The sequence below is a fragment of the Vicia villosa genome, linkage group LG3, assembly GCF_029867415.1.
Source record: "Vicia villosa cultivar HV-30 ecotype Madison, WI linkage group LG3, Vvil1.0, whole genome shotgun sequence".
Lineage (NCBI taxonomy): Eukaryota > Viridiplantae > Streptophyta > Magnoliopsida > Fabales > Fabaceae > Vicia > Vicia villosa.
Window position 1 is genome coordinate 115,900,301 of NC_081182.1, and position 72,089 is coordinate 115,972,389.

Below are 72,089 nucleotides of genomic sequence, written 5' to 3' on the forward strand. Positions count from 1 at the left end.
ACTGATGCTAAGACAATGGCACAAGGCTGGTCAAACTACCTTGATAGATTGGTTGGACCAATTTATCCTGCATTAGTGAAAGATTTCTGGGCTCATGCAACGGTTACCCCAACTGCAATCATCTCCTTCATGTTAGGGCATGAAGTTGTGATAACTGAGAAGTTGATAAGGAAGTTGTACAATCTGGATGATGAAGAAGGAAGCACAGGTCCTCTTCCTGGCAGAGTTTGTTGGTTCACATTTGAGAGACAAATATCTAATGTTACTGGTATTTCATCTTATCAAACTGGTTTGTTGAAGTCGTTCTACCAAGTTTGGGCTGAGATTATTCTAGGATCTTTCCATCATAGACGGAGATCGTTTTCCTCAACATACATTAGTCCGGATCAGAAATTTGCTCTCTTCTGCATTGGAAGAGGAATTGAAGTCAACATCTCCAATATTCTTTTTTAGAATTTGAAGACTTATATTGAAGATTCAAGAGATGAAGAACGCAAGAAGTATCCTAACATCACTAGAAATGCTGTTCCCTTCGCCAGAATGATCTCAGACATTCTGATAGAAAGTGACTTGCTGGATTCCCTGAGAACTATTGGAACGTCCAAGTTCTTTGGTGTCATTCAAGGGCATGTTATAAATGGTTTTGATCTACAAAGGTTGGAACTCATTGAGAAGGTAATTTCTGTTCCAGTAATATTTCCAGATATTCTGACCAGAAGGGTTCCGGTTGAGGGTTTCGCTTCCTTGTTTAAAGAAGAACTTAACAAGGCTGTTAAGCGGTATTTGGAAGCTTCTGTAAAAGCTCAATCTTCTATTGATCCTGCTTGGATTCGAGGAAGAGTTCTTCCTTCTCTGGCTGAACTGCAGCAGAAGGAACATAAGAAGAAAGAAGCAAGGCTGAAGAGAAAAGCTTTAGAAGAAGAAGCTAAGCAAGCTAAGAAGCAGAAGATCACTTTTGATCCTGTCAAAGTAAACTCCAAGGAATATCAAGAGAAGCGCATCAGGGATTCTTTCCGTGCTGAAAGAACTGGCAACTTCCCCAGGCAAGTATACTCACCTCCTCCTTCTGAACCTCAAAATCCCCTTATCATCCCAGAAGTTGTCCAACCACCTCCTTCTCCTGCTATTCTTAATCCACTACCCCTAAATGTCTGTCCCCTAACACCTTCTGATATTCCCTTTTTTATCTACCCTCACCACAGAATCCCCTCATTCTAACAATCCATCCTCATCAATCCTTCCCACAGATATCCCATCCTCATCAACCACAGAACTTACACCTTCTCTATCCCATCCTCTAGCTTCCAGAGAATCCAATCCATACTGCCTTCTTTACCCTGACTACAAATTCACCTTCAACCCTCCTGAACCTGAACCTCATATCTACCTTGAGCTGTTCAAACATGACTTTGTCTGTAGGCTGGATATCTTGAGAAATGCCTTCATTAACGACCTTGATGATGTTTCTACTCGAAATCTTTGGAGAAGCTTTCGACATGATTTTCTGGTTGAAGCTATGGAAGTCCAGAGGAGACTTGTGGCTGCTGCACCTAGTTCTGCTGGACTTTGTCTAGAAGTTGATGATGGTGTATACTATCATCCCATCAGAAACAGGAGAGTTCTTGAGGAGAATATGTATGTTGATGAATTGGACGGCAATCCTTGCAGGGATATTGTGGTTTGGAGACCTAAGTATCCAGTTCTGACTGGAGACTTGAAGTGGTTGTTTGACTTTCTAAGGGAGAATCCTTCTGAGAAGTCCCCCAATATGGTCATTCTAGAAGTTGTTTACCCTCCAGAAGTTGAAGGTCCTACTCCACCAAGGAATCTTACTGCCATTCTTCAAGCCCTTGAGAATGGAGATTCTGGTCTTCCTGCTCCTGAGTATGAAGAAGATGCTTCTAGGGAAGAAGCTGATGCTGAAGATCATCCTGCTGGAAATATTCCTGTTGAGGAAAATCATGATGACGATCTTACCATGGATGCTGCTGTTGAGGATGCTGTCCCTCTGAACAGAAGTTGTGAAGCTTCTTCTAGAGAACCCTCTCTTCTGGTGAAGACTTTAGAGGCTATTCAAAAGAATCAAGCTGAACTAGCTTCTCGCATGGACAAGCAAGAAGATACAATGAGTTTCGCTAATTTATGGAGAAGCAAGCTGAGAGCAATGCTGGGATTCAAGACCTTCTGGCGAAGATAGTTTCTCAACTAGGCCAGTCGTAGTCTGTTGTGTCTTAGTTGTCTCTTTCTTTTTGCATCTGCTTTGTGCATCTATCTTCTCATCCCTTGTATCTTCTGATTATTTCAAATGAATGAAATCCTTTATCCTTCTCTCATATTTTCTGTTTTTAATCTGAATCTTTCGTGTTTTTTGATGTTATGACAAAAAGGGGGAGAAAATGTGATAAATGATCTGATTTATATTATCAGTTGCTGGGAGTAGGTCTCCACATTTCTAACAGAATTTGCAAATTCTATGTCTTTGAGTGTTTTGCAGGATTGAATACTTTCTGAAAAGCTCAAAATGAGAAGCAAAGACATGAGGAAAAGCAATTCTATATAGAAGCAAGAAGGAAGAATGTTCTGGAAATGAAGCAAGCTGAGTGCTGTGAAGCTTCAAGATCAGAAGCAAAAAGGAAGAATGTTCTGAAATTGAAGCAAGCTGAGTGCTATGAAGCTTCAAGATCAGAAGCAAGAAGGAAGAATGTTCTGATATTCTCGTGGCAGAATATGCTCTATCACATGAAACATTCTTAACATGCTCTGATACATTCTTTTTTATGCTCTGATACATATTATATGTTCTGTTACATATCTTATGTTCTGATTCATTCATGCTTTGACTTTTGTCGTTTAGTTTGTTCTGCAACATTTCAGGATGTAGAGATGCTCTGATGATGCTCTGATACATTCAACAATGTTCTGATACAATCTAGCATGCAATGATTCAAGAAGAAATTCAAAGCTCTGAAGCTGTCCTATGGAAGCAAGAAGCAGAAGCTATGAATGTTCTAAAGATCTAAGCATATGTGAACGTCTCAACTGAAATGGAAAATACTCAGGGAAGTCCTTTATTTATAAATTTCTTCCAGTATTTATTTCAGGGGGAGATTATTTATCTCAGGGGAGATTGTTAATCTCAGGGGGAGACATATTCACACACTATGTTTATATGCTTGTGCTATAACTGTGTAATTGTCTTTAGCCATCTGATATTCTGATTGCAAATTCATATAATTTATATATGTTTTTGTCATCATCAAAAAGGGGGAGATTGTTAGAACAAGATTTGTTCTGATCAATATTCTTAGTTTTGATGATAACAATGTATATGAATTTTGTATGAGATAATGTGGTACTCTAACCCTATGCAATTTCCATTTCAAGAATCACATAAAGAGTATGCACAAAATCAGCGCAAGAAGCACTGACTCAGAAGGTTCAGCATGCAACATCAGAACATGCTCTGGCAAGACATCAGAAGATGGTCAAACAGAATCAGAACATGGTCTATGGAAGCATCAGAAGAACTTGAGATCAGAAGCAGAAGCTCTGAAGTTCTCATGGTATCACGCTAAGAAGCACTTCAAGGTCAGAAGACAAGAAGATGCTCTGCACCAAGCTGTTTGACTCTGATGATATTCAAACGTTGTTTACACAAACATCAGATCAGAAGCAAGTACAGGATGGCAGGCTACGCTGACTGACAAAAGGAATGTTAGAAGCTATTAAAGGCAACGTCAGTAGACACAGCGAAAGCAAGGCTCGAGGTAGTTGAAAAAAGAGTGAAACATTAAATGCAATGCTGTACGGATCACGCAAAGCATTAAATGCTCCCAACGGTCATCTTCTCAAGTGCCTATAAATAGAAGTTCTAAAGAGAAGCTGAATACAACACTTTGTGCAAACTTACAGAAACGCTGTCAAATTCAAAAAGCTCTCAAACTTCATCTTCAACCTCACTACATTGCTGTTGTAATATCTTAGTGAGATTAAGCTTAAACTTAGGAGAAAAATCACAGTTGTGATAATAGCTTATTAAGAAGCATTGTAACTCTTATAAGAGTTTGTTTACATTAATTTGTAAGAACTAGAGGAGATCAAGTTGTGATCGGATTCTCTAGAAAGTCTTAGAGGGTATCTAAGCATTGTGTTCCTAGAGTGATCAGGTTGTGATCAGAATACTCTAGAAGACTTAGAGGGTGTCTAAGTGGAAAACCATTGTAATCTCGTGTGATTAGTGGATTAAATCCTCGGGTGAGGTAAATCACTCCAAGGGGGTGGACTGGAGTAGTTTAGTTAACAACGAACCAGGATAAAAATCATTGTACAAATTGTTTTTATCTTACTAGTTTTAAAGCTACACTTATTCAAACCCCCCTTTCTAAGTGTTTTTCTATCCTTCACATTGGTCATAAGATCTGCAACTTAATAATATCCATAAATCGGGACAATTCAACACAATTCAATTGTACCAGCAAATCAACTTATTCGACATAATTTCAACAAAATAACCCAACCAAGAATATCTACTCGTATACACAACTTACTCTAACAATTTTCAACTAATACCGAACAACTAATTTTGCCGCTTAAATCTACTAATCGGTACTATTTTAATCCCTGCATTGCTACCAATCATTCACATTATTCATGACAAATTACTTTATTGAGAAAATTTATCTTCTACTACTAATACTACATTGTTCCTTGCCAAAAATCACTAATACTAATAGTTTACATTGTCTCTATATATTTGATTCTCTGTTGCTAAATTATTTCCTGCTACTAAACCAAACTGCTGCTAAATCCATCATCTTTGTTGTATAAGCCAAGTCATGCTAAATTATTTAAATCCTCTACGATTCCAATTACTTAATTACCTATTGTTATTTAGTATACCACTTCTACTAAATTAGTGAAACTGCTATTGATATACTGCTCATATTTACCTCTGCTAATTTACTAAAACTGTTATTTTCTGGTACTAATATACCCTCCGTTACCAATATACTACATTTTTTTTATTCTACAACTACACAATTAAAATTAAGTGATACTATATTAATTTAACTAAGGCTATCAGTCACATAATTATAAGTCTCCTGAAACGTGCAAGATACTGGACACGTAGCAAGAAGAAAAGAGAATGCTGCCTCCTGCGTAAAGGCATGCCTCACGGCATACCCCTCCCCTCATGTATATGTGCTGATCGACACACACCAACAACATACCCCTGCAACTCGGCAGGGCTTCCCAAAGGCCAGTGACGTTCGTCACTTTTGGTGTGCCCCTCGGCACACCTTCATTCAATGAAACTTTTCCAGTTTCCAACTCTGTCAGCGCCTTCGATCCAAAACCAATACAACAACGGAATTCATCACAGAAGAGTCATAAATTAACTCTTCACCAAATTAACCAATACCAACTATTCTACGGTTTCCGTTAAATCCAAATTCAAGACATAAACTAAATAACAGCCATAATTCATTTGGTTGCTGAAAAATAACATCAACCATTGTCATCAAATCACAGGCAACAAAACTCACCATAAACAATCAATTTCCATAGAATAAAATATACGACAATATCATCTAACAATTCATGGCACAATTCATACAATCCCATCCCACTTACGGTCTATCATATACCCGGTTATAGAGATTGAACCCCACCCTTACCTCGGAATGACAGTGTCTCCATAATTTTCTGGTCGAATCCGCTTTGCCATAGCTTCCAATTTCTGTGCTCTGCAACTTCCGTATTCTTCTTTTCTTCAATACCTTGCATATTCTGTCATTTCCTTTGAATACACCCTCATCTCCATGTTGCATATGAACTCTTGAGTGTTAGAACATAGTTTGGTTCTAATCATATCTTAGTATTTTGATGATAACAAGTAAATAAATTTTGTATAAGTAAATGTGGTACTCTAATTATATGTTTCTCATTTCAGAAGATGCTCTAATACAAGTTCCATCAGAACATGAACAAACACTGAAAAGAAAAGCCGCTGAAGTACCAATGAAGTAACTTCTGAACGCACCAACCGCTGTAGACAAACTCTATTAGAAGTTATATTCACAAGTCATAAGTTATAAATAGATGTAAATTTCTGAATCAAGATAAGATGCCGTTAAAAACATATGATTAAAAAGACGGCTGAAGCACTCAAATGGAACAATTCCCAAGGTTGATTGAAGAAGCAACGCACATGCAACTCGTTGGAGAAACAAAAACAAAAAGAAAACATGCAAGCATTTAATGCACTCTCTAAAGATCAAGATAACAGACAAATTCTTGAAGCTATATATAGAAGAATCTTTGAAAAGAAAAATACAAGAGCTTATATAAAAAAGAACAGCAGAGAAACAACAACATGAAGAAGCAAAAGAAGAAAAATGTCGAACAAGGAAGAGCTGATATACAAAAGAAAAACGAAGAACATATAGATCATACATTCGAAAAGGAAAGAACACAAGCTCATATACAAACGAAGAACTCTTACGCTGAAGAAAATAATTTCTACTATTCTGAGTTCACATCTCTTGTACTAAAAACTTAGTGAAATATCACGATTGTGATTAAAGCTTTTTTGAATCAATTTGAAACACTATTGTTAACTTGTAATCGTTCCTTGAGAGATCAGTTGGGTCAGATTTCTCAAAAGGTCTAGGACTACTTTAGTCTTAGATGTTGTTAGTCACAAGCAGTTGGCTTGTGCAAGGGTCTTAGTCACGACAGTTGGTTGTGCATTGTATTGTTAGTCACAACAGTTGGTTGTGTATTGTAATGTTAGTCACGACAGTTGGTTGTGCATTTGTAATCAGTTTTGATTATAGTGGATTAAGTCCTCGATTGAGAGAGGCGAAATCACCTTGGCGGGTGGACTGGAGTAGTTTGAGTTGCAAACGAACAAGGATAAAAATATCTGTGTTTTGTCTATTGTTATTGCGAACGAAAAAGGAAAAACTTATTCAACCCCCCTTCTAAGTGTTTCCTAAAGCTTCAATTGGTATCAGAGCTCTTGGTTCTGGGTGCAAACACTTAACCGTGTCAGAAAAAGATCCATAAGGAAAACACTATGGCAACTGATCAAAGCAACAAAAATTATACAAAACCTCCGGTCTTTAATGGAGAAGATTTTGAATACTAGAAAGATAGACTAGAAGGTTTCTTTCTTGGTCAAGATGCTGACTTATGGGATGTGGTCTTAGATGGCTACATACATCCAGTAGATGAAGAAGGAAATAAGATTGATAGAAAGATCATGACCAAACAACAAAAGGCAGATTTCAAAAATCACCACAAAGCTAGAAATATTCTACTCAATGCTATCTCAAAACAAGAGTATGGAAAAAAATCACAAATAGAGATACTGTACATGACATGCTTGAGTCTCTCAAAATGACTCATGAAGGCAATGCTCAAGTAAAGGAGACTAAAGCTCTGGATCTCATTCAGAAGTACGAAGCTTTCAAAATGGAAGAAAATGAATCCATTGAAACAATGTTCTCAAGATTTCAAACGTTGACTGCTGGCCTAAGAGTTCTGAACAAAGGATACACCCGAGCAGACCATGTCAAGAAAATCATCAGAATTTTACCTAGGATATGGGCACCAATGGTCACTGCATTCAAAGTTTCAAAATATTTGAATAGTATATCCTTAGAAGAACTCATCAGTGCACTAAGAGGTCACGAGATAGAACTTGATGAACATGAGCCCCAAAAGTCAGGTAAGTCCGTTGCTCTTAAATCTACTAAAAATTATGAAACTAACGCTTTTCAGGTTAAAGAAGAAACCTATGAAAACTCTTCTTTAGAAGAAGAAGATGAGTTATGTCATCTCTCAAGAAGGATCAACCGAATGTGGAAGCACAGACAAAAGAAGATCAGAAACTACAAAAGATCAGAAGATAAAGTAGAATCCTCAAGACGCAAGAAGTCAAGCAAAAGAAGTGTCATCTGCTATGAATGTAATGAACCAGGACACTACATAAATGATTGTCCTAAGCTACTAAAAGAAAGGCCAAAGAAAAGGTTTGAAAAGAAGAAAAGTTCAATGGCTACCTGGGATTACTCAGAATCTTCTGAAGATGAATCTAGCTCAGAAGATGAACATGCCAACTTAGCTTTTATGGCTACCACAACAGATGACTCTGACACTGAATCAGAATCTGAAGAAATTTCCTTCACAGCAAAGTTGAAAAACCAGTCATGGTACGTGGACGCTAGATCCTCGCGACATATAACGGGAAGAAAGTCTATGTTCCAAAGTCTGGAGCTTAAATCTGGCGGATACGTTAGATTTGGAGGTAATAAAAAAGGAAATATTATTGGTTCCGGAACCATTGGTAACGGTAACTCTCCCTCCATAACTAATGTTTTATTAGTAGAAGGATTAGCACATAACTTGTTGTCTAGAAGTCAATTAAGTGACAATGATTATGACATAATCTTTAATAAAAACTCATGTAAAGCTGTAAGTTTGAAAGATGGATCAATCCTATTTACTGGAAAGAGAAAGAACAGCATTTATAAAATTGATCTTTCTGATCTTAAATCTCAGAAAGTGACTTGTCTTCTGTCTGTTAACGATGAGCAATGGGTTTGGCACAGAAGATTGGGACATGTTAACATGAGGAGAATATCTAAGCTTAACTAACTCAATTTGGTTAGAGGTCTTTCCAGTCTGAAGTACAACTCAGAAGCTCTTTGTGAAGTATGTCAGGAGGGAAAGTTTTCAAAAACTTCTTTTAAACCTAAAAATGTTGTTTCTTCCTCTAGACCATTAGAATTTCTGCATATTGATTTATTTGGTCCAGTGAAAGCTGCATAAATCAAAGGCAAGAAGTATGGAATGGTAATTGTTGATGACTATAGCAGATGGACACGGGTTAAATTTCTAAGACACAAGGATGAGTCACATTCTGTGTTTGTTGACTTCTGTAACCAAGTTCAAAATGAACAAGAGTTTAGGATCATAAAGGTTAGAAGTGGTCATGGTGGAGCATTTGAGAACAATCTCTTTGAAAAATTCTTTAATGAAAATGGCATTTCTCATGATTTCTCTTATCCTAGAACTCCACAACAAAATGGAGTGGTTGAAAGAAAGAATAGGACTTTGCAAGAAATGGCTAGAACCATGATTAACAAAACCAATATGGCTAAACATTTCTGGGCAGAAGCTGTAAACACAGAGTGTTATATTCAAAATATAATCTCTATAAGACCTATTCTTGAAAAGACTCCTTATGAATTATGGAAAAATAGAAAACCCAACATTTCATATTTCCATCCTTTTGGATGTACTTGTTATTTTTTGAATACTAAGGACATCTGAACAAGTTTGATTCTAAGGCACAAAAATGCTTTCTGCTTGGATACTCTGAATGATCAAAAGGTTATAGAGTATACAATTCAGAAACTCTGATTGTTGAAGAATCAATCAATGTTAGATTTGATGATAAGCTTGGCCATCAAAAGCCAAAGCAAGCTGAAAATTTTGCAGATATAAACACTGAAGATTCTGAAGCGAAAGATAATTCAGAAGATCCTCAAACTACAACATCTATGGAGAACCTGAGAAACTCCGAGGAACACTCTCATAAAAGATCTTCTAGACTCAATTTAACTCATCTAGAAAATGTCATACTTGGAAAGAAAGATGACCCCATCAGAATCAGATCATTTCTAAGAAATAACGAAGAATCACTAGTTGGATTAGTTTCTATGGTGGAACCAACTTCTATAGATGAAGCTCTTTAAGATACTGATTGGATTATTGCCATGCAAGAAGAACTAAATCAATTTACAAGAAATGAAGTACGAGACCTGACAAATTCAACATCACTGGAAGTAAAATTAGTCAGAAACATCTGATCTACATGATTCAGAAGTTCATTTTAATATGATCCAGAAGTTTACCACATAAAAACACTGTATCACACTAACTCTAGGAATTGAACACCTGTTCAAATTCTGAAAGGTCACGCGTGCAAGTTATGATGACGAAATCCCTAGGTAACTGTTCCAATCACTTCAAAAATCACGTTCTCTCCCTTAATTGTCGGATTCATTAAATGTTTGCCATGATTATGATTTTAAAATTTAATGAAAATCTTTTATTATCTATTTAAAATCTTTTATTAATTATGTGCTAACTGCACGCGTCTTCTCTATAAATAGTGTTTGAAACCGTTCATTTCTTTTTTTTCTCTTTCGCGTTTCAAACCCTATATGCTTTTTGCCTCCTTTTTCTCTCTTCATGAGAAACCTCAACCGTTCATCAATGGCGTCTGCTTAATCCTCTCACTAAAACCTTACTGCTATCTCTAGCAATCCTCAAACTGAGGGTTACATTCAACCACAAAGGACTATGCTTCTTCCCGTGAATGAGTTAGAAGTAATCTGCGAATACATGGTTGATATGGAAAACATCAAAGAAAATGGGCATGATTTGTCCCCTGCAGTTGAATTTCAAGGCTGGGGAAATTTCTTTAACAGGTTGATTTGACCAGTCTTCCCTCACCTGGTTAAAGAATTCTGGATTCATGCGGTTACCTCGCCAACGAAGATTCCGTCATTCGTTTTGGGTAAACAAATCGTTATCACAGAAAACCTAATCAGACAGTTAATAGGTTTTGAAGGAGAAGGAGTTGTTGGCATTGCTGATGGAAGACTAAACATGGCACTGGTTTATGTTAAAATCTTCAAAAACTGGGAAGCTTCTTCAAAATTCAAAAATCTGAAGGAGTATTACCAGATTTGGGCAAAAATCTTCCTGGGTTGTATCTTCCATCGAAAAGCAACAAGTTCTTCAAACTATATCAATACTGACCAACAATACCTACTGTACTGCCTCAGTAAAAATATCAAGATTGATTTATCATATATCCTTTTCAAACATTTGTTGACTCATGTCAAGGAAACTAGAGAAGAAGAAAGAAATCGAAAGGTTAAAGGCAAGAAAAACTAGATTCCTCTTTCAAGGCTAATATCAGACATTCTGACGGGGAATGGCCTGATAGCACATCTAGAAGATTCCAACTTGCTGAAAGAGTTAGGCCCAACATGTGGAAAATCTCTAAATGGGAAAAATGTAAAGAAGATGAACATCATTGAGAAAATTGTCTGTCAACCCACGAAAAGCTTCATCATAACAATAAGAGTTCACATTGATGATTTTCCTGTGTTCAACACTGGAGACACTCCTGACATCATTATGCACTTCATTGAGTTGTGCAAGCAGGCTGGCACACCCATTGACCCAACCTGGTTTCAAGGCAGAAATAACCCTATACATGAAGTTCCCAAAAAGAAGAAATCCAAGAAGAGGACAGCTGCAGGAGAAGGCACTTCTACCAGAGCTTCCAAGGTTTAGAAGACAAAGAAGAAGAAGTCTTCAGGTAATCCTTCTACCTCTATCTCTGTTATTAATTCTGAAAATATATAAACATCTGAACAATCCCAAACATCAGAACATCAAACAACTCAAGCTTCTGAAACGCTTGAATCTCAAACAACTGAATCGCTTGTACATCAAACTTGTTGATGTTCTGCTCTGTAGAATTGTCTTATTGGCATCCATGCTTGGCTAAAACTTAATAGCAGCTGAATGTAATATTGTGTAAGTCTTGCAAATATGAAAAGAACAAAACTGGTACTAAAGCAAGATGTTATATGGAATGTCATGACTTCAACCATGACATCGCGCCTGCAGAACTGAGGAAGGAAGATTCAGTTTGTATTTAACAGATATAGAATATTCTATGAGAATATTATGTAACCCTATGTGGCGAATAATTAAAGGTCAAAGAATCAAGTCAGAATATTGAAGGATAAAATCTGAAGATTGAAGATTCAACGGTTTCTAATTTATGAGATAAATTAGGAAACTTATGATTGAAGACCTTACTTATAGCAGAAGAAATCTGCTGATTTGTAACAGCAAGGAGTGCTGCGATTTGTAAGCCCAAGTCCAACTGGGATCAGGTTATAAATAGAAACCTTTGTAACCTAATTTTGTGTGCTGATAGCCAGAGCTAGAAAGATGTAGTCTCTAGGGTTAGCCGTGTATGTGAACCACCTGGTATGTGGGATGGTCACTGATTTGTGCCTCAAAACCTATAGGTGAGAGGTTTATTGTAATCACTCAGAAGCTGTGAAGCAATGAGTGAAGTTTTGTTCTTGGAGGAAGCTTATAAGCAACTTCAAGTTATCGTTGTGTTTATTTGTACTGAAAGTGTTGGAAATTAAGCTGTCGATGCAGTGGTTGAGTTGTTGACTGCTAGACATCATTGCTATGATTGGGAGTGGAATAGAGATATTCCATATCTAGGGAGAACCTAGGTAGAGATTGCATTGGGTAGGGTTTAATTGAGAAGTTGTAAACGGGGGAGTTTAGCTTCAAATTAAGACTACTGATAGTGGATTTCCTTCCTGGCTTGGTTGCCCCCAGAGTAGGTTAGTTAGAACCGAACTGGGTGAACAATTCTCTGTGTTGTTTATTTTTCTGCATTGTTTATTTGTTTGTTCAGTATGAATGTCATAACATCGTGTATGACATTAGTGTTTTGCTCAATGACTGTGCTGTCACAGAATCTTTGCTAAGCAGATTTATTTGTGTTAACTGAACTAATATGATCCTAGCTCTCATGGACTTCTGCGTGCAAGAAGTAATCAAAATTTTGGGGGGTCTGTATGTAATACCTCAGCTAAGCTGATACAGAAAAGGTGTCTTGACATCGTGATTGACATCCGAGTCTGTCATACCAGAATTTTCAATACTTCCGACCCTCTGTTATCTCCAACAACTGAACTACAACCACCCCAAACAACTCCACCATCTCTATCTCAAACATCCGCACCACCCTTATTTCAATCATCTGAACCCATTTCACAACAAACTTGTGACCAACAAAATCTCGATGCTTCAAACCTTGAAATTGACCCCACAGTTCCTACAGTAATTCAAGGATAAAACCAAAACATTGCACAAATGTTGTCTGATATAGAAAATTCCGAACTTCCACCAGAACAAACTGAACCCTCTCAATTACTAGAAACCACAACAATCACTCAGCCTGAAAACCAACAAGAAACTCCAATTCTTGCTCCCCAACAAACTAATCCAAACACTTCAGAACTTCCACCTAAAACAGAACTTCCAACCCCCACACAAAGAGAATCTTCACCATCCTCACAAACAGAACCTTAACTCCTTGAAAATGAGCCTCAACCTCAACCGCAAATATCAACCCAAACTTCACAACCTTATGAGTGGTTCACAGGCTCATTGGACATTCCCGGCTACACAAGCCCATTAGCTACAATCATTCTTGAGACTCCAGCTCACAACATCCTTACAATACCCAAGTCATCTGAACAACCTCCCACTCCCTCTCCAAAACACATCACAATCCCATCCTCACCAGAAGTTCATATCATCTCACCCTCACCTTCACCACATGAATCACCAATGTCCACCTATGAACCTCAACCAATCCAACATTCTGACATAAATGTATTTGATGATCCCACACCAACTCCAAACGCTATCCTATCAAAAGTTCAAATATTATTTCAGAATTTTGAAACAGAGATGCAGAATTGGATTCAAAAGCTGCAGGATGATTATGCAAGAAATGCAAATCCAATTGCTTCATGAGCACTTTGGGATGCATTCAGACGGAGATTTAACTCTAAATCTCTCAGACTCAAAGAAGTGTGTCGTACTCATGCTAATGAGAAATTTTCTGAGTGTCTGAATCCAGTCTTAACTGTAGTAAAGGATATCTTGGATTTAAGGCCACCTTTGCAGATTAGTGATGCTCCTTGGTACTCACCTTCTGACCCTATGGATACGGAAAATGCTGGAAATTCTTGTTCTCTTATTTTATTGAAACATCTTCCTGCTTATGCACCTAAGGCTACTCTTGCTCCTCTGATGATTAGAGATTCTGACGTCGCTTCCACCTCTGCTCCTTTTACGGTTGTAATTTCTGACGTAGCTTCAACTTCTGCTTAACCTTCTCTTGTGCTCGAAAAGCTGAATGAATTGAAGAAGGAAAATGCAAGTGTTAAAGAACGTATGGACAAGCAAGATGAGACAAACATGGAAATCAAGTCATGGATGGCTAAGCAAGAGGAAACCACGACTGAGATCAAGAACCTTCTGCTTTCATTTGTCCCTCGACAACCCTAGTCTTTCGCTTTAAAATCTTATGACATTTTTTGTGTGTTTTTTGTTGTCTTCATTTCTGCTGCTGTTGAATTCTTGTTGTTTGTGTTACACTTATCTCATCTATGAATATCATCTTGCTTTATTTACAAGTGTTATTTTTTTACGCTTTTTGATTATGACAAAAAGGGGGAGAAATAGTAGTGAAATTTTGACTTGATATGGCTTAACAATTAAAAGATATATCTCAAAACAATTACTGTCAAGTGTACAAAGAATTGTTGTACCGTTCTTTTCTTTTTCTGAAAGCTGCAGGAAAATCATATGAAAACAATGTTCCGAACAAGAATCATACAGATCTTCTAAAGAAATGCTCTGAAAAGAAATACAAGCAAACCTTATCAGAACATGAACAAACGTTGAAAAGAAAAGCCGCTAAAGTACCAATGAAGTAACTTCTGAACGCACCAACCGTTATAGACAAACACTATTAGAAGATATATTCACAAGTCAGAAGTTATAAATAGATGCAAAGTTCTGAATCAAGATAAGATTCCGTTAAAAACATAATGATTAAAAAGATGGCTGAAGCACTTAAATGGAACAATTCCCAAGGTTGATTGAAGAAGCAACGCACATGCAGCTCGTTGGAGAAACAAAAACAAAAAGAAAACACGCAAGCATTTAATGCACTCTCCAAATATCAAGATAACGGACAAATTCTTGAAGCTATATATAGAAGAATATTTGAAAAGAAAAATACAAGAGCTTATATAAAAAAGAACAGCAGAGAAACAACAACACGAAAAAGCAAAAGAAGAAAAACGGTGAACAAGGAAGAGCTGATATACAAAAGAAAAACGACGAACATATAGAGTATACATTCAAAAAGGAAAGAACACAAGCTCATATAGAAACGAAGAACTCTTACACTGAAGAAAATTATTTCTACTATTTTGAGTTCACATCTCTTGTACTAAAAACTTAGTGAAATATCAAGGTTGTGATTAAAGCTTTTTAGAAGCAATTTGAAATACTAGTGTTAACTTGTAATCATTCCTTGAGAGACCAGTTGGGTCATATTTCTCAAGAGAGCTAGGACTAGTTTTGTCTTAGAGGTTGTTAGTCATAAGCAGTTGGCTTGTGCAAGGTTGTTAGTCACGGCAGTTGGTTGTGCATTGTATTGTTAGTCACGACAGTTGGTTGTGCATTATATTGTTAGTCCCGACAGTTGGCTGTGCATTTGTAATCAGTTTTGATTATAGTGGATTAAGTCCTCGATTGAGAGAGGCGAAATCACCTTGGTAGACTGGAGTAGTTTGAGTTGCAAACTAACCAGGATAAAAATATCTGTGTTTTGTGTATTGTTGTTGCGAACGAAAAGGGAAAAACTTATTCAACCCCCTTCTAAGTGTTTTCTAAACCTTCATTGAGGACCACTATCTTCACTTGGAAGCAATAAGAGGATGAGTATAGTTTCATCTCTACCATCACCTACTCAAGGTTGTTTAAGAGTTTCCAGCAAGATTCAAGATTCATAAACTTCTATCTACATTACACAAGGCATCAAGGAATTTTCTGCATTGTTTGGCAAGCTCATTGCAAAGTTTGAAGGTGCAATATGTCATACCCCAAAATTTGCCCATCTTATTTTATCTGAAGGGTACAAGAGATTATAGGTCTTCCAAAAAAAAATCCTAGAACATGTTCATATGAAAAAGTTGAAGGGGATACGAGGTTCAGAAGTTGGTCGATCTTGGTGAAATACATAAAAGGCAAGAATGGAGCATTTCGAGTTTTTTAACCAAATGGGCTTAAATCTTTGATCTCCAACTTGATCCATGAATCATCCGTGGCCCATAAGTCATTCAACTTATTTTTGAGAGTATATTATTTATTTTTTATTTTGAATTTAATCACCTAAATTCAATTTAAATTAAATAAAATACTTAAAAATATCCAAAGGTCAATATATTATTCTAAACTTATTTCAATATCTCATCAAAGATTAGTGCAAATCGAATCAAATATTAGTCTTAAAAGTTAAATGAAATATGGGAATGTAATTGGTGATATTGGATGCAAACATAGAAGGTTTTGATGGAGTCTAAAAATCTCTTCCAACCATATTTCAACCTTGACAATTTACAAAGATTGGGAGGATAATTCTAAACCTATTTTCATATTTTTGTGACTTTTATTTATATTTAGTTGAATTTCTATTCAATTAAATCTTAAATAAAAAAACTAAAATACAAAAGAATGGTGCATGGCTTAAAGACTTAGATCTCTATCATATTGAAAGCCCAAGATGACATATGGATAACTAGCAGACCGTGTAAAAGCATGAAGGGGGAATGAGAGCTAATTTTGGAAGGTTTCTATAATGATTGCAATCAATATTCCAATCATGGATTTTTAAAAGACTCAATGACTAATTGTTAACCTAATGGAATCATATATAACTGAACAACAATTGCAGACCCGAGGGAGGTGGTTTTCTGGCCTCCAAAACTTGAATCGAGTTCCAAAAAGTGAAGAAAAGTCAAATTCGTTTTGGTAGTTAGAGTTTGTTTCAAGGCATTTTAATCATTCCAATCAATTCCATGGTGCTTCTTGAAGCTATCTAAATCATCATTTATGATCAAGGCGTACAAAATCATGATTCAAGAACTCACGGTTTTAAGCATTTTTTCTTAATTTCGATTACCACCATATAAGCATTATAAATAGCATATGATTATATATTTGTGTTTGTATTGATGTCACGATACTATCTGGATAGTTTGATTTGAGTTTGGGTGCAGGTATTGGAATCCACCATTGTTAGGGTTCCAAGCTTTGAATTGGGATTTTCTAAAATAGGCAGAATTGGAGAACGTGAGGGGTACCATCGTATTCGGAATGAAGATTTGAGTCGAGCCATGGTGTTGTTTTTCATTTATTAATCATGTTTCAGGCATATCGAATCTGGAAGGTGTGTTCAATCGCAGGCTACGACGCGAGGAAGATGAAGATTACTGAGGCGCGCGAATTCTTTCAAATTTTTTTATCTTTGTTTGTTTATTTTGATTAACGAGTAGGAGATTAACAGCCAAAGAGTCATGGCGTAGTGGCAAAAGGCGTGAGTGCAAGGGCAGGGGTTCGATCCCTGCCTCTTGCAATTGTGGTGATTTTTTCTTTTCTCTCTTATGATTATGTTCACACGCAAATCGTATACAGCGAGTTTATGTGAGCCTAGGATGCATCCGCCACGCTTCACCGTTGGATAAGTAAAGTTACAGATCCAACGCACACAGGCTTGAGGGCATACGATAGACCTTCAAAGGGTCATCACACTGGATTACTACCAGGTTTTCTCTACACATTTTATTATAAAAATGAAATGTTAATTAATTCTATTAGATTTAATTAAATTATTTAATTAGGATAATAACATTAGGATTAGGCCAATGATTGATATTAGGCTTTTCCCGATTATCCCGATTATTCGACTTAATTATTTAATTAATTTTCAATTAATATTAAAAAATCACAAAAACCCTACCAATGCATTAGGGTTTACCCAATCCCATTGCACTTTTGGCAAGACATTAATCCCCAATCAATTCTTTTCTCGACCCGACTAAATCTATTAGTCGCATTAGACGAGAGATAAAAAATACATAAAATTTAAAACACATTTAATTTGCTGCCGGCGACGATCGAATCTATCGATCTGAGTAACCAACAATGCTCCTTAATCCGTTAGCTATACTGACCAAATCTATTGGTCATCGCATCTAACGGTGCCATATCAAATCAGGGTTGTACGCCAAACCTCAAAACTTTTTCATCTTCAAATCCAATTCAAAACTACGACAAGGCCACTCAAAAAGCCTCTAAACAATTTCAAACCACAAAATTCTAATTCTAAGGCGTACAACCCTGTGCCCGAACTACGTTGACTCTGATTCTCCCTAAGGAGATACGTAGGCACTTGGATAACCAAGGCGAGTCCCCTTCCCCAAAATCTCACTTTTTCCCCTATTCACTTCTTTAGCTATTAAACCTTAATAAACTTAGCTATAAAACTGTTACCTTAGATTCAAAGCCATAGGAAAGGGTTGAGGGTGCCTAACACCTTCCCTCGACCTGATTATAATAACTTACCCCGAATCTCTTAACTGCGTAGGGTTTCCTATTCGCCCTTCAGAATAGGTGGCAACTCTAAACCTTTAGTTTTAGGGCAGGTTGCTACAGCTGGCGACTCTGCTGGGGAGACACTTAATGGTGAATTATTAGGCTCCTATAGGTTTTGACAGGGTTTAGGTTTTTGGCAAACTTTTTTGGTTTTTGGCGAACTTTTTTTTAGGGTTTTGGCTAATTTGCCAAAATTAGGGTTTTGGAGTAGGGTTTAGGTTTTATTTCTTTTCTTTTTATATTCAAATATTTAAATTTTTATTTATTTATATATTTATTTGCAATTTCCAGGGTTATGGTTTTTATATAAATATTTAAATTGTTTAATTTTATTTATTTATTTATTTACAATTTAATTAGTTTATAGCAATTTTAATAGAATATCTGATTATTTGAATATTTGTTATTTTTATTGCATTTTTGGGTTGTATATAAATTGTCGTTAAACCTAAGCGTGGGAATTATATTTAAGACCAGAGGGGAATTACATCGCCTACGAGTCTTATTATAATTCCACTTAGAGTGGGTTGAATATCCGGAAAGGTCTGATACGAGGCTTGACCTTGTTGAGGGATGGACTTGGTATTTGGCTGATCTCTCTGGGAACCTACCCCTAAAATTCGAACGTCATGGATAAAAAGAGTTGTTCTAAAATCCAAAGAGACAAAAAGTCTCGGCGGCTACGAACGACCCCACGAGACCTTCTAGAACATACCAATGGGAAGGGTAGGCACCCTAAGCCGTTACGTCGAACCTATGAACCTAGGGCTTATGTGCTTACGTGCTTATTATATACGTGCAATTTATATACTGCGAATGCCTTGTATTCTAATTTTTGCAGGTATTCCTACGCATTCCCTGGCCTGCAGGGACTCTATTTCTAAGACCATGTCCCTCCCACGAAGGACACCTTCATTTATGCACGTTGATTGGCCTCTCGATGGCCATGACACCTAGTGACTGTCATAAACGGTCACTTCGCGCTTGTATCTACGCACTCCCTAGCCTGTAGGGACTTTCCTTTTATATCTTTGTACTCTTACAACTATGTGTCCTTCCCACGAAGGACATCTTCGTTTACGCACGTCAATTGGCCTCTCGATGGCCATGCGATCTAGTGACTGTCTTGAACGGTCACCCCATGCTTACTCCTACGTACTCCCTAGCCTATAGGGATTCTCTTTTTTTCGTCCATGTCTTTACAACGACGTGCCCTTCCCCTGAAGGACATCCTCATTAATGCACGTCGATTGGCCTCTCGATGGCCATGAGAGCTGGTAACTGTCTTGAACGGTCAACCCGTGCTTATTCCCGTGCACCCTCTAATTTGCAGGTTTGGATTTCCATCTATACATCTTCAATCCCTATCCTGTAGGGATTTCACTTCGTCCGATATCGTCCTTAGATAGGTTGTGTTCCGCATAGAGAACCTTCCCACGAGGGACAACTTCATTGGTACAAGTCGAACGGCCTCTCGATGGCCATGAGACTTGGCGACTGTCATGAACGGTCACCAGCCGCTACCTTCTGCGTACTCCCTAATCTAAGGGATTTCCATTGGCGTGTCATAGCATCTATCTCGCAAGGATTCCACGAGGGTCTAATGTCGCCTCTAAGGCTATCCCTAGGATCATATGTCACACGTCTGCATTGCATACACGGAGTTATAATACAAGGAGTCTTTTGCATACACATGCATTCACATTTTCATGTGTGCATACATTTACATTTTTGCATTTTCATTTCTATCTTCCCCTGCATCCACGCTTTCTAAGCTAGCCGATTTCCCAATACTAATGGAGAAAAATCAAAGGATCATAAACTACGGAGAAAGGAGGATAAAACATCGAGAATGATCTTGGTCGTACTAAGAAAAAAAGGGATGTCTTTCACCACGCCAGCTGCATCTCCATGCCTTGTCATAATAGGATTATAAATACAATAAAGGTTGTCATCGAGCAAGGATTAGTTCAACAAAGAAGTTCCCTCATAGATACACTCAAGATGTATCTATTCATAAAGGGGTTCATCTTAGAACATATCAAACTTACAAAGACGCTCTACGATAACCTGGGGGCAAGGATTAGTCCAACTGGGGCAATGTCCTAAACGGAGATGCATAACTACGATGGAGGGAAGGCGACATATGTTGACTCCATACCAAGGGGCAAAAGGGCCATAGGTTTTCTTCATCAACCTACGAACTCCGAAGATTGCGAATGGTGTGATACTATCCTTAGGAAAAGCAAAAGAGGTTCAGTCAAAGGAAACTCATGAAGTTCCGATACGACGAAAACCCACCACTAACGATTTATTCCCAACAGGTTTGACATGTCTAAGGAGAACTCGAGGTTACCCTTCACTTCTACAAGTTCATCAACTAAGTCAATGGATCTACAAAGGAGACTGTCCATAGGATCAATAGGTGTTTATCATGCTCAGAATTTCGACCCCTACGATCGCTAAATGTTACTCAAAAAGTTGTACCTTCGGATTAGCAATTCTAATGGGATGACCATGCAGGTTTTGGAGTCAATTCATTTCGCTCACTATTACGACTTTCCAGGTTTTAGGATTATTAACAAACTTAAGGGAGAATGACGAATACAAATAACTAAGTCCAGCTAAACATATGCTTTCAAGGTAAGACCAAGCCGAGAATGTACAGGCATTGTTTCAGTTCCCAAACAGTGGAGATATAAGGATGTTAATCCCTCGTCACCCCCTCGAGCCAGGAGTTGGAGCTTGTTTCTACTTTTCAAATAAACCTTGATTTTAACCTGGGGCATGGGTAGATTTCAATTAATTCAATGGTGTACTTTGGTTGTCAAGAGAATCAAGCAAGGTTCGAGCATAAGGTTCAAGCATATCTTCTTCCTCGCATTCGTCCAAGATTGAGGAAGCAATGGAGATAACATTCACAACATCTTCTTCCTCAATACATCGTTCAAGATCGAGGACGTATCAAGGTCGGAGCTTGCAAACCAAAATCAGCATGGCAGTCACAACATTCAATATCCAAGGATCAAATTTCAGAAGGAGCCAAAAAAAAATGCCTGCTAAGTCAAAAGGAAAACCCCATAAAAGAAAACAAAAAGACTTAGGCAAAAATTAGGGCATCCCGATGGATCAAATTCAAAGGAATTGGTTCATGCAAAAATAAGGGATAAAAACAATACAAAGGCGAAGGATAATCTTGTGACTGCTAAACCATCAAAGCTTCACGCCAATGCTTGGATCTTTACAACACCTTTTATCAGTGCTTGGATCTTCACTAAAGGCTTCTGCTCAACTGAAACGATTCTCTTACAAACAAAGCACATTCATTGGATTAGGCGAATTTTTAGGATTCGGAGAACATCAAGGAGAAAGGGGTGGTGGAAATAAACTTTGAGCCTTATATCCATTGTTTCTTAAAACATGAACCAGGCCAAGTTACAACATTCAAAAGTCCTAATTGAGGCAAGGTTAACTACGAAAGCATATTACGCAGGATTTGTTATACTGACTCCTAAGTTTGTTAAAAACTATTTCTAATCACTACGCTTCTTCAAGCATCCATTTCTAACCATCCAGTCCTAATTCATAACGGACTTCGATTCCAAAACTTGCATACACATTGCACTGGAGTTACTTCTCGAAGGGTGCAACGTCATCTATGAATATACACTTAGCATCAAGGAGATCTCGAAATAGGTTAATCAGAGGCAATCATTTCTGATAAAGACTCTGGAATGGGGGGAACCACATCTAGGGGGTTCTCTTAAACAGGGGCAAAATTTCAAGGGTTACAGGGGCATACAAGCAAAAATCCTATTAACTGGGGGCGTTCTCCCTAAGGTTCAATAGACTTGGGGCACATATTGAAGCAACAGCAAGCAGGGGCATGTCAAACACGGGAAGAATTCGAATTCAAAGGATAGAACACTATGGATAGCCCTCCATATCCTAGAAACCAGGGGCACACCTTTCAATCTAAACGTCGAAGCATATGATAAGGTTATTTCTCGGGGCACTTCCTTCATGTCTTGGAGATCATAGGCACCTCTTCCCCACTAAACACTGAGGCATTGGATATCAAATCCATAAGGTGAACAATTCAAAGGTTAAGGTGTGGAGAATCTCCAAGGGTTAAAGGTGTGGAGAACCGCAAAAGGTTAAAGGCACGGAGAACCTCAAAAGGTTAAAGGTGTGAAGAATCTCGAAAGGTGTGGAGAATTCCAAAGAAAGGTGAAGGTGTGGAGAATTACGTTAGGTGAATAATTCAAAGGTTAAAGGTGTGGAGAACCCCGAAAGGTTAAAGGTGTGGAAAACCTCGAGAGGTTAAAGGTGTGGAGAATCTCCAAAGGTTAAAGGTGTGGAGAACCTCAAAAAGTTAAAGACGTGGAGAACTTCAAAAATAATCAAAAGGTGTGGAGTAACTCAAAGGGTCAAATCAGAGCAAGGCGCGGAGCAAAAGGAAAAGGCATCCTCACACTTTACAACATCGAGCAAATCTTTCTCCTGACTACGATCTTCAAAAATAGGTATTGGGGAATCGCGCTAGCATCACACCCTCTCAAACAAACTTACAACTTCAGCAAGCTATATATGCTTTGGTTGTCAACAACCTATTATTGGAGCATCATGCAAATATACATAAGTCACACATTGGTTGATACATCACACTATACCTTTTTAGGTAGTCCTCTTTAAGACAAATCTCACGATCCTTTCTAGGAACCTTTTCAGGTAGTCTTCTTTAAGACAAGCCTTACGATCCCTTCTGGGAACCTTTTCAAACAGTCTTCTTTAAGACAAACCTTACAATCCTTTTCAGGAACCTCTTCAGGTAGTCTTCGTTAAGACATTCTAAAGAATCTTTCTAGGTAGTCTCATAAGACATTCCTTTTCTAAGAACCTCTCTAGGTAATATTCTCTAAGACAATCATCGCCATTTCCAAAGACCTTTTTAGGCAGTCTTCTTTAAGACAATCTCTTTCCAAGAACCTTTTTAGGTAGCCTTTTTTAAGACATCTTTCAGCCTTTGTAGGTAGTCTTTTCTAAGACATCTTTCAGCCTCTCCAAGTGGTCTTCTTTAAGAAAAATTTCTATCCTTGCTAAGACCCTTTTTTTAGGTAGTCTTCTTCAGACATCCTCCAGCCTTTCCAGGTAGTCTTCTTTAAGACAAATGTTCGTATCCATCCCGGAAACCTTTTCAGGTAGTCTTATAGAAGACATTATTTCGTTCCATTCATTACATGAGCATAAGCATAGTCATGGCGTAGGTGCAAGCATGGATTAGACAGATTCAATAAGGAGATAAAATCTTGAGATTGACGTCAGCATCAGCATACATACATACATACCACATTCACACTCGACATACAGGCGTCATACATCTGCAATAAGCATGCATACGCATGCAAGCGTCATGCTACCAAAACACTATTCATTTACACATACGAAGGGATTATGCATACGCATACACATGGGTCATACACATTCATATACAATCATACTATTTAACTTTGTGCGTACAATATGCAACACCAGGTTATTGGGTTCTCATATTTCTAACAGTCTGCGGATGTCAAGAAATTTATACAGGTGAGTTTGCTATAACCCTAGCAAAGGATCCTATTGGTGCAGGTGAGTTTGCTATAGCTCTAGCAAATAATCCTAATGGTGCAGGTGAGTTTGCTATAACCCTAGCAAATAATCCTAATGGTGTAGGTGAGTTTGCTATAACCCTAGCAAATAATCCTAATGGTGCAGGTGAGTTTTCTATAACCCTAGCAAATAATCCTAATGGTGCAGGTGAGTTTGCTATAACCCTAGCAAATGATCCTATTGGTGCAGGTGAGTTTGCGATAACCCTTGCAAATGATCCTATTGGTGCAGGTGAGCTTGCTATAACCCTAGCAAATAATCCTAATGGTGCAGGTGAGCTTGCTATAACCCTAGCAAATAATCCTAATGGTGCAGGTGAGTTTGCTATAACCATAGCAAATGATCCTATTGGTGCAGGTGAGTTTGCGATAACCCTCGCAAATGATCCTATTGGTGCAGGTGAGCTTGCTATAACCCTAGAAAATTATCCTAATGGTACAGGTGAGTTTGCTATAACCCTAGCAATGATCCTAATGGTGCGGGTGAATTTGCTATAACCCTAGCAAATAATCCTAATGGTGCAGATGAGCTTGCTATACCCATACCAAACGATCCCTATCTTGGTGCGGGTAATGTTGCTAGAATTATAGCAAACGATTCCCATTTTGGTGCAGGTGAGCTTGTTAGAATCATAACAAGTGATCCCTCTTACAAGTCCTTGCTATGTAAGATTCAGGCTTTAGCAGGACGATTCTTTTCTCTCACACTCGAGCAAAGGGGTTCACAAAGGGTTTTACACCAGGATTTTCAAAAGGTTTCTCAAATGGGTTTATCACGTTAGTCCCTCGGCAGTGATCTTCTCCGAAACATCAGCAATAACACACAAAGGTTTTATCTTTCTTTTCAGAATCACTGACATACTTCAATTAACATAACTAACAATCATGCATCATTCAACTAACATACCTCATTCATACATAGTGCATATACATACATTGCTCTCATTTATTTTGAGAAAGCTCACTGCATCATACATCGCATGCATCATAACATTGCATAAAATTCAGGTTGCCTTTTTAGGCTATGCTACAATCAAAGCACCCGGTTCCTCCCGAAAAGCATTGGCTGCACATTCTGAAAAATGGTATCTATCTTGGGTGGCATCTTCAAGCCCATCTCCCGCGGAAATTCTTCCTGACAAATGCAAATTTCAGGGCATTTCAGTGTCCAATCATCTTCTACCTTTAGATCACGATAGGCAGACGTGCCTATCTGATTCTCCAGGTTTAAGAAGATTGAACAGGGGCAGCTGTCATACCCCAAAATTTGCCCATCTTATTTTATCTGAAGGGTACAAGAGATTATAGGTCTTCCAAAAAAAAATCCTAGAACATGTTCATATGAAAAAATTGAAGGGGATACGAGGTTCAGAAGTTGGTCGATCTTGGTGAAATACATAAAAGGCAAGAATGGAGCATTTCGAGTTTTTTAACCAAATGGGCTTAAATCTTTGATCTCCAACTTGATCCATGAATCATCCGTGGCCCATAAGTCATTTAACTTATTTTTGAGAGTATATTATTTATTTTTTATTTTGAATTTAATCACCTAAATTCAATTTAAATTAAATAAAATACTTAAAAATAACCAAAGGTCAATATATTATTCTAAACTTATTTCAATATCTCATCAAAGATTAGTGCAAATCGAATCAAAAATTATTCTTAAAAGTTAAATGAAATATGGGAATGTAATTGGTGATATTGGATGCAAACATAGAAGGTTTTGATGGAGTCTAAAAATCTCTTCCAACCATATTTCAACCTTGACAATTTACAAAGATTGGGAGGATAATTCTAAACCTATTTTCATATTTTTGTGACTTTTATTTATATTTAGTTGAATTTCTATTCAATTAAATCTTAAATAAAAAAAACTAAAATACAAAAGAATGGTGCATGGCTTAAAGACTTGGATCTCTATCATATTGAAAGCCCAAGATGACATATGGATAACTAGCAGACCGTGTAAAAGCATGAAGGGGGAATGAGAGCTAATTTTGGAAGGTTTCTATAGTGATTGCAATCAATATTCCAATCATGGATTTTTAAAAGACTCAATGACTAATTGTTAACCTAATGGAATCATATATAACTGAACAACAATTGCAGACCCGAGGGAGGTGGTTTTCTGGCCTCCAAAACTTGAATCGAGTTCCAAAAAGTGAAGAAAAGTCAAATTCGTTTTGGTAGTTAGAGTTTGTTTCAAGGCATTTTAATCATTCCAATCAATTCCATGGTGCTTCTTGAAGCTATCTAAATCATCATTTATGATCAAGGCGTACAAAATCATGATTCAAGAACTCACGGTTTTAAGCATTTTTTCTTAATTTCGATTACCACCATATAAGCATTATAAATAGCATATGATTATATATTTGTGTTTGTATTGATGTCACGATACTATCTGGATAGTTTGATATGAGTTTGGGTGCAGGTATTGGAATCCACCATTGTTAGGGTTCCAAGCTTTGAATTGGGATTTTCTAAAATAGGCAGAATTGGAGAACGTGAGGGATACCATCGTATTCGGAATGAAGATTTGAGTCGAGCCATGGTGTTGTTTTTCATTTATTAATCATGTTTCAGGCATGTCGAATCTGGAAGGTGTGTTCAATCGCAGGCTACGACGCGAGGAAGATGAAGATTACTGGGGCGCGCGAATTCTTTCAATTTTTTTTTATCTTTGTTTGTTTATTTTGATTAGCGAGGAGGAGATTAACAGCCAAAGAGTCATGGCGCAGTGGCAAAAGGCGTGAGTGCAAGGGCAGGGGTTCGATCCCTGCCTCTTGCAATTGTGGTGATTTTTTCTTTTCTCTCTTATGCTTATGTTCACACGCAAATCGTATACAGCGAGTTTATGTGAGCCTAGGATGCATCCGCCACGCTTCACCGTTGGATAAGTAAAGTTCCAGATCCAACGCACACAGGCTTGAGGGCATACGATAGACCTTCAAAGGGTCATCACACTGGATTACTACCAGGTTTTCTCTACACATTTTATTATAAAAATGAAATGTTAATTAATTCTATTAGATTTAATTAATTTATGTTATATTAGATTTAATTAACTTATTTAATTAGGATAATAACATTAGGATTAGGCCAATGATTGATATTAGGCTTTTCCCGATTATCCCGATTATTCGACTTAATTATTTAATTAATTTTCAATTAATATTAAAAAATCACAAAAACCCTACCAATGCATTAGGGTTTACCCAATCCCATTGCACTTTTGGCAAGACATTAATCCCCAATCAATTCTCTTCTCGACCTGACTAAATCTATTAGTCGCATTAGACGAGAGATAAAAAATACATAAAATTTAAAACACATTTAATTTGCTGCCCGCGACGATCGAATCTATCGATCTGAGTAACCAACAATGCTCCCTAATCCGTTAGCTATACTGACTAAATCTATTGGTCATCGCATCTAACGGTGCCATATCAAATCAGGGTTGTACGCCAAACCTCAAAACTTTTTCATCTTCAAATCCAGTTCAAAACTACGACAAGGCCACTCAAAAAGCCTCTAAACAATTTCAAACCACAAAATTCTAATTCTAAGGCGTACAACCCTGTGCCCGAACTACGTTGACTCTGATTCTCCCTAAGGAGATACGTAGGCACTTGGATAACCAAGGCGAGTCCCCTTCCCCAAAATCTCACTTTTCCCCTATTCACTTCTTTTGCTATTAAACCTTAATAAACTTAGCCATAAAACTGTTACCTTAGATTCAAAGCCATAGGAAAGGGTTGAGGGTGCCTAACACCTTCCCTCGACCTGATTATAATAACTTACCCCGAATCTCTTAACTGCGTAGGGTTTCCTATTCGCCCTTCAGAATAGGTGGCGACTCTAAGCCTTTAGTTTTAGGGCAGGTTGCTACACAATAAACATACTCTGTTAGGTCTCTTCAGACCCTCTATTTTTCTTGCATCATCTTAGCTCATTTGACTGTTAGGGCATGTTGGGAATAACATCGGAAGTCCTACAACCTTTAGGCTATGTTTGCATATCAAAATGCCATGATTGCTTGACTTTTTCAGTTTTTAGGGTTTGTGTTCATGCTAAGTTACATAAGGGTAAAGGGAGATTCGGTGAAAAGAATGGTAGATTATGAAGGTCTGAAAAACACTAGAAAAGGGGGGGGGTTGAATAGGGTTTTTAAAACACAAAGCTTTTGCAACAAAACAAACCCCCTCTTTAAAATAACAAATACTTCACTCTTGATAATAACAATAGATCACAAGAAGGAAAGAGCCAGGTATGTTTATATTAATTCACTTGAAAATTATCAAGCTAATCTAGTCCACCCGCTAAGGTGATTTTGCCTTATCAACAAGGTCTTAATCCACTATAACCAAATTGATTACAATTGCATGGGATAACTGCCGATGACTAACACAATACAACCTTTAAGACGCACAAGTCCTAAACTTCTCAATAAATTCTGACCAACTGGTCTCTTGAGGATCAAACAAACAACAGTTTGAATAAAGGTTTGTTTACAATAATATGCTTTTCCATAAGCTGGATGTAAACATTAAATTACAGATTATAGACAAAATGAGAAGCTATGAACAATCTTTTAGGTGTGTGTGTATCAACGTGAATTAGAAGCTTTCTCTTTTAGTCTTCAAGCCATATATATATATAGCCAATATAATAATATATCCGTTGGAGGGAAAATCTGGAAACTCCAAAAATTTGACGGCTTGAACGTAGTGGGGGACAAGATCGTACAACGCGTGCGTCCTTTTCATGGTAGTGGAGCGAAACATTCATTTTGTACCACGTATTGTGTACTATGTATCGTTATCTTTTATTCTTCTTGAACTTCAGATGCTGACAACATGAGTTAGAAGAAAGAAAATAATCCTTAGGTCTTCAGAACTTCAAGTCTTCAGAGTCTTCAGAACTACATCTTCAAAGTCTTCAACACTTGGTCTTCAGTACCCTTTGTATTTAGAAACATAAATCTTCAGAGCTTCATGTCTTTAGAGTCTTCAGAAATTGCATCTTCAGAGTCTTCAACACATGGTATTTAGATTGGTTTCTTCAGAATTCATATCAGAGTCACAACTTCAGAACCTTCTGAAGCATTTTACTACTGTTCATCAGAACTTGTGTAGCGCAGAAGCAGAACTTGGTATCTTCTGATGTGTTAGACACGCCTTTCATTAGATTTTGAGCCTATTTGTTAAAAGCTCAAAGTAACAAACATTAGAGTACCAAAATTTTTCATACAAACATACTCATTGTTATCATCAAAACTCAAAGATATATTGTAGAACAAAATCTTGTTCTAACAATCTCGCCCTTTTTGATGATGACAAAACTATGTATTTTGATGACAAAATTTTGTACATAATCAAAAAAAGTTTCAGAAAAGAAAGGTAAATGTCATACCCAAATTTTTACCCCCCATAAGATTTCACATCATATATCATCTTATATACATCATCAGCTCAAAGCAGATACCCATAACAGTTGCTTGTTCATCAAGTCTTCAAATTAGGGTTTCAGGCCTCAAGATATTTCGGAAAAGGATCAATCAATGACTTAAATGATCCTTAATTTATCACAAAGATCAAGATGTCTCATTCATCCACACATGAATTCAAGTCTTAAGGCATCAAGCCTCAAGTCCATAAAGAACACCAAATTAGGGTTTTTGATTCATCAGGGTCTATAGTTAAAACTTTCATCTGAGAAGGATTTCAAACTTCAAAAACATGATGCAAAAAGCTCAGGCATTATCATATTCTCATATGATTCCCCTCATCAATATCTAAGCCCAGGTGTGCTTCAATTCAAGATCAACAAACTTTAAATTTCATCTGGTCCAAAATTAGGGTTTTGACCAAATTCCTCTAGGAAGTTGACTTTTAGACAAAGTATGATTCCATGGCTCAAATTATGATTCAATAACCTCTAATACCTCATTAAAATCCAATCACATCATTCATTTGGTTGGAAGAGTCTGATTCAATTGGCACTTACAAGATTGCAGCTCATATGGGAAAAAGTCAACTGTTCAGGATCACCTTTGACTTTTAAGGAATTTGGTCAACCATGTACTTTTAAGGATCAAAATCATGAATATAAGGTTATTAAAGCCATTTTATCAAGAAAATCAATCAAGGATAAAAAAGTCAACAATTAGGGTTTTGACTTTATAATGGAAATATACATGTTTTTCACTCAAACTCTGAAAGGTCATAACTTCTTCATCCCTTGGCCAAATATTTTTGTTCCAAAGCTCATTTTGATTAAAAAAATCAAGACCTACAACTTTGTCATGGTGAAAAATTTCTCAAAAAGTGAATGGTTTTTAAGTTATGAGCTCATGAAAATTCTTCTAACACTTAGAAAAAATTTCTAAGTCATTTTTAACCTAATTTCTTACCAACTTCAAGTCCACTTTTCATGATTATCCAAGTTGAATCAATCCCAACCATGAAAGTAAAAGTTGAAGTACATCATCCAAGCTTTCCAAAAAATTCCTAGAACACTCTTTGATTTTACTTGAACAAGAAGTTATGAATTTTTTAATAAAGCTTCATAAAACTAGTTTCAAGCATAACTAATTTTGCACTTCACCAATTTTTCACAAGTTCTTCTTCAATTTAGCAGATGTTTATGCATTGTCATTAACCAAGATCAAGTGGATATTTTTGAATCATTTCAAAGAAATACCAAGTACATGAATAGTTCACATGCATGTGAAAAATAATCATTACAAAATGAAGATTTTTGTGAAAATGGTGAATCATCAACAAAAACCTCCAAATGCAAAAACTATGACTCATTCAATCAAAATTCAACTTGCAATTAGAAGGATGATAAGTTATATAATTGAATCCTAACTAAGCCAAAAACTCATCATTGCAAAAATGGAATATTCTTCTTAACTTACTCACTAAGTTATTCAATCTCCAAATTCAGTTGCTTTCAAGAATATCTCATGAGCTTTGCCTATAAATAGAGAGCTCTCCATCATTCAAAATCATACCAAAACAAATTCAATACTTGTTTTCTCAAAATTCTCTCTTTTCTCAAATTTTCAAAAACTTCATGATTTGAAGAAGTAAATTCTTCAAACCACAGTTTTTTCTTCCAAACCAGGCATCCAAACACTTCACATACAACATGTAGAAGTGATCCAAGTCCTCTTTGCAGCTCTGTAACATTAGAATCATCATCTTCACATTTAACTTGGATCTTATGCAATTGGGATTGAGCAGAGGAATCCAGGAGGTTTCAATCCAAATTGAGCATTCAAACACCTTCTAATATCACCATAGGAGCTTCCCAGATCGTCATCTTGCAACTGGAACATCCACATCAAGAGATCGATTTTCAACTTTGAAGGTTAGTATCCCTTTCTGAACTCTATGATTCATGCACCATAACTGTTCAAACAAGTTTCCATCATCTTTCTGCATGTATATAGATCATTAACCCTCAATCAATTGAGCAATACCAGAGTTTCATGTTGAATTTTCGTTTTAGGGCTCTTGATAGTTCATATGATAAATTTTGAATTACACTTAAAATAAATGAAATTAAAGATCACCATTAGATTCCTTGTTTTAAAACAATCAAAATCCATTTTTGGATCACCTCATTTGGTTGAGAAACAAAGAAGTTAGAAATTCAAAATTCGGAAAGCTTGAGGTTGAAGATGAACATGGTGGTGGCACCATTTTTGAAACTTAAAACATGTTTTAATATATTTTGAATGGTTTGCGTTATTAAACTTGAAATCATCGTCTTCCCTAGTGGCCAAAGTGCACGTCCAAACTCCTTTCTTGTCTAAGTCTAAGGTCTGGGGTTCGATCCTCCCTCAGACCTTTTGTCCATTTTTTATTTTTTAAAACACACATAGCACGTGTTTTAAAATATATTTAATAGAATTCATTTGTTTAACAAGACTGGCGCGTTGACCTAGTGGTAATATTTTTGAGTGGTGACCATGAGGGCGTGGGTTCAACTCCTTTGAGGGCCAAACCTATTTTTTTAGAACTAATTTCCTTCATTTTCTTTTACAGCTTCACTCAATTAATTAACAGAGCAAAATTATTTTTTTTTTCAAATGATTTTTTGCACACTCTTCATTTGTCACACATCTCATAAATATACAAACAAAAAAATCACAAAAATAATATTTTATTTGATATATTTTTATTAGGTTTAAAGTAATATCTTTTTAGTATTTTAATACTTTAAAAAATGATTTTTTTACTTTTGATTTTCTTAACCTAATAAATTTCAAATATTCATGTGAACAAAACACCATCTTTTGAGTCTTGATTAATGTACATAACATGTTGTCTTGACTTATCTGTTTAATAACTTGGTTTTAAGACTCTAGACTAATCAGATGATTAGGGTTTGCTTTAGTCAAACAACATATTTAAAATTCAATGGGCATCTCTTTGAGCTGTAAGCCCCATCTTTTGTAAATAAATTTTTGGGCTTCTATTAGAGTGTAAGTCCCAACCTCATCTTCTGTAAATAAATCTTTGGGCATCTCCCTGAGCTGTAAGCCTCATATGCTTTTAAACATTTTTCATCTGTTTTCATAAATAAATTCAATGGGCCTCTCCTTGAGTTGTAAGTCCAAACCCTTTTTGTTTTCATAAATAAAAATCAACGGGCCTCTATCAGAGTGTAAGACCCAACACCTTTTATTTTCAAATACCTTTTGGGTCTCTCCTTGAGTTGTAAGTCCCAACCCTTTTTGTTTTCATAAATAAAAATCACCTGAGCCTCTATTAAAGTGTAAGACCCAACACCTTTTCTTTTAAAATACCTTTTGGGCTTCTACTTGAGTTGTATGTCCTAACATCTTTCTTTAAATCAATGGGCCTCTATTAGAGTGTAAGTCCCAACCCCCTTTTTTGTAAATAAAATTCTTTCAATAATCATGGGCTTCTCCTTGAGTTGTAAGTCCCAACATCTGCTTATAAATATCATTTGGGTCACTCCCTGAGTTATAAGTCCCAACATATTTTCTTCATTCACTCACAAAAGTATTCAGAAATAAAATATCAAAACCCATTTCTTTTCACTCATTCATATTTAAATTATTGTTCACCTAAGTTTACTGTACACTTGTTATAATCATCATATACCTGATATACCTATCATACCTGTTATATCTTGTTATAATCATTATATACCTGTTATACTTGTTATACTTGTTATACACCTTTCAAATATAAACTATATATATTAGGAGTATGACCAGGATGAGGATTACTTCCCAGTGAAGCCTCTCTTATTTAGACAAACATAGTACTTTCATCCCCAAAAGAGGAATTATTCTCGATGAAACCTCTTAAACCCCTTAGATAAATCAATAGGGAATATCCACCTGAAGAGGATTATTTCCCGGTGAAACCTCTTACCCTTTTGCTTAGATCCAAATCAGGAAAACCCACATAGCTTTCTCTTGTGCTAAAACAAGGACCCTCGATTAGCCTCCTCTTGGGCTCAGAATGCAAGAACCCACAGGCTTCTTAAAAGTTTCCCCACCTTCCTACTGAGCTTTTATTTACAAGGACCCTCAGGCTTACTAAAAGCATAGGATAGGTCTTAGTCACCTTTAGCCAATCAATCCCTCTGAGAACTCAAATCTTCAAATCATACAATCACAATCATTCAAGTACTTAGGATTCTCTCCTAATCTCCAACACTGAGTCAGTCTCCCAAGAATAAGAGACATGGAAATTCTCAAACAATCATTTCATCCTCAGATAAGTCAGACTCAATCTCAGGCTTTGTGTAACACAGAAATAAAATCCTTCCAAAGTCAATCTCAATTCTAGGCTTAGTACAGAACAGATAAAATTTCCCAGTTAAATAAATCCCAGTGGGGTAATCCTTAATAGAGTCATATTTCAACTCTTTGTAAAGCCTCAATCTTGGGCCTTGTACAATACACTCAAATTTCATCTCTTCCCCAAAGGTGAGACATTATTCATCTCTATGTAATGAATTTATGCAATACTTATAGGATCTCTTCATTACATATAAATTTTTTATCCACGATTCATTGCTTGTTTGATGATGTGTGTTGCTTGTTTGTGCCACATATTGGAATGAATTTAAGCAATACTTATAGGATCTCTTCATTACATATAAATTGAGCCTTTGTGGTGTTTAGATGAACTAAAATATTGATATCTTGATCAGTTCTCACCATGCTTTTAAGTAAATACTTTGGTGGTACCAATTGTGATTGTACAGTTTGTCATGATCAATACTAGTTGACTTTGTATGAGACTTTGCTTGCATATTTTGTGACCAATCTCAGGCATGTTAAGACACTTTAACGGTAACACCTCACTTGTTAATTAGGGTCACAAACATGATTGAACTTGAGTTCTTGTTAGATGATTCTTTTGAGCTTTGTTACTTGATCAAAGATTGAACTTCTCTATAGCTAGATGCTATTGTTTTGACATGTATTAATGCCATGATTGTGATGAAGTTTCTAGGCACATAAATTGAGTTTATATCTTGATTTGATATTATAATCCTTGGATGTCTTGATCCATGTTTCACCATGCTATAAATGAATCAAGTTGTGTATTGATTTTTGATGCATGTTCAATGTTTTAACCAAGTAACTGATCATTGTTTTTTCTTCAAAAACCATTCTCGTTCATGAGCCGTGATTGGATTGAGACACTTTGTCTTGCTACTGCCCCATGTAAGTGTTAGACGGTATGGCAAGTGATCAAGAGGGAGGGTGAATAGATCACCTCCTCTTAACAAAATGGAGTCTTTATTTCCAATAAGCTGCAAAATATTTACAAGGTTACAATTACAATCCAAGAACTGAATCACACATATTTCCTTCTTCTTCTTGTATTAACATTCCCTTGATCTGAGCCAATCAAGTCTTTGAATGCAAGAATCGCGACCAATACTCCACTCCACTACTTGTTTGCAAAATCACTCTGATTTCCAAACCTTTCGTTACAGCTGAATCTGACTCGTCTGATCTTGATTATTGAACCTCCAGGAACCAACATGTTCTTGATGAAAAACCCTCAGATTTTTCCTTGAAACCTCTTCAATACTCTTCAACCCAGCCGAGATTCACCAATCTTGCGGCTGAACGTTATCTCATCAGATCTCTTGATTCAATTCACAAAGATAATTATGTTTCATTGTGATTGACAAGAAATGATTGAGAATAGGATGAAGATGAAGTATCTTTCAGATTTCAATTGACTCACAAAAGTTATGCTCTCAAAACGTATTTGTGTGTCTTATGTTATGAATGACTAAGACTTTATTTTTATATGGCAGGAAAAAAATATCTGAAGAATTACTAAATTATGAGTTGATGCATAACACGTATAAGTCGACACATGTGTGTGAAAATACATGTATGTCTTGATGCAACGTGTTTCAGGTTGATACATACTGTTGTGGAAACATAATCCAGAAATATTGTTTTTGTATGTGTCGATACATACTATATCAAAATTGTTTTCGAGAAAGCTTGCAATAACATGTATCGATGCAAGATGTTATGTGTCGATGCTTGATCGCGACTTTACGTGTCTATAAATCTGATAACTGCAAGTGCACAGTCGTGTCGTGTAGTTTTAAAAGATATCGAATCCACAGGGACTATGAATCGATCTACCGTTATCTAAGGTTACTATGTAAAGCTAGGAGTACTAAAATTTTCGATTGTTCCTAAGGGAAAGTGATTGTGAGAAAATAAAGAATAATAATAAAAGACAGGTGTCAGTATGTATTTCGTTTAACTAAAGGTAATCCGAAGGTTCATTGGCTTTTGCATAATTAAATTAAAAATCTTTACTAATTCCAATTGATTAAAAATCCTCGTCTCAAACTTTCGCTCTGTTGATTCAGACTACTATCCTAATCCTAATGTACGCTTTCGCCATCCCATTAGATTTTAGAAGAGCTTTTTGGAAACAATGTAATTAATAAAATGCCTATTTTATGAGGTTGTTATCTATTTAAATCTCCTAATCTCAAACTTTCGCTCTGTTGACTCGGAACAAGCTAATATCCCTAACGTACGCTTTCGCCATCCCGCTCGAGTGTAAAAACAATTTTTGAAAATAAATAAGTTCCAATTAGTTTTAATACGCTTTCGCCATCCTTAAAACTAATGTCCTATGTCTACTATCCAGTTAAAGACCTCAAACTTTCGCTCTATTGGTTTTAACCTTTGACCGTCCTAATCCCTCAAACTTTCACTCTATTGGTTTTAAGACTTACTAATTAAATTAGACATATAAACCAAAAATAAGTGATAATTAATAAAACATAATTTAAGCCAATTTATTTCGGATCCCTATGGTTAACTTACTTTACATACCGACACCTTTAGTAATTTAGCCAGACATATTAATACGATTAAACATACATATATTGGTTCGGTTCATAATGATAAGCATATTAAATGGCATATAATATATCATGCAGATAAATAATATAAATAAGGCGGTAAATAAAAAACCTGAATTAAAATAAATCTGGATTGAATTGAATCTTGAAGTACTCGAACTTCCACCACAGGTTGGCTGGATCGTTCTTCGGAATTTAAATGGCAGAAAATAAAAACAAGGAAAATAAAGCGATAAATCTAACGTAAGGCTAGATCTATGAAAAGTTCACAACAATTTCCGGTGTAGAAATCGTTGTGAGAAAATAGACGGTTAAATGAAGACAGAATAAAGGAAAAGCAGTACGCGGTACAATTTCGGCAGCACTTCGTTGGCAGGAAATCGGACCCTTTGGACTGAAGTGACTGCCTCTATTTATAGGTGAGGCTTTGCAGTTGCTTTGCGTGAAAAACGGAACTTTTTGCAGACCGGGACTTGGAGACGTGCGTCTCCTATTCTTCAGGGAGACTGGGTACGTGACTTGAGACGTGCGTCTCAAGTGGAGAAGATGTAGGAACATGGAGACGTGCGTCTCCCTTTGCTGACGTGGCATAGAGGATGTGGAGACGTGCGTCTCCACTTGCTGGGCAGGTTTGGGCCACGCAATTTTGTTCCTTTGTGGGCTGGTTCGTCTCTTTTGGGCCTTTGGGTCCTTAATTTGCACCCCTCTTTCACTTCAGCACTCCCTTTTCATCTTTTAGGCATAAATATTGGTCATTTAAGCTCAATTTTCTTTCCTTTTCGCAAATAGTCGCAATTGGAGTGTAAAACCTGAAACAAAGCAAATACACGCGTAATATCATAATAAATTAACATAATAAACGGAAAATGCTATAAATATCTATGGATTTTAGGCTAAATATACGATATAAAATCGTGTTATCAAATTCCCCCAGACTTGAACCTTTGCTTGTCCTCAAGCAAAATAAGAAGATAAAGATAAATGAAACATACTTCCACCACGTCGTTCAGTCATACTTAGCTACATAGTGTTCTTATTCGGAAATAACGAATCTTAGCAATAAACCTATAGTAACAACACTAAACAACTCCCAGTATGCATACCAATCCGAATCATGCCATTATAGCTCGACCTATTTGACTTGTCATCATGTTTCACCCTTTTCATTCGCGCGCAATCACATTAAGCCCATTATCTTGACACGCACATAGCAGAGTAGTCGGTTAGTGACTATGATCCTTCTCATGGAGTTCTGGCACAATATGTGGTACACTCCTTAGCATTCACTTGTGGATTGTGGGGAATCGGACAATAGTCCTTCCTACCAAGTTCATTACCAGATGACTTCTGAACCAATCGACAGTGAGTTTTTAAATTCTTTGTATATGAGATTTGCGACCGTTAGGTTAAATGATCTTGTGAGGATCACCTTACTTAGTAGGCACATTTCTTCTTATAGTTGAACACATAATTATTATGAGGATCATACACTTATATTCATCGACTCTCTGCGTAGTTTGTATCTAAGACGGTGCCGACTGCTAGAATAAACTACTAAGGGTTATTTCAAAACTTAAAGTCGATGGTTTTGGTATAACGGGTATTCAAATCGGTTATGTATACTCGGGGGTTTTAGAGTGTTGCAACAATAAGGATATTGACTAATTCAGTTTCGGTGCGTTGAGTGATTGAGTAGCTTCGTATTTCTTGAACGTGTGGGGTTTGCGTTTATCGTTTAGGAGCAAAAAATTTTTGTTATGGCTCAAGAAAATGGAAGAAATTGAAATAACTACGGAATTATACATATAAGACTTAAATTCCATAAATATTCTTTATTGAATTAGAAAAACATTACAAGGAAGGGAAATAACTGAAGGGAAAAATAAAACTAAAGGAAATATAAATAATACGACTCCCCCAGACTTAGATGATGCAATGTCCTCAGTGCATAAGAACTACTCCTCATTGTTGCGGTTTCGAGAACTGCTCGCGCCTCTTGTACGAACACGGCGACGTCTATCAGGAGAGTCATTAACACGAATGTCAAGATCATGCAAATATGTGGTAATTTCAGCGTATTGACTTTCGTTCCTAATAGCATAGTCACGGTGCTCCTGTTGCATCTCTCGGATGAGCCTAATTGTTTCAGTTTGGTTTGTCTGCATAGCTTGAACGAGTTGATCTTGGCGTTGAATAGCAGCATACATGGCTTCAAGAGTGATAGGCGGAGGGTTGTTTGGAGGAGGTTGGTTGACATCAGCTTGCCCTTGGTTGAGTTCTTCTTCATTTGCATCCATAGGTTCATTAGGATGTTCTTGTTGGTCATCTTGAGGGTTGTCTTCTATAAGCCTCCAACGTTGAACATAACGGATGTTAATTCTTTCAGGACAAGGAAGGATGACATAAGGAATAGGAACTTTGTTGACGACCAAAGTGTATCGGCCATCATGGCGGGGTGAAACCAAGTGGGAATCGCGGCAGTAAGTGAGATCGAGTGACTGAGCAGGCTTCATGAGATGAGAGAGTGATAGGAGCTCGTCACCAAGACCTAAAGCACAGGCCAAGGTAGTAATAATGCCTCCAAGCAAGAATGGATTTGTAGCGGGGGCGTTAACTAAACCTTGGATGTGTTGGAACATAAACGGTGCGGCATTGAAACGGATATTGTTAAGCGCACAGTAAAGGAAAAATAATTCATTTTGGTTTACCTTGTGGTTGTTGGATCTCGCAAAAATAATATGCCCCAAGACACGTTGAAAATAACGTATAGCGGGGTTTTGAATGTGAGAAGCATGAAGAGCTCTCCAACCGGTAGGATTTTCTCCAGTGAGATGGAACCAAAATTCAAAAGCGAGATCCTCCCAGGATCGACCATTGAGTTCTTGAAAGATTGAGCGGTGAGCAATTGGAGCATGATTAAAATGCAAATATGAAGCTACGACATCTTGATCTAGAGCATATTCACGGTTGAACATCCGGAATTGGATGGTACCGGTTGAGAATGGTTGAGTAGAGGGAGTGTCGTAGTTGAAGGAACTCAAAAATTCTAAGACGAGCGGCTCATAAGTAGGTACGGGTTCGGTACAAAGATGGTGGAGGCTAGATTTAGTGAGCAAACGGGTGACACCATCAATGAGGCCCAAAGTTTCTAGACACTCGGTGTTCACAAATTTTGTGGGAACAACCGAACGTTCGTAGAAAGCAACATATTTTGTTCGTTGAGCATCATCTCGGAAGATAATGTTTGAAAGGTCGGGAGGTGGTCGCTCGGGACGCTCACTACGGATTAATGAACGTGGAGGCATGGTGAGTATGGAAATGAAAAAAAAAAATAAAAATGTAGTGTGGAAGAGTAGAGAATGGTATGATAGTTGTGAGGAAGAAGAGTGGTGGTGGTGTGGTTTTATAGTGAGGTTTGAAAATGGGGTGGTTAATGGAGAATTAATATGGATTAATGGTGGTGTTTGAATTTTGAATAGAATAGAGAAATGGGAAATGAATGGAGTTTAAGAGGTGAATGATGGAGGATGAATGAGGTTAATGGAGTTTAAATGGAATAAATAGGGGAAGAATGAGGAAGATTGAAAGATGAATTTTGAAATTCAAATTCAAAATTCAAGAGGGAAAGAGAGTGGTCTGCGTGGTCAAACAGACTGCTGGCCTTGGGAGACGTGCGTCTCAGGCAGCCAGTCTGCTGGGGCAGAACATGGAGACGTGCGTCTCCTGTCCCTTGTTTCGTGCCAACTGGTCCCACACAGATGGAGACGGGCGTCTCCTGTGGCAGGCAAGTGGGTCACGCATGCAGGTGACCAGACAGTGCTGACTGATACCATTAATAGCAAAAAGGTGTCCATCAGTTCAGAACAGTGTTGAATTTCAATACCATTAACAGCAAAAAGTGATAGCCAGGCAAATATATATAGCAGTTAATAGCAGGGTAATATCACACAGTAGCAGTAATCAAAAGAAATTTGCATTGAATATTAAACCAGTACTGAGTGTTAATATAAGCAGAATGTAAAAGTGCAGAAAAATGAAAATCTAAACTAGGAAAAGAAATTGCTAAAACTAGAAATAAAATCTAATAATCTAAACGGTCACATCTAGCCACGTCTATTGTTGTTCTGATTAGACTGAATGTGCTTGAAAACTTCGTCGAACTGAGCATTGACGGTGTCGATAAAATCGAAGAAATGCATTTGCAAAGTGTGAAGCTCGTTGCGCACATGTTGTACATCTTGTTGTAGTGTATTGATTGCTTGTTCGTGCGTATTCAGATTAGGCATTCTTTGATTCACCGATGCGGTAGATGTAGCGGGTTGTTGTTGCTCGACCTCGACATCAGTCATATCAACAGTGTGATCTTCAACGGAATCTTCAGAACGAGTTTCAGGCTCATACTCAGATACAGGTTCATCAATAGGAAGAGGTTCGTAATCAGGAATGGGTTCATCAACAGGAAGAGGTTCATAATAACCAGGAGGTGTTTCAGGTTCAGATTCAGATGCAAGCATTTCCTCATCAAAATGTTCATAAGCTTGAGGAGTTTCAGGTGATGGCTCTCTCTCAGGAATCTGACCATAGTAAAGCCAGTTGGTAGGGTTGTGCACACTTGTCCTAGGATTCGGTAAGGTGAACTGATACCAAACTTTGTTATCAATGAGCAATTCAAAACGATCAGGTCCAAGATTACCGATGATACCTCGATTAAAGCAGAAATGGATGTCCATAGAGGTATGGGTACCAAAAGGTGTCAATCTAAGCAAAGGCACTCTCATTCCTATGGCATTAGCGATCATAGTGACAAATCCGCCAATCCTAATGGGTGAAACTTCGTCTTGCGTGATGCGCTCGAAGTTTGTAAGCATGAATGCGATGGCATTGACCGGGCGATTCTGAGATGTACAAAACATGATGAACAGCTCTTCTCTAGTAACTTCAGTGACATTATCTGGTTTGCCAAAAATATAGTGAGCGAGGATCTTGTGAAAGTAGCGGAAAGCAGGATTGTGGATGTTCTCAGATTGAAATTCATTCTCTTCAGGGTTGTCGTTTCCAGTGATCTTGCCCCAGTATTTTTCCAACTCCCAGTATGGAAGATTTTCTTCAGCTACTTGGGCGTATGCATCAGGTCCATGAGGTAGTTCTAACATTTCAGCAAAATCTCGGATGCAAAAATTAAACTCCATACCAAAGAGTCTAAAGAGAATAACTCCTTTTTTCAGCCCTTGTCCACAGTTTGGAAGATAGGTCAGGGAGCTCAAGAATTCCAGAGTGAGCTTCCGATAAGTGCTAAACTTGCGGAACAAGTGAGAACCAGTCCAACCGATTTGGTTAAGCAGGTGTAGGATGCTTTCTTCGATACCAAGCTTCACCATAGTTGGTTGGTGAGGATAGCAAGTCAATTCCATGTGTCTTTCAGCCAGCTTGTTAAATCTTGCTTCTTGTCCTCTACCACGGAACACAACTTCCATATTGTCAACTTCTTGCATCGTAGTTAGTAATTAAATGAAAAACCTAGAAGTTGAAAATATTAAGATTAAGTTAGAACTAGGCTAGTGTTAATTTTAAAAAAAAAGTAAAATTAAATAAAACAAGTTATAATAATAATTATAATTATAAAAAGGAAGTATTTTCTCGAATTAAGAAAGCAGCTATAATTATAATAGTTATTATAAGATGTATGAAAAATAGTAAGAAAATTAAAATCTAGAATAATTAAAAATAGAGTAGTTAAATGGAAATTAAAGGTTAAAAATTTTAAAAATAAAATAGAATAAAATAAAAATTTAAAAAAAATAAAAAATAAAAAGAATAAATAAATGTGGGTTGTCTCCCACCAAGCGCTTTGTTTAATGTCGTAAGCTCGACGATTTTAAAAATAGAAAACTATTTTTTCGAAAGAGCGGGCAGTTCGTCAAGTTTAAAAACTTCGATGTTTTCATCGTATTCGAGATGATGGTAATACTTAAGACGTTGCCCATTTACGACAAAAGGTTTGACGGTTTCTCCTTTGATTTCTATCGCTCCACTCGGAAATATGTTAGTTATTTCGAAAGGGCCAGACCATCTAGATCGTAACTTACCAGGAAATAATTTTAGTCTAGAATTAAATAAGAGCACTTTATCGCCTATGCTAAAATTTTTCCTAGATATACGCTTGTCGTGCCATTTTTTCGTTCGCTCTTTATAGATTTTGGCGTTTTCGTAAGCGTCTTGTCTAAGTTCTTCTAATTCGTTTATGTCTAGAAGTCGTTTCTCACCAGCGGCAGTGTAGTTTAGGTTTAAGTTCTTAATGGCCCAATAGGCTTTATGTTCTAACTCTACTGGTAGGTGGCATGATTTTCCATAAACGAGTTTGAATGGGGTAGTTCCTATTGGAGTTTTGAAAGCTGTTCTATAAGCCCATAAAGCTTCATTTAGCTTGGTTGACCAATCTTTCCTCGATATAGCAACAGTTTTCTCCAATATTTGTTTTATTTCACGGTTAGATACTTCTACTTGACCGCTTGTTTGTGGATGGTATGGTGTGGCTATTCGATGATTTACTCCATATTTTCGAAGGAGTTTCTCAAGTATTCTTGAAATGAAATGGGAACCACCATCGCTAATTACCAATCTTGGCACACCGAACCTAGGAAAGATGACGTTTTTGAAAAGTTTAATAACTACTCGTGTATCGTTCGTAGGGGAAGCAATAGCTTCTATCCATTTTGAAACGTAATCGACGGCTACGAGTATATATTGATTTCCAAACGATGACGGAAACGGTCCCATGAAGTCTATTCCCCAGACGTCAAATATTTCTACTTCTAGAATGCCTTTTTGAGGCATTTCATCGCGTCTTGAAATGTTTCCAGTTCGTTGGCATCTATCACAGCTTAGTATAGCAAAATGGACGTCTTTCCACAGGTTAGGCCAGAAAAGTCCAGATTGAAGGATTTTGGCGCAGGTTCTAGATGTGCTATGGTGTCCTCCACACGGTGCAGAATGACAATGTGTTATTATGCTTCTTATCTCTTCCTCAGGTACACAACGTCTAAAGATTCCATCGGGGCCTCTTTTGAAAAGGAGTGGGTCGTCCCAATAGTAATGTTTTAGGTCATGGAAGAATTTCTTCTTCTGTTGGTAGCTTAGATCAGGAGGAAGCACACCAGCAGCTAGGTAATTTACGAAATCTGCATACCAAGGTGTGTTAGATCGGGCTAAAGCTATTTCAGCTAATTTCTCGGTTTCAGAGTTTGGACGGTATGGTTCGAATTCATTTGCTTCTAATTGGGCGATGAGTCTTTCATAAGGGAAATCATCGTCAATTGGTACTTGTTCGGGTTTCAGATTTTCCAATCGAGAGAGGTGATCTGCTACGACATTTTCAGTGCCTTTCTTATCTTTAATTTCCAGGTCGAATTCTTGCAGTAACAAGATCCATCTCAAGAGTCTTGGTTTAGCGTCCTTTTTGGTTAGGAGGTACCTAATGGCGGCGTGGTCAGTGTATATGATTATTTTGGCTCCTACCAGGTAAGAACGGAATTTGTCTAATGCGAATACGACAGCTAATAATTCTTTTTCTGTCGTGGCATAATTCATCTGAGCTTCGTCTAGGGTTCTACTCGCATAATATATGACATGTAGTTTCTTATCCTTTCTTTGTCCTAGAACGGCTCCTACAGCATAATCACTTGCGTCACACATTATTTCGAAAGGCTCATTCCAGTCGGGAGGTTGCATGATTGGCGCAGAGATCAATGCTTGTTTAAGCGTTTGAAATGCTTCAGTGCATTTATCGGTGAAAACAAATTCGGCGTCTTTCATGAGTAGTTCAGTTAAGGGTTTGGTTATTTTAGAGAAATCCTTAATGAAGCGTCGGTAAAAACCAGCATGTCCCAGAAAACTTCTTATTTCTCTAACGGTTTTGGGAGGTTGAAGGTTTTCGATAATTTCGATTTTTGCTTTATCAACTTCGATTCCTCTATCGGATACGATGTGTCCAAGTACAATTCCTTGTCGAACCATGAAATGGCATTTTTCCCAATTAAGGACTAGGTTTACGCTTACGCATCGTCTAAGCACCATTTCAAGGTTTTCTAAACATGTCTCAAAACTTCCTCCACAGACAGAGAAGCCGTCCATAAAGACCTCCATTATTCCATCTAGGAAGTCGGCAAATATTGCCATCATGCATCTTTGGAAGGTCGCGGGTGCATTGCAGAGTCCAAAAGGCATTCGTCTATAAGCGAATGTACCATAAGGACAGGTGAATGTGGTCTTCTCTTGGTCGTCAGGGTGGATAGGAATTTGGAAAAATCCGGAGTATCCATCCAGATAACAAAAATGTGAGTGTTTAGCTAGGCGTTCGAGCATTTGATCTATGAAAGGTAAAGGGAAATGGTCTTTTCGGGTAGCTTTATTTAGCTTCCTATAGTCAATGCACATCCTCCATCCAGTTTGGGTACGTTGTGCTACAGATTCTCCTTTTGCGTTAGTGATTACAGTGACTCCTCCTTTCTTTGGTACGACGTGAACAGGACTAACCCATTTACTATCGGATATAGGATATATTATTCCAGCTTCTAGCAGTTTTTGGATTTCCTTTTTAACCACATCGCTCATAATAGGATTTATTCGCCTTTGATGTTCCCTAGAGGTTTTACTATCGTCTTCGAGCATAATGCGGTGCATACACAGAGAAGGGCTTATACCTTTCAGATCTGATATGTTGTATCCTAAAGCGGTAGGGTATTTTCTTAGGACATTAAGTAATTTTTCAGTCTCGGTTCGTCCTAAGTTGGCGTTCACTATAACTGGTCGGTTTAGTTCTTCGTCTAGAAATTCGTATCTAAGATCGGTAGGAAGTGTCTTCAGCTCTATAGCAGGTTTCTTTGGTCCAGGTATAGGATCAGGGGTTAAAGCTAAGCATTCACTCAGGTGGTTATCTTGATATTCCTCACGCCAGTTGTCATCTTCAAAAATTGGCGGCATAGGAATTCTTAGGGTTTCGGTTTCCTTATTTGGTTCGGATTTTATTTCCTTGACACACTCGTCGATTATGTCAGCAGAACAGCATGTGTCAATTATAGAAGGTGCTTTTAGGAATTGGGAAAGGATAAATTCTATTTTCTCTTCTCCTACTTCGAAAGTAAGCTTTCCTCGCTTTACATCTATAATTGCACCAGCGGTCGCTAAAAATGGTCTTCCTAAAATGATCGGGATGTTAGAATCTTCTTGGATATCCATAATGATGAAGTCAGTCGGGATGTAGAATTGACCTACACGAACAGGGATATTCTCTAACATTCCTACGGGATATTTGACTGAACGGTCTGCTAGTTGAAGAGACATTCTTGTTGCTTTAAGCTCACCTAGATTGAGTTTCTTACAGGTCGAAAGAGGCATCAAACTAACACTAGCTCCTAAATCGCACAAGGCTTTCTCTATGATGGTTTTTCCAATTACGCATGGTATAGAGAAACTACCAGGGTCTTTCAGTTTTGGAGGCATGTTGTTTTGGATGATAGCGCTACATTCAGCGGTAAGTGTTATAGTTTCGTTATCCTCGAGTTTCTTTTTGTTTGATAAGATTTCTTTTAAGAACTTAGCGTACGAAGGCATCTCAGTTATGGCTTCTGTGAATGGTATGGTTATGTTTAATTGCTTCAGAAGTTCTACAAATCTTTTAAATTGCGCTTCGGTTTTTGATTTAGCTAATCTCTGAGGGTAAGGAATTGGTGGCTTATAAGGTGGTGGTGGAACATAAGGTTTCTCTTTTTCGGGTTCCACTTCGTTATTGTTCTCATCAGTCTTAGCAGTTTGTTCGTCGGTTGTTTTCTTTTGGGTTTCCTTTGGCTCTTGTTGTGACATGGGTACGTTTTGGGTTCTAGGATCTATGGGTCCATCGTAATTAGTTCCACTTCGTAGTGTTATCGCGTTCGCATGTCCTTTAGGATTAGGTTGTGGTTGAGCAGGAAACGTGCCAGCAGGGGCAGCAGTAGGTGCTTGTTGTTGAGCTACTTGTGAGATTTGAGTTTCTAACATTTTGTTATGCGTAGCTAAAGCATCTACTTTGTTCGATAGTTGTTTTAGTTGCTCGCTATTGTGGATGTTTTGATTCAAGAAGTCTTTATTGGTTTGTTGTTGGGAAGCTATGAAGTTCTCCATCATGATTTCTAGGTTTGACTTCCTAGGGGTGTTTTGAGCAGCTACAGGCGCTTTTTGGTAGCCAGGTGGTACAGCAGGTGCTTGTCCAGGCGCGTACAACGCATTGTTGTTCTTATAAGAAAAGTTCGGGTGGTTTTTCCATCCAGGGTTGTACGTGTTAGAATAAGGGTTTCCTTGAGCGTAATTTACTTGATCAGATGGGACTCCAGTCAAGAGTTGGCATTCAGCAACTACATGCCCAGTCAATCCACAAATCTCGCAGTTAGGTGCTACAGCGGCAGCGGTGGCTGAAGGAGTGATGGTCAAATTCTCGATCTTTTGAGTTAAAGCGTCTACTTTAGCGTTAACGCGGTCTATACCACTAATTTCGTAAATTCCTCCTTTGGTTTGGGCTTTCTCTAGAGCGGCGCGTTCTCCTCCCCATTGGTAATGGTTTTGTGCCATGTTCTCTATGAGTTTGTATGCTTCATCATGGGGTTTGTCCATTAATGCTCCGCCAGCAGCGGCATCTATAGTCATTTTAGTGTTATATAAGAGACCACCATAAAAGGTATGGATGATCAGCCATGGTTCGAGTCCATGATGAGGGCATATTCTAAGCATGTCCTTGTAACGTTCCCAAGCTTCGAAAAGCGATTCGTTATCTTTCTGGGTAAATCCGTTGATTTGACCTCTAAGCATAGCAGTTTTGCTAGGCGGAAAGTATCTTGCTAAGAATACTCTCTTCAATTCGTCCCACGTAGTTATGGAATTGGAAGGCAGGGATTGAAGCCATGCTCTCGCTCTATCTCTCAAGGAGAAAGGGAAAAGGCGTAATCGAATAGCTTCGGAACTAACGTTGTTGGCTTTGATAGTGTCGGCGTATTGCACGAACACGGATAAATGGAGATTGGGGTCGTCTACAGGGCTTCCAGAGAATTGATTCTGTTGAACAGCTTGGACCAGTGAAGGTTTCAGTTCGAAATTGTTCGCTTCAATCGCAGGTGGTGCGATACTTGAATGCGGTTCAGCGCGCGAAGGAGCGGCATAGTCTCTAAGAGGACGAATAGCAGCCATCTCTAACTTCGGGGTGATTTGATTGATTTGATCAGTAAAATTCAATTCCTGATTAATCGGAATTTCTGCTACTTCGGGAAGGTTGCGAGCTCGACGTTTAACGTTAATGAAACGTTCGATCTCGTTAATTCGTTGTATTAAGTCTCCTCCTTGTGAACGAGTATTTGGCATACAATCGTTCAAAAAGAAAGGGAAGAATTTTCCTAGTCTCTACGGTGTAACAGTGAGTTACGATATCGACTTAAATAGTCCCCGGCAATGGCGCCAAAAACTTGATCGCGACTTTACGTGTCTATAAATCTGATAACTGCAAGTGCACAGTCGTGTCGTGTAGTTTTAAAAGATATCGAATCCACAGGGACTATGAATCGATCTACCGTTATCTAAGGTTACTATGTAAAGCTAGGAGTACTAAAATTTTCGATTGTTCCTAAGGGAAAGTGATTGTGAGAAAATAAAGAATAATAATAAAAGACAGGTGTCAGTATGTATTTCGTTTAACTAAAGGTAATCCGAAGGTTCATTGGCTTTTGCATAATTAAATTAAAAATCTTTACTAATTCCAATTGATTAAAAATCCTCGTCTCAAACTTTCGCTCTGTTGATTCAGACTACTATCCTAATCCTAATGTACGCTTTCGCCATCCCATTAGATTTTAGAAGAGCTTTTTGGAAACAATGTAATTAATAAAATGCCTATTTTATGAGGTTGTTATCTATTTAAATCTCCTAATCTCAAACTTTCGCTCTGTTGACTCGGAACAAGCTAATATCCCTAACGTACGCTTTCGCCATCCCGCTCGAGTGTAAAAACAATTTTTGAAAATAAATAAGTTCCAATTAGTTTTAATACGCTTTCGCCATCCTTAAAACTAATGTCCTATGTCTACTATCCAGTTAAAGACCTCAAACTTTCGCTCTATTGGTTTTAACCTTTGACCGTCCTAATCCCTCAAACTTTCGCTCTATTGGTTTTAAGACTTACTAATTAAATTAAACATATAAACCAAAAATAAGTGATAATTAATAAAACATAATTTAAGCCAATTTATTTCGGATCCCTATGGTTAACTTACTTTACATACCGACACCTTTAGTAATTTAGCCAGACATATTAATACGATTAAACATACATATATTGGTTCGGTTCATAATGATAAGCATATTAAATGGCATATAATATATCATGCAGATAAATAATATAAATAAGGCGGTAAATAAAAAACCTGAATTAAAATAAATCTGGATTGAATTGAATCTTGAAGTACTCGAACTTCCACCACAGGTTGGCTGGATCGTTCTTCGGAATTTAAATGGCAGAAAATAAAAACAAGGAAAATAAAGCGATAAATCTAACGTAAGGCTAGATCTATGAAAAGTTCACAACAATTTCCGGTGTAGAAATCGTTGTGAGAAAATAGACGGTTAAATGAAGACAGAATAAAGGAAAAGCAGTACGCGGTACAATTTCGGCAGCACTTCGTTGGCAGGAAATCGGACCCTTTGGACTGAAGTGACTGCCTCTATTTATAGGTGAGGCTTTGCAGTTGCTTTGCGTGAAAAACGGAACTTTTTGCAGACCGGGACTTGGAGACGTGCGTCTCCTATTCTTCAGGGAGACTGGGTACGTGACTTGAGACGTGCGTCTCAAGTGGAGAAGATGTAGGAACATGGAGACGTGCGTCTCCCTTTGCTGACGTGGCATAGAGGATGTGGAGACGTGCGTCTCCACTTGCTGGGCAGGTTTGGGCCACGCAATTTTGTTCCTTTGTGGGCTGGTTCGTCTCTTTTGGGCCTTTGGGTCCTTAATTTGCACCCCTCTTTCACTTCAGCACTCCCTTTTCATCTTTTAGGCATAAATATTGGTCATTTAAGCTCAATTTTCTTTCCTTTTCGCAAATAGTCGCAATTGGAGTGTAAAACCTGAAACAAAGCAAATACACGCGTAATATCATAATAAATTAACATAATAAACGGAAAATGCTATAAATATCTATGGATTTTAGGCTAAATATACGATATAAAATCGTGTTATCAATGCCTACAGTTTCAAAAATGTTTTCCAGACAAATTAGAATAGTATGTATCGATGCAAGCTGATCATGAGTCGACTCATATTGTATCCAAATTGATTTTTCAGAAATAGAAGAAGCATGTGTCGATGCAAGCACATATGTGTCAATACATGTAGTTTGAGAACTGTTTTCTAGAGACATGTAAACAGCATGTGTCGATGCAAGATTCTTTGTATTGATACATGCTTAGAAATTTTAGCACATGTGTCGATACAAGTGGTTACGCGTCGACTCATACTCAAGTGAAAAATGCTTCCATGGTTTCAAACGAATTATGAGTTGACACATGATGTTTTGTGTCGACTCATCCTTCAGTATTATGAGATTTTACACTAAAAAACAATTTGAAGCATGAACTCATATGACAAAACATGATGCAATCTTAGAGACCAATGGAGATAACATTCATGGATGTCTTTATCACGCATATTTGCTATCACTCAAAAACCACCTAAGGGAGTAGATCACTCACACTAATTACTTTCATCTCATGCTTTGAAACACCTCTTGGTGTAGTAAATATTGTCCACATAATGATGATTGAATACTTTCTTAATTGTGTATTCGTTATGCTTGATTATTTAGGACTTGAAGTCCCAATGTCTAACACTTGGAAGCATGACCTTTAAGGACTTGAAATGATGCTTAGAAGTTTACTTCTTGACAATTTCCTCTCATGTTTTGAGACTTCCATTTATGTTAATCTTAATAGCATGTAAATGATTGGATGCTTGTTTGTTTACATCACTTGTTGAAATATTTTGGTTAAACCTTGTGCACAATATTTAATGTTTTCTTTTGATATAAAGTTTGATACCTTACCATGATGCATATGTCATTAACCTTAGGCTTTGCATGTTTGCATAACACTTTGAACTATATGTTTAAATGGATTTTGCTCTTCTTTTACTTATGAATGACAATGTTTCATGATGCTTTGTCTTGATGCCTTACCCTCTAACTTGCTCACCTTTAATAGGATAAACCAAAACCTAATGCATGTTTAGGTTCACAATTTGGAGATGTTTGATTTCCTTTGAATACTTGTATGTCTTGATACAACTTCATGTTTGTATAATACTTGCTTAGATGCTTACATGTTTGTCTAATACTTCTTTAGATCCTTTATTGTATGTCAAGATACATGTTATCTAATACTTGTTTAGATCCTCTATTGTATGTCTTTACACATAATTGCCTAATACTTTTTAGGTGTTTACATATTTGCCTATTGCTTGTTTAGGTACTTTCTCATCTTGATACATGTTTGCCTAATGCTTGTTTAGGTACTTTCTCATCTTGATACAAGTTTTCCTAATACTTGTTAGGTGTTTACATATTTGCCTAATGATTGTTTAGTTACTTTATCATTTTAATACATGTTATATAATACTTGTTTAGATACTTTCATGACATAAATTGTGATGTTTGATCAAAATGGAGCCCGTGTCCATTTGCCTATTTTTGGAGGGTCATATCTTAATGAACAATGCACCGAATACCTGGGTCTTGATACCATATGATAGATTGAGGGCCAATGAAATTTTTTGTTGTTGGAGGTAACTTGAAAATAACCTTGGAACATCTCTTATTTCAGCCTTAAAGTTAGACACTTGATCATGTGGTAGACTTAGTGAAGTTTGAACAATTGGCCAATGCATAAAAAATGTAACCGGTGTTTTTCTTCCTCCATCCCAATGTTTAGCAGGGAAAATCTGAGATCGAAGCCATAGGATTGACTTGACTCAATATTTCAGTGAAAGTCGCCACCGCACTTTATTGTTTCCAAAGGAAAAGGGAAAAGAACGAAGAAAACCCAAAGTTTGTTTTTAAACCAAAAAAGAAGAGATCTTAGGTACGGGTGTTGATTATACAAGGGGAAGGTTTTAAGCACCCCTCATATATGTGGTACTCCACAGGAACCTTTTTGAAAATGTGTGTCGTGTGTGCTAAAAAAGGGTTTGTTTTATTTTAAAAATAAGCTCGGCAAAGCATTAAGCCTTGTGCCTACATACCTCCTCGGTGCAATGGAGAAGTCAGAGCTAATGTAGTTCTGCTTAAAGGGAAAACGTTTAAAAAAACGAATAAACACTTTATCGTCGGAGAAAAATACTCAGCCATTGATCTTGAGCATGAGAACAAATGAGTTCTTTGCATCGCAAATGAAAGAAGGGCCCAACTCGGATAGAAATCAACGAGTATGCCACTAGCTCTCTCACGCGGAAAAGATCTCATTATATCAATCAATTTCAAAATCGTGGGGTATCGCCACTCGTTTCAACAATTAGTCGTGTCTAAACTTTTGAAGAAAAGCCACTAAGGGCAAAAGATATTTTAAGATAAAGGTTTAAAAGAGGTTTTACAAACATAAGAAGGTTTTTGAAAAAGGGAGAAGATTTTGAAAATTAAAGAAGGGAAGGAGATGAAGAGGCTATCCTAATACGTAAAATAAAAGCTAAGGAAAAGAACGGTCTAACCGAAGAAGAAGCCAACACTTGACATTATGAGTCAAGGTAGATTTCCCATCCTTTGGAATACTAACACTAAACCGGAGCATTACCACTTGGGGATCCAGATGAACTTATTATCTTAGCACCCCTTTGCATTAAGCACATTAATATTCTGACGAAAATCGGGCAGAGTAACGGCTGTTTTCGGGTAAAATCCTTATATCAATGCCTTGGAATTAACCATCAAGGACTTTCAAGGAAATTCTTGCATACACAAACAGACAACAATCCAATATCAGACAGACAGAATAACAACAGAGTAACAATATCATAACAGGGTCAAGAGGTACTAAGTCCGACAAGTCCATATCTCCAAAATGCTCGGGATAGTAACCAATAGTCCAAGAGAGAACCTTAAGCGTTTTTTAGATTTTTGTTGTTTATTAGTGTTTTAGCATAAAAGTAAAGTATGGTTCAAGTGGACAAAAAGAAAATAGCGGAAACATAAACAATACGTCCCAATGGACAAAGAGAAAATAACGGAATATAAACGTCCAAATGGACAAAAAGAAAATAGCGGAAACATAAACATGATGAAATGATAAAATAAAGCAGTAAAGCGAAAAATAAAGAGCGGTATAATAAATTGCGGAAATTAAAGTCAATTGTTAGATGTTAAAGATAACCATTTTGAAACTTGTCAAGTATGTTATCAAAGTTAGTAGTGAAGATCGATGGTGAGTGAAGGATGTTCTCGGATTTAAATTCAATGGACATTTATCATAGCGACTACACGATAAACCTCCATAAGTCTTAAATCAACCGCATACAATTATCTTCCATATTTGATCTTTTTTTATCGGGACACGAAATATTGTGCTATGTTAAGCAGATCGCCAAGTGATTTATGTAGAAATCACCCTACAAAGAGGCCGGTCAAAATTTTATGTGCTAATGCATGCGAGAGAAGCGATATGTAGATCACTCTCCGAAAGCAATACCGCACGAAAAGAAAAAATAGGGAGCGATCTCGTCTTTACCAAGAATCCATAAGAATTCTCAAGGTATCAAAGACTTTCATCGATCAAAAGAAAAAGAAATAAAAGATGGAACCACATTCAAAAGCTCCTTTCATCCATAATTTCAATCACTTAATATTGCGGATTCGAATTTTCATCCTATCGACGCCCTAAGTGCATTGAAATTAGAGAGAAATTAGGCCTCTAACTTGTGATTCAAAGAAAATATCAAAAGAATGGAGTAGAAGAAGAGTTAGAACCAAAAACAAGTCAAAAAAGGCAAAAAACACATTCTTCTCAGATGTAAATCGATTTGCATAACTCTGTTTTCAAATCTGCGCAGTTTTTCAGTTATGTAAATCGATTTGCACCAGATGCAAATCGATTTGCACAACACAGTTTTTCAAAAAAAAAAACAGCAAATCAAGAGAAGAAAACTTGCTTAAACATAAAACCAAACACCTTGTGATCTTGGATCAAATTGTGCACGAAAATGTATCAAGTAAGCAAGCAAAACTCAACAATGTAGCACTAAAGGTGCATCAAACATAAACAACAATGGATCACATCTTGAATTATGGAAAGGATCTAAAATTTTACCAAATCTTCCACAAACTTTGAATCTTCTTCAAGAAGACACAACCACAAGCCTTGATCTCTCACAATTGATGAAGAAAGTAGTGTTTAGGTTGAGGTTTAGCTCTAAATTAGTGAGGTTCAAGATGTGACTCACTAATTTTATGAAGAAAAAAGAGCTTTGAGTGAGGGGTTTGGAAGAGATGAGGAGAGAAAGAGAAAGAGTTTTCTTGGCTATCAAAACTTGAAAAATGAAGAGGGGAATGCCTCAATTTATAGGACCTAGGCTTGGTAATTTTTGTGGTTTGAAGTTAGGATTGGAAAATAGAATTAGGCTTGGGAAGTGGATTTGGAGCCAAAAATGAGATCCAATGGTCTTGATGCAATCACATGAGGGTTTATGATCAAATGATGTAGGCAATCAAATACAAGAGCTAAGTCATGTTTCCCATACTTGCAAATGATATCAACACTTCCAAAAGCTGAATTATGCCTTAATTTTTCCAAATTCGCACTGGTGCAATCGATTTACATCTTGTGCAAATCGATTTGCACTGCTGAAAAAGGCAAAATCTGGAGCAAAAACAATTATGCAAATCAATTGTTGTCTTATGCAAATCGATTTATACTGATGGCAGAAGCAAATCTGGTGCATAAATAGTTGTGTAAATCAATTTACACCTTATGCAAATCGATTTGCACAGTGACATTGTTGAAAAATGCCCTTCTGATGGATATTTTGACTTGGTACCTACAAAACACAAACATACAAAAGCACAAGGCAATATTTTTGGTATTTTGGTTAGTAAAACAACATATACAAGAAAAACATTGGTGCTCGATGATTCCTTTGCAGATGAATTAAGCACAACTTCACAAGTAGAGTTCTAAGTCAAAAACTTCTTGATTGATGATTGATATGCAAATGATGTGTGATCTTAGGGTCAAAAATTGGGGTATGACAGATGCCCCTATTTAAGTTTCTTCGATCCGGAGATACGATGATTGTAAATCTTCGTTTTGACGAGATTGAAGAGACTTAAATATATAAACACACAATTTTTGATCCTAAGATGTAATGCAATGTTTAACGAATGCATATGATGATAATGAAACAGGACACCATTGGGGAGGACAAGAAACTCCACTGGGGAAAACAAATGTCTTGTGAGAAGAACTCCACTGGGGAAAACAAGACTTTGTTGGAGAAACTTTGCTGGGAAAAGAAACTTTACTGGGGAAAACATTTCGCACCAGAGAGGTATGAATAGAAATACATCGACTGAAGGTATGAATAGAAATACATCGACGTGCCACTGACGATGAAGATATAACAAGATACACCAACGTTCCACTGAAGGTGAGCTACCAACGTTCCACTGGAGGTAGGAAAAAGATATACCGTCGTACCACTGATGATAAAATATACCAACGTTCCACTGAAGGTATGAATAGAAATACATCGACGTGCCACTGACGATGAAGATATAACAAGATACACCAACGTTCAACTGAAGGTGAGCTACCAACGTTCCACTGGAGGTAGGAAAAAGATATACCGTCGTACCACTGACGATAAAATATACAAACGTTCCACTGAAGGTATGAATATAAATACATCGACGTGCCACTGACGATAAAGATATAACAAGATACGCCAACGTTCCACTGAAGGTGAGCTACCAACGTTCCAATGGAGGTAGAAAAGAGATACACTGACGTACCACTGACGGTGAAGATATAAAATACACCAACGTCCTACTGAAGGTGAGCTGCACCGACGTACCATTGACGGTGAAGAGCAAATTATAAGTATACAATAATACTTTACTTTTCTTTTCAAAGATTGAGGGTGCAAACACAAGTGCACAATCTCAACAAACATCATCCAGCGACCAAAATTCAATCCATGGCCAAATGGAAAGAAGCTGCCAAATAAGACCGGATCAAGTGAGGGAGTAACTCACTGGATTTCTGTTCGTAAGCATTTTGAACAGAATAACTGAAACATATTATCCACATAGAAACCAATTCAGTGGGTATTTCAAGAAAAGTGAATATTTTCTGCCTAAAGACACTCTAAATGAAAGGGAAATCTGATTGACAGTAAACTTCATGATAGCAAATGTGAATGCATGACTGTTTTTGATGCATGTTAATGATGCATATGCTGCTAAAACTTAACACAAGGATTAACTCAAGAGATAGAGTACAAGAAATATCATCAAGCATGTCTCAATCTGAGCACTCGAGGTATCATCCACAAACAATGAGCAGAGAGTTGCCACAACAAGCTTTTGATCACTTTGGAGTATATGCTACTCAACACTGAGGAAACATCGGAGCTGAGAGAACAAAATAGCTGAGTTCTACATCATATTCGAACCAGGCCAAAGGTATACCAACTGAAATACATTCTTCCTCTTTTGCACATGAATATATCAACATATCCATTCCTTATAATATACTCATGAATCAAAATAAAACTTCTTTTATATTTTTCAAAAAGGATTTTGTTGAAATCAATTTTCTTTTTGTTTCAAAAATTACTATCAACAATAAATGACATTTAAGAGATATGAAAGAAATAAGATTGCCAATAACGGGTAAAGGCTCAAACTTTATTAATAGAATGGTAGTCTGCAAATGGCAAGACCCCATGGATGATTACAAAGTTTGGAAAGTGGTAATTTTGTGGAAAAGGTACATTGAAATGTAATGACCCTATCCTCTCTCTCAACTTGGAATCCCTGAGCGAAGGCTTCCGTTGAAATGTGTTGAACTTCTCATGATAAACAGATGACTGCTGATGATCCAGTCTTGTCTGATGTAGTTACTTGCCATGAATCCCTAACTTTTGCCTGGACCGCGCTTTCGGGTTTTTAGTCCACCGGGTATTTTATTCTGTTTATGTCTCTAATTTTTTCCTGGATCGCCCTTTCGGGTTTTCAGCCCACCGAGACGCTTCTTTTTGCCTAAGCTGCCCTTTCGGGTTTTCAACTTAGCGAGCTGTTCTTTTATTATTTTTTAGGCGAAGTATTTCTTGACTACATCAGCATTCACGAGACGTGGGAGCTCTTCTCCATCCATAGTTGCAAGAATTAATGCACCGCCAGAGAAGGCTTTCTTAACAACATATGGTCCTTCAAAATTAGGAGTCCATTTGCCCCTTGAATCGGAGGTGAAAGACAAGATCCTTTTGAGCACGAGGTCGCCTTCTCTGAATACACGAGGTCGAACCTTTTTATCAAAAGCTTTCTTCATTCTTTTCTAGTATAGCTGACCATAGCATAAAGCCGTCATTCTCTTTTCTTCTATAAAATTCAATTGATCAAACCTGCTCTGACACCATTCAGCCTCAGATAACTTGGTTTCCATTAAAACTCTCAATGATGGAATCTCAACCTCAACGGGTAGCACTGCTTCCATACCATAGACCAAAGAAAAGGGAGTTGCCCCAGTTGAAGTACGAACAGATGTACGGTACCCATGCAAAGCAAAAGGGAGCATCTCATGCCAGTCCTTGTACGTGACAACCATCTTTTGAACAATCTTTTTAATATTCTTATTTGTTGCTTTAACAGCTCCATTCATCTTTGGCCTATAAGGCAAAGAATTGTGATGTTCAATCTTGAAGCTTTCACATAGTTCTCTCATCATGCTATTATTCAGATTCGAGCCGTTATCAGTAATGATCTTACTTGGCACACCATATCGGCAGATGATGTTGTTCTTGATAAATCTGACCACCACTTGCCTTGTCACATTAGCATATGAAGCAGCTTCTACCCACTTGGTAAAATAATCGATTGCTACCAGGATGAATCAATGTCCATTCGAAAACTTGGGTTCAATCATGCCAATCATATCAACACCCCACATAGAGAAAGGCCATGGAGAGGAAATAACATTGAGAAGTGTCGGAGGCACATGAATCTTGTCAGCATACACTTGACACTTGTGACACTTCTTTACAAACTTGTAGCAATCATATTCCATTGTCAACCAATAGTAACATGCTCTAAGCATCTTCTTAGCCATCGAATGTCCATTGGCATGAGTACCAAAAGATCCTTCATGAATTTCATGCATCAACATGTCTGCTTCGTGTCTATCAACGCATCTGAGCAAAACCATGTCATAATTTCTTTTGTATAAAACATCCTCATTGATGAGGAAACTGCCAGCCAATCTCCTCAAAGTTTTCTTATCCTTATTTGATGCCCCAAGTGGGTACTCTTGGGTCTGAAGAAAATGCTTAATATCGAAATACCAAGGCTTCTCATCTGCTGATTCCTCAACTCCAAACACATGAGCAGGTCTATCAAGACGCCTAATTGTAATCCGAGGTTCCTCATTATGGGAATTCACTTTATACATGGAGGACAATGTGGCTAAAGCATCAGCCATATGATTCTCATCTCGAGGGATGTGGTGGAATTCAACTTTGTTAAAGAATGTCAACAACCTTCTGGCGTAATCTTTGTAACGGATTAAGCCGGGATGACGAGTTTCCCATTCTCCTTTTATCTGATTAATCACAAGCGTGGAATCTCCATAAACATCAAGAATCTTAATCCTCAGATTAATGGCTTCTTCGAGTCCCATGATGCAAGCTTCATATTCAGCAATATTATTTGTACAATCAAAACATACCTTGCAGTGAAAGGAACATGTGAACCTTGCAGAGTGATAATAATGACACAAATACCATGGCCATGAACATTAGAAGCTCCATCAAAAATTAAACCCCATTTGGATCCAGGATCTGGTCCTTCTTCTGGCAACGGCTCATCCAAATCTTGAGCTCTCAAATACATTATATCTTCATCCGGGAAGTCCATTCTGATAGATTGATGATCATCAATTGGTTGGTGAGCGAGGTACTCTGCTAACACACTTCCTTTTACAGCTTTTTGATCTCGGTATTCAATATCATATTTAGATAGAAACATTTGCCAGCGAGCAATCCTTCCAGTTAATGCAGGTTTTTCAAATATGTACTTAATTGGATCCATTTTGGAAATCAATAGGGTGGTGTGATTCAACATATACTGTCTCAGTCGGCGAGCAGCCCACACTAAAGCACAACAAGTTTTCTCAAGCAGCGAGTATCTTGTTTCGCAATCGGCAAACTTTTTGCTAAGGTAGTATATTGCATACTCTTTTCGACCAGACTCGTCGTGCTGACCCAACACACATCCCATTGAATTCTCAAGCACTGTAAGGTACATAATCAGAGGTTTTCCCTCGACTAGAGGAAACAAAATAGGGGGTTTAAGCAGATATTCTTTGATGTTGTTAAAAGCTTTATGAAAATCTTCATTCCACACACATCCCTGATTTTTCTTTAACAATTTGAAAATTGGCTCACAGGTAGCACTCATATTGGAAATGAATCTGGAGATATAATTCAAACGTCCGAGGAAACCTCTCACTTGTTTCTCAGTCTTTGGTGCTGGCATTTCCTGAATTGCTTTGACTTTATCAGGATCTACTTCAATTCCTTTCTGACTGACAATGAAACCCAATAATTTTCCAGAACGGACACCAAAAGTGCATTTATTTGGATTCAAGTGGAGATGATACTTTCTCAAATGCTGAAACAACTTCAAAATATCCTCCATGAGCCCTTCCACTGACTGAGACTTGGCAATCATGTTATCCACATAAACCTCAATTTCTTTGTGCATCATATCATGGAAAAGAGTGGTCATGGCCCTTTGATACGTCGCGCCAGCATTCTTCAACCCAAAAGGCATTACTTTGTAGCAGAATGTTCCCCATGGCGTAATAAAGGTTGTCTTTTCCATGTCTTCAGGTGCCATCTTAATCTGGTTGTATCCTGAAAAACCGTCCATGAAGGAGAAAACCTCGAATTTTGCCGTACTATCTACCAACATATCAATGTGAGGTAGAGGAAAATCATCTTTCGGACTGGCTTTATTCAAATCTCTATGATCAACACACATGCGAACTTTTCCGTCTTTCTTTGGAACAGGCACAATATTGGCAATCCATTGAGGATATACAGAAGTGACAAGGAAACCTGCATCTATCTGCTTCAAAACCTCATTCTTAATCTTTTCCGCCATATCGGGATGACTTCTTCTTAGCTTTTGCTTGACAGGAGGACATTCAGGTTTCAACGGCAAACGATGCTCCACAATATATGTGTCCAACCCAGGCATATCTTGGTAGGACCACGCAAAAATGTCAACATACTCTTTAAGAAGCTCTACAATCCTCTTCTTAACATCTTGACCAAGCAGTGCCCCAATCTTGACTTCCTTATTATCCTCTTCAGAACCCAAGTTGATGACTTCTAACGGCTCTTTATATGGCTGAATGGTGTCTTCCTCATGCTCAAGCAGTCGGGAAATCTCATCAGGAATACATTCATCACTTTCTTCTTCCGCCTCATACACAGGACACTCGAAGATAGGAGAGCGTGCAGGGTCATTACTTTCAACGGTTTTATTGATTAATCTGCACAAATGATTATTATTTTAGGAAAAGGAAAGATATATGCAAACATGTAAGCGTGCAGATTATGGTAAATGAAAACATATTTTAAAGGTTTTTTGTGTTACCACTTTCCAGAAAAAGTAAAAAGATAAAAAGCATATATATGCAGAAACAAAATGACTTTTATTGATGACTTTAATGTTTGAAACAAACAGAAAAAAGCCCCAACAACTTCACTTTCATCTTGGGCAGAATGAAAGGATTTTGAAAAACATAAAAGCAAATTACTTTGAAACATGAGTACAATCAGGAACATCAATGGTGATCCAATTCTTGGTCATCTTTCCACGGGTCACAAATTTTGGCACCTCTGGCTCTGATTCATCTTTGATAATAGCATCCACCTCTGGAGGAGTCGGATGTAGGAACCCAGCACTATGAAATATTTCCTGATAAGGGCGAAAAGCAGATTCAAGCTTCATCACAGACTTGTCTGAGGCAGAAAATCCCAGACCAACTCTATTCTTGTTCTCTTGCAGACTCACCACTTGTCCCCATACTCCTGAATGTCCATTTTGAACCACCAGCTGAGCATCTTTGAAAGAGGCAATGGAAGCTTCATCCTTCTTGAATTCATCATTAACAGACAGGGCTTGGAATGCAGCGCCAATGACCACTTCATCAGCTTCCATAGCATGGAATGAAGAGAGATGACTAATCAGCAAAGCTTGTTCTCCATTCACGACAACCATTTTTCCCTCTTTCACAAATTTCAACTTCAGGTGAAGAGTATAAGTAATTGCCCCAGCTTCGTGGATCCATGGGCGTCCCAATAAACAACTGTATATTCGGTCCAATACAAATGGGTAAATCAACCTCTCCGACCACTGACTTCTTCGATCCCTCAAAAGCCTTCACAATCATATTGCTAAATCTCATTGGTGTGCCACCATAAGACAACTTAGCAAGAGTGGATTTTGGAATGACATTCAACGATGAGCCAGTATCGATCAACACATTAGATATCGAGTCTTCCTTGCAACTGACAGAGATGTGCAAAGCCAAATTATGATTTCTTCCTTCCTCAGGCAAATCTTCATCATTGAAGCTCAAATTGTTACATGCAGTGATATTACTCACAACCCCATTAAACTGATCCAACGTCACATCATGATCCACAAAGGCTTGATCAAGTATCTTCATCAAAGAATCCCTATGAGCAGGAGAACTCGTCAGCAGTTCCATTATAGAGATCTTATACAGAGTGCGATGCAACTGATCCACAATCTTATAATCACTCATCTTGATAAGCTTCAAAATCTCATCCATTCCTTTCCCGAAGACGACCCATCATTCACTTTTGTCGCATCATTAATATTCATAGGCACTTGAGTATGAGTCCTCTGGACATCCACAACTGCTTGTGGTTGAGTAAAAACTCGTCCACTTCTAGTCACTCTACTAACATCTGCTATATTCTCAACAGAAGACAGAGGTTTAATCTCGACTTCTTTTCCAGCTTCCAACATGGTGGCATTGTATCTGTAGGGTACAACTTTGTCGGAGCTATAAGGTACAGATCCAGGCAAACATATCCCCAGAGGCTCTACAACAGCTTTTCCACAATAGCCAATCTCTACACATTCTGAAATTTCAAAATATGGCTCAATCACATTGACATCACCTTCATCTCTGTCTCTCAGAATCTCAATGAGCCCTTGATCCATCATCTCTTGTAAATCTCTTCTCACAATATAACATCCTCGAGGATTGACTGAACAAATCCTACAAGCAGCATGATTATGCTCATAATGACTATACTCACACAGAGTGGCATGCATCTCTACCAATGATCCTTTGATGTGCTCCACACGATAAACCTTATACTTTCCAGGAAATCCATACACCATATTCAAAGCCGACGCTTCATGAGTTGGCAATGGATTGTTCTGCACATTCGGACCAATATCACGAAAGGAAAGCATACAAGAACGGACCAATCTCTGAACTTCATTCTTTAGTGGCCAACAATTCTCTAAGTCATGCCCAGAAGCATTCTGATGAAAGGCGCAAGTGGCATCAGCTTTGTACCACCAAGGGAGTTTCCCTGGAACAGGAGGTGGTGACCTTGGCTGAACCAACTTCTTATGAATTAGAGCGGGATACAATTCAGTGTATGTCATGGGGATTGGATCAAAATTAACTCGAGGAGACGTATTGCGCCTCGCTGGTTGTTGATTAACAGGAGCTACAGGCACTAAATTCACAACAGGAGTCACTGATGCCACTTGTTGAGGTTGACTTCTGGATCGACTATTCCTCCAATGAGAAACAACATTAGCATCTGATTCCTTCTTCTTATGGAAAGAAGAACCGTACTTCCTCGCACCACTAGACGGATTATCATTCTGAACCAGATGACCTTCTCGCACAACTTCCTCAAGCCTGACACCCATACCCACCATTTCAGTAAAGTCTACAGGAGCACTTGCAATCATCTTCTCATAGTAAAATGGGCCAAGAGTCTTCAGGAAAATCTTAGTCATCTCTTTCTCTTCCATCGGAGGAATTACTTGGGAGGCAACCTAACGCCATCTCTGAGCATATTCCTTAAAGGATTCCTTCTCTTTCTGCATCACAGCTTGCAGCTGATCTCGATTAGGAGCCATGTCCACATTATACTTGTATTGCTTCACAAATGCCTCAGCTAAGTCATTAAAAGTGCGAATATGGGTGCTGTCAAGGCCCTTATACCACTTAGAAGCAGCTCCAGTCAAACTGTCTTAGAAATAATGGATCAACAGACGTTGATCATCAGTGTGAGTGGACATATTCCTTACGTACATCACCAGATGTGCCTGAGGACCGGAATTTCCCTTATACTTCTCGAATTCAGGAAACTTGAACTTAGTAGGTACTTTCACATTGGGAACAAGGCAGAGATCATGCACATTCTTTCCAAACAGCTCTTTCCCACGCAGGGCTTTCATCTCTTTCTGCGATTCTTCAAAATGATCTTGGAAACCATCCATTATGTCGTGAATACCCAAACCTTGACTTGGCGCAACATCATAAATGGGCTCTGGGAAAAAAGGACTAGTATGAACAACTGGAGACGTGGTGACCATAACAGGAGTCAAAGGATGAGTCATCTCAGGAACATACAGATAACCTTCAGGCATACCCAGGGATATCCATTAGGCATACGTTGCTGAGTAGCACCAACTGGAACAACAGGGATTGTTGTGGCAGCGATTTCAGAGATCACAGTGGCCTGACCCTGAGCTTGGGCATTGGGAGGAGGAACCTAATTCTGATTCTAATTCTGAGTAGCCATCAATGTCTCGACTAGAGCAGTGAGACGCTCCACACCAGATCTCAAAGTAACAACCTCTTCACGTAGCTCACGATTCTCTTGTTCAAGACCTTCCATTTTCTTCTTGCAATTAACTCGAGTGTTATATCGGTGAGACAACTTGATTCTGTATGAAGAACACTAAATAAGACCTCGGGAATACTCTCGGAAGCAAGACCAAAATGCGTAATGATGCATGAAATGCAATGCAAATGATTTTTATTTTTTATTGGTTTTCAAGGAACTTTAAGACATTAATTGTAAACATTAAAAATACAACATAAAACATAATAAAATTCTTTCATTAATAATAGAAAAGCTTACAAAAGGATTCAAAGATTAAAATTAAAAAAAAGAAAAGCTAAAAACTAGAAGGGAACACTTCTGATGAAGATCCAACTCCTCTTTGCAGCTTCCTACGGAGCTTCTCCAACTCATCTTCATAAAAGGCCTTCAAATGAGTCTTCTCGACCATCAGCTTATCAGCAACTTCCTTCCATGCAATCGAGTCTTCATGACTACCAGAGGAAAATAAATCCTCTTGTTGTCTCTTCCGCTTTTCACCATGTTGTTGAAGTAGCTCTTCCTGACGACGGATCTGATCATCCTTTTCCATCAACCAACCATCTTGAATATAAAGCATCTCATCCTTTTCTTTCAACAGTATCTTCAACTCTTTCTTCTCAATCTCCGAAGCATGAAACTTCTTCTCCCAAGTATCTCTTTCCATTCTCATCTTAGCCACGATCTCTAGGCGCTCTTCACTACTCTCGATGACAATAGTGGAAGACAATGGTGGGGCAATGGGTAGAGAGGGCTCCTCGAGTAAATAAGGCATCTGAAAAGTATGAGCTCTAGCTTTAACCCAATCAGTATAGTCTTTGAGAGCTACACATTGCTTCTTTCCCAAATGTCTCTTTCTATCAATATGGTGCCAAGCACGCACAAACCGATTTCTCATATCCGAATCTCCATCCTGATTATGATAAAAGATTCCTGACACAAGAATATAAGCAGGTCGCTCCTTCATGGGGTAACAAAATTGACGCCTTGCAAGAATAGGGTTGTAGGTAATTCCTCCTTGTATACCAAGAAGAGGTAAATTAGGAAGTTCTCCACAACTATCAATAATCTCACCAATGTCATAAGCAGGATTGTACCAATGGATGTTCCCATTAGTAAGAGGCATGATCTTCTGAGACCACGAAAGACCATCAGGGTTGCTCAAGAAATTCTTAGTCTGAGGTAAGTGCGAAATAAACCACTTATAGAGCAAAGGAGTGCAACAATTAATAATTCCACCTTTCTTATCAGTCCTATGGTGAATGGAATGATAAGTATCCCCAAGCAAAGTAGGCACGGGATTCCCAATCATGAAGATCCGAATAGCATTAACATCGACAAAGGTGTCAATGTTGGGAAAGAGTATCAAACCATAAATGAGCAAGGCCAAAATTGTCTCAAAAGCAATCATACTTCCTTTACTAGCCAACATGGAAGCCTTTCCAATCAAGAACTTAGAAGTCAACCCCCAAATTCCTCCGTTTTTGGTCATGTTTGCTTTCACATCTGATATTTTCAACTGGAGAAGCTCTGCTATCTCATCAACCTTAGGCTCTTTCTCCAGACCATTAAACGGTATATCATTCGTAACTGGCAAACCAATCCAGTATGAATACTCCTCCAAAGTGGGCATAAGCTGATAATCCGGAAAGGTGAAACAATGATAAACCGGGTCATAAAACTGCACAAGAGTCTCAAGAATCCCTTTCTCCACTTTGGTCTTCAGGATAGAGATCAATTTCCCATAACGGTTTTTGAAGTTGTCAAGATTAGGAACCAAAGTTTCTAGCTCTTTCAACTCTTTCGCCCTTGAATTCCTGAAAGTGTACTTCTTGATGCTTCTCTTTTGATCTATAGTACCTGTGATGTTTACAAAAAAGTCTCTAAGTTCCTTGAAAACCATTTGTTAAGGACATTTTTATGAATGCATGAATGCATGGTTTATGCATCAATCACAATCAAGAGCACACAAGATCACACAAAATCACACAATCCAGGTTCAAAAGTTCGACGTCACGAGCATGGAGCCATGGGTCTACCCATCCCACAAGGCGTGTTTTAAGGAATTTTGTACCTGTCGATCGGGTTCTACAAAGGTTCCCAGAGTTTTCAATCTTCTATCGGATATTACCGGTACGCACAATTGCTCATGGGCGCCAATAATATGCCTAAAAAGACCTCGTCTGAGCGTAGCATCGCATGACAACAAGCTCAAATTGGTACTTGATCTTGTTTCTGCGCTACATCCTAAAAGGTCTTAGATGGGTTAAAAAGTTTCTAAGCCATTCAGCTTCGGCGAACACTCACTATTAAAAGTAATAGCGTTCTTACGATGGTTCGTAACAACATCTACCACCTTCCACGAGGCCTCCACTGATTGGGGTTCCACCATATGACGCTCATGGTAAGGATTGCTCCTGACATGCGACTATTGGTCTTACCACCTCCTATCTCAAGTTACTCACCAAAGTACGGGTTAGAACTTTATCTCATCACAGAGGAACCATCGAGCACCAAAAAGAAAAAAAAAGAAAGAAAAAAACAAACAAAGCACACAATAATATATACAAATAAAAACACACAGATAAACAAAAATATGCTTAACACACTTAAAACTGGATCCCCAGTGAAGTCGCCATTTTTCTTTAGCGGGGAAAATCTGAGATCGAAGCCATAGGATTGACTTGACTCAATATTTCAGTGAAAGTCGCCACCGCACTTTATTGTTTCCAAAGGAAAAGGGAAAAGAACGAAGAAAACCCAAAGTTTGTTTTTAAAACAAAAAAGAAGAGATCTTAGGTACGGGTGTTGATTATACAAGGGGAAGGTTTTAAGCACCCCTCATATCTGTGGTACTCCATAAGAACCTTTTTGAAAATCTGTGTCGTGTGTGCTAAAAAAGGTTTGTTTTATTTTTAAAATAAGCTCGGCAAAGCATTAAGCCTTGTGCCTACATACCTCCTCGGTGTAATGGAGAAGTCAGAGCTAATGTAGTCCCGCTTAAAGGGGAAACGTTTAAAAAAACGAATAAACAATTTATCATCGTCGGAGAGAAATACTCAGCCATTGATCTTGAGCATGAGAACAAATGAGTTCTTTGCATCGCAAATGAAAGAAGGGCCCCAACTCGGATAGAAATCAATGAGTATGCCACTAGCTCTCTCACGTGGAAAAGATCTCATTATATCAATCAATTTCAAAATCATGGGGTATCGCCACTCGTTTCAACAATTAGTCGTGTCTAAACTTTTGAAGAAAAGCCACTAAGGGCAAAAGATATTTTAAGAAAAAGTTTAAAAGAGGTTTTACAAACATAAGAAGGTTTTTGAAAAAGGGAGAAGATTTTGAAAATTAAAGAAGGGGAGTGTTATACCCCAAAATTTGCCCGCATATTTTTTCAAGAAAACTCCAATTTAAAAATTAGGAGTTTCATATAATCATGGATTTTTATTTCATAAATATCCTGACATATGAAATACCTAGTTTTTAGAACTTTTCTTATACAGTATTTTGGCTCGCTGTTGAATTTATTCTTACGCAAACGCCAGTTACTGTTTATTACTTCACACACGCTATTTATTTGATATTTATTTACAGATAAGTAGTACTGACACAATTGGTACAAAGTTAAATCTTTTGCAGGCGCAGAGTACGGGATTCAGACTATACTGGTAACAAGTAAATTATTATTAATTTTTGTTTCCCACTAACTTTTGTACTATATTCCATTATTTTCAAAATCTCTTTTCAAATCTCTTTTTCAAAAATCAAATCTTAACTTTATTCTACACATCTCTCTTTTTCCCAACACTATCATACACTTTCTTTCAAATCTTACTTCCACTCAAATTTTTCTTTTGTACGGAATCACTTCATTCCCCAACGTCTCTATCCCTCTTTTCATTCTATAAATACCTCTCATTTTTTTCATAAAATCTCACATCAAATTCTAAATCATTTCTCAAATTTATACTTGATATCCATTCTCTCTTCCTCCCCGGCAAAATGGCGAAGCGGATGGAAACATGTTTTCTTATGGTCATCACCATTGCTACGGTGATCATGTCCTTCTTCTGTCTGCATAGTCCTGAAAAATGTGGACCTACGATGGTTACACTCCCGATCATCTATTTTGTGTTGGTCATAGCATGGGTTATTAATCGTCATTCTTAAAGTTTGCCGTATCTCTTATTTTCTTAAATGTACCGTTTATTCGTCGTACTGTTCATTATAGTATGTAATGTTTGTACTGTCAGTATTAAATGTTGTACTATTTGTCATATTGTTGCTTAATTATTCAGATAATATTGTGTGTGTTTTCTGCCAGTCAAATATTTATTTTTTCTGTGCATTAAATAATTTTCAGGGTTATTATCGGTAATTTTGCTCGCATACAGTAAATACTAATTATTTATTATGTCTGTGTTTTTTAACAAGTCATGTAAATAAACTTTCATCTTTCACATAAAACAAAAACAACAAAAAGAAAATTAACTTTGACTGTTGATTTTTCACTCTAACTGTTACATGCCTGAATAGTCAGTTGACAGTCAAACTACTGACAGTACAATTCTCCGTGTTTTGTACCATCAATCAAATCAAACTTTTGCATTTCAAAATTCCAAGATTTTTGTCCTAGAAGTCTTCTGAATATCACATGATTAGCAGAGACTCAGCACTGCACAAAAATCAGGTACGCTTAACTGTCTCCTACATAAACAGTCCCTGATTAGGGTTTATTGTTTTTTCAGGAGAAACAAGTTTTTGAGACCTCAAATGGATTTCATGGACCTCCATATATCTCAAAGTACCATCATACAAATTTTCAAACTTCAATTCACTTAGACGCACCGTCAGCAGCTCAAATAGTCAACAGACGACCCGTTTGACCAAAAAAGTCAACAGACAGTCAAAAATGAAATTTTTTGTCAACATCCATATTTTGTCAAAGGATTCATCATTTGATCATTGTATGATCATAGTTCATCAAGGAAAGATCAAAAATCAACAAAACCCTAAGATTCAAGATTAGGGTTTTCTCCTAAAAAGTCAACTGAACTTTGACTGGTCATAACTCTCTCATCCTTCATCCAAAAAATTCAAACCAAAGCTCATTTTGAAGGAAATTCAATTATCTTTCAGATGCAATTGGTCCCATGGTCATTAGGTTCACCATTTGAAAAATATGAACCAAGACATTACAGGTCATTTTCAAAGTCAACAAAAAGACACTTTTTTCAAAAGGATACACAAGGAGCATCAAAAATCATTTTGACATGAGACCAAAGACATTGGTTAGAGGACTCTTTGAGGTTTCCAAAAAGTGCAAGATCTCCTTCATATGACAAAAAGTGAGGGATTTACACCTTGTTGAAGTTGGCTAAATTTTGGGAAAATGCATAAAACCAACATTGCTCAAAAATGTATTTTTTCCAAATGGGGCCAAGTTTTCATAGTTCAAACATGTTTACCATGATACAATGGGCCTCCCACGACCAATACAAAGCCCACATCATTTTTATTCATTTTTGGTTTAATTTTATCCCATTTAAAATTAAATTGAAAATGGAAAATGGAAGGATAATGATGTAGCTTTAATCTTAAGCTAAAGCCTCCACAATTGACTCAATTCTGCAGCAGGAAGCAAGTACAGCAGGCCTAGGGCAAGAGGTGTGGAAAAATTAAGCCATGGTTGCTTAAAATTCAAGCTTGATATATTAAAGAAATCAAGAATTCAACAAAGACATAAATGCTTCTTAGCTTAGTTTATAAGCACTTCAATGCTTATATAAAGGCTATATCACTTCAGCAAAAAAGGGAGGACGAATTTAGAAGCTCCCATAGGCATATATCACTCTTGTTACAACTTGTAAAAATTCAAAGAAACTTGAAATTCGAATTTTAAGTTTAAGTCATTTTCAATACAAACTAAGCATTCAAACATCATCTCTGAACTTCATTGAACTTGTCCAAGTAAATTTAAAGTATCAAAACCTCACAAATCGAGCCCCACAAGCCACAGTTTGTTCAAACATAAATCAACTCGTATTTGATCATACACGCATGCTTAGCAAGATGTAGACATATATTTGAGTTTAGTTTGATGTGTTGATCATTTCTGGAAGTTTAATTAAGTTTTGGATGCTTGTATATGAGGTTACCATTTTTAGGGTTCTTAGATCCTATTTAGGGATTTTCGTTACAAGCAAAATTAGAAGAAACTAAGGCCATATTCGAATTTAGGAGAGAAAACCCAGTCAAAAGAGCATGTCGCGAAAAATTTATGTTATGGTTTAACCCTATTCGCTATTTTGCAGGTTTAGAACACATCTATTATAGCGCTTTTCTCATAAAAACGCTGTTAAATGTGCTGGCTGGAGGTTGAAGATGATGAGGTGTCCTCACCTCATTGGATAGAACGCGCGCGCCAGTATTTTTGAATCCTGGGTTCCCATGTGCGCTTTCCATCATCTTTCCATGTGCCCTCAATATCTGAGCCATCTGATCTCATTAACTCTCAATCCAACGCATCAAAACACTCTCCATAACATGGACCTCATTTAAATACCACACCTGATTATTTTATTTTCTATTTTCTATTTTCATTTTAATTTCTTTGCAAAATTAGTTTAAATAATTCTAAAAATCCAAAAAATACACAAAAAATATTTTTAGGCTTCTAAAATAATATTTTATTTTCTGATATAAAAATATTTTATTTTTCTTCATAATTTAAATATTTTGCATAATTAATTAGTTTATATTTATATATTTGCTTTTTAATTATTTCAACCAATCAAAAAATCATAAAATTTTTTGTTCTTTATATTAAATATAGTTTATATATTATAGGCTAATTTTGTACATATTTAGAATAATTTTCTCTTTAAGTTTTAATTATTTGTGTAATTATTTATATAATTATGTGTTAATTAACTTAATAAATTTCAAATCAATTTCAAAAATCCCAAAAAAATTAGTTTTGTTTTAAAATTAATTAACAAGCATTTTGAACATATTTTGAACTTAATTTTTAGGTTTGAAATTTATTTTCATCTTTTTTCCTCATTTTAATTTAATTAATCATGCATTAATTATAATTAAAAACAATCATAAAAAACCAAAAACACTTCTTTTATTTTCTTGCAATTTAAATTCCTAGGTAAATGTATAGGTTGTCAAATTCATGTAAATAGCGTAGTTTACATTTCCTGCACAATCGATGTAATAGCGTAGATTTACTTTCCGCATTTTAAATTCCAGCACATATAAACTGCGTGTATGCCAAAGATAAAATTGAATCATTAGACCACTAACTTCAAAGATAAAATATCTGAATCCAAACACAATCACACTTGCACCTCTTAGGGTAATCCCTTTCTCATTCTTTTCAAAATCAAAATCAAATTCTATTATTTCAAACGCAAAATCGAACTTTTGTTTATATCCGGTGAAAGGATAGATTTTTAAAGGAAATAGGATAAAGACCTTATAACTCAGGGTAGACCTCCTAATTTGCTTGCTCAAATCAAAACAAACAAATCTCTCATATATCATTGTTTTTCAAAATAAAACTTTCAAAAAGACAATACTTTGTATATATCCAAACAAGGATCATTACGAAGTTAACGTTCTTTTTTCCAAAGCATCTTTTGAAAGATAAAAACACTTTGTATACATCTGCACAAGGATCATTACAAATTCAATTTACAAAGGTATTTGAAACCACATACGAGCATTTAAAAGCAATTGAAAACAAGTGAGCTAAGCAAATTAAAGAGCCCATGGATAACCATGGATACAAAGGGTGCTAACACCTTCCCTTTGTATAACCTACCCCCTTACCCTGAATTTCTTAAAGGTCTTTTTTCTGTTTCTTTTATAAACCTTTCCTTAATTGGATAAAATAAAAGGTCGGTGGCGACTCTCTGATTTTTCAAAAATACAAAAGCAGAAACAAAAAAGAGTCGGTTCGCGTATCTCTCCACGAGAGGTATGGCAAAAAACCGAGCGCGCGACATAACTGGCGACTCTGCCGGGGATACTTTCTAAAAACAAAATGTTTTCAAAAGGGGTTACCTTTAGAGAATAGATCATTCCGATGTTTTCAATTGTTTGACTTGATTGCTCTATTTTTCAAAAGGTTGTTTGGGTATTTTGCTTGTGTGAAAGATTCTAACCCGAATCTCGAGATACCTTAAGTATGTGACAATAGACCAAGGAAACTGTACGGCATGTACCGATACGGTTGATCTGGTAGTCACCGTTAGTGCGATACTTTGGTTTATACTGATGTCCCTTGAAAACGATCAAGGAGTATATTAGGCTTCCGAAATGTCATTAAACACTAATTTGTCTTAGAACCTTTTAGTTGAACTTGACTTGTGGCCTATTAAGTGGTTAGCTTTGAAATTGATCGAAGTTAGTTATCCTCGAGGAAT

At 37.3% G+C, this 72,089-nt stretch overlaps 1 non-coding gene across 1 annotated transcript; it reads left to right on the plus strand.

Annotated features, from left to right (window-relative positions):
• Positions 1–47,160: 47,160 nt before the first annotated feature.
• Positions 47,161–47,267, plus strand: LOC131593728 (small nucleolar RNA R71). Its single transcript, XR_009281111.1, has one exon. It is a non-coding gene; the product is annotated as a small nucleolar RNA R71 (small nucleolar RNA).
• Positions 47,268–72,089: the final 24,822 nt, after the last annotated feature.